The following is a 72,089-nucleotide window of genomic DNA, read 5'->3' on the forward strand; positions in this document are numbered from 1 at the left end:
CGCCCTGGCTGGTCGAACACACCGAGCCGCTATCACTGACCTTAGGTGCAAACCTTGCGCTGCTTCAGCCTGAGACTTGATTTTTGTGTTGTTGTTGTTTCATTTTTATTTTTTTAAGGTGCTGGCAAGTTTTTTTCTCAAAGTCAGTACACGTTAGAGGTCTGACTTCTCAATTCCCCTAGGAAAGGCTCCTTTGGAGACTTTAGGTTCTCTGTTTTCAGGGTATCACATCACTTAAATGAACCTTCTCTTTTTGTTGCTTGTTTGTTCGGTGTCCAAAGCGCAGTGGGGTCTGAGAGAGATCCTGCGCTCCCAAACCGAGCAGGACTTTAATCATCACTTGTGACTAAGCGTCACTTGCTGTGACTAAGAGTTGCAGAATAAATTGGGTATCCTCGGTAGCATGCATGGAAAATGTTTTTTTTTTGTTTTTGTTTAAAAAAACAGGGTTAAAAAAAATACAAAACAAAACTGAAATTGCTAAAGTAAACGTTTCTTGGTAATTTCCCTGTTTTAGTTTTATATTAAGAGCAGTTGCTTAGGTTCTGCCCTTTCAAAATGGTTGGGATTAACGCTAGGCTTGTGCTGTGCACTCCAAAAACCTGAAGTGTTTGCTGTCCTTGCTATCCTTTTAACTAATAGTGTTCCTTTAAACAACTTTGGTTTTGTCTCACTCGTGTGTCCTGTCTTGAAAAAGGTAAGATCTTTATTGCATGAGTCTAGCTTGTCTCCTGTTTATGCTCAGTCTTTCTTGCACTGTGGTTCATATCAGAATCATTACAAAACTGTGTTGTTGCTTATGCTCAGATGAATGGTGACATTTAAAAACTGCACTATTTGTGGAAAATTGATGCTGCTGAATGATGTGGAGCATAAAATCATCTGGGACTCGGATCAATGATGTTTCTGGCGTTGGTTGGTGTCTGGAGAATGTTGTGCTAGCACTGGGACTGACTCTTTCTCATTGTATCCCGTGCTGGGATTGCCGTCTCCTGGGAGGAGACAGTATGAAGTGCTCCTTGGGCCTCTTCCCCTCTGTGGGAAGGTTACACAAGCATGTATTTTTCGTATCTCTAGCCCCCAAAGCTTTCTCTCTTTTTCCCTCCCCCCCCACCCCCCTTCCCTTTCTTTTGTTTTCTTCTTCCTTGTTTTGACCTTAGCTGCCTTTGTCTCTCTTGTTGGCTTAATTGCCAGGTTAATTACTCAAAGGTCCTAATTCAAGTGAATGCAAGTGATTGCCCGTTATTCTTTATGTGTATATCTTCATATGGACTTCTTAGTAATGGGTTTTGGAATGTTGCATAGTAACTAATTTGGTGATATTTTATTTCACTTTGTGTACTTTCACCCCTTTCTTGAACTCTGATCTGTTTGATATGGTAATAATAACTGTCCAGACAAATTAGAAAAGGATTTAATTTTGTTCTCTGGAATCTGACTGGAATTTCTGTTGGTTTTGGTGAGAATGAGATCAATCTAAACCTCAGTACCTTTCTTGAACAAAAGCAAAAATGCCTAGAATACTAGTGTCTGATTTTTCCAGCTTCACTTGACTATACACTTCGTCAAAGAATAATTTGATTGAAGCTCTGTTACGATGCGTGTTGCTTAGGATTTGTCTCTGTATAGAAATACTCCAGTCTTGTGATAGCTAGATTACACTAGTAGTTAAATAGCTACTTAAGCTAAACGTAAGAGAACCTTTTCACAAAATACAAAAAGATGGCTTTATCCAAAATACAGCAACTGATTCTTATTTCTTTTTAATTTTATAGGTACTGGAGCTGATAATGACCTTTATATAAACCAAGCCATAGTATTTATTGAAGATGCAATACAGGTAAATGTAACTTGTTTGTTAGCTATTATGCTTCCCATGCTGGATATTTGTTGCACGTTCTGCTAGCTTTTAAGTGTTTATGTGTTCAGGCAATCTCCGTATAACATCATCTTGATTTACAAAGCAAAATCAGAATTCCAAATTCCTGTGGTATGCAAGTTTCAGTGAACTTCTGCCTAGGAGAAACATGTTTTTCCACACAATGAAATAGATAGTGTCTTCTCTTCAAGGTTGTCAAGAGAGATGCTGTGGGGTGGTTTTCGGTTTTGGGTTTTTTTGTTTTGGTTTGGTTTTTGGGGGTTTTTTTTGAGAGTGATTGGCCTTACTGCTAAGAGAAACTGTCTGAGCAAACCCTGTAATTTGCCTCTAAATCTGACTACTTGCATAGCTTAAGAGCTGGTAGAGTTGAAGGCTAGCTTCAAGCGAGAAGCTGGAACTCTTTTACTTCAGCTGAACTTGGTGCCTTTGAAAGTTTTCACTCTCTTTGTCTCTCCTTTACTGGCGGTTACTGTGGATTCCTAGATCCTGTTATCTCCCAGTTATTAGTTGCAGGCAGTGGGAATGCTGGAGGGCAATTCTTGAGCTCTCTTGCTGCATTCAGATAGCTTTTGGTTGGGAGATTTCTGGGGATCAGATACATTGAAGGTGCGCACACCTTTCTGGAAGCGGATGTTTCTCAGTGGAGGCAGAGTAACAGCAGCCCAGGAGCAGCTGCTGAGGAGGGGCTGGGCAGATTTCAGCAAAAGCAGGCCTGTTCTGAAGAATCACGGGTACTTCCTTGAACTGAAAGCGTGTTTTGTTTAAAGACCTGCGTTGAGGTCTCTTATATTCAGAATTAAATTGTTTGCATCTTACGGCTTTTTGGAAGAGAAAGACAAAAGAGGATCCATGAATGGAATGAATGCTAGAAAGGTAAACTAAATGGATGGACCATTTTGGCGAGTAGATAGAATAGGCACTGAATTATTACAGATGCTGTTGTTTGTAATGATGGTAATGCTTGCTTCAGCTGACTGCCACACAATTTGATTATCTGAGCGACTGTGTGGTCTTTACATTAGGAAAACTTCATTAAAATCTTTCCCATCGCACGCAGGTAGGCTACAGCTATGGTCGTTGGTGACTGACACTTTAATAATTAATAACTTGTCCAATAATTTCTTTATCTTATTGTGAAACTGGAATTGTGTCAAGACTTGAGCTTTGTTGATTGGAACTTGGTTTATTTTGGTAACTTGATCTTTGTCTTTGAGACAGACTGAATGTTTGAATTATCCTTTTTGCTTTCTGCCTTCAGTATCGATCTATAAATCACCGTGTGGACTCCAAATCTCTGTGGCTTTATCGATGGTACTATTCGAGAACTTGCCAGTGGTAAGAACTTGGTATTCTTTTTGCTTTTTCATTTAGGAATAAGTCTTTATAAAAAACCATTCTTCATCTCTCTTCTTTGTTAAATAATTAGGTAATTGTGCTTTTATCCTTATGAGAACTTACTGTAGGAGGCAAGTGGGTTGACTACATGTGAAGTAGTCATGATAGAAGTGGAAAGCAACGAGATATATGAAAGTGTGATCATGCAGATGACTCTTTGGAACAGCCATAGGACTGTTGCATGAATGGACTATTGGCGTGATTTACAGCACTGTGTGTTAAGAGTTTTCCAAGTGTCTATTTCTAAACATATTAAATAGTAGCAAGATTGTTTGCTGATGTTAGTTTCAAAAGAACACCACCTAAAGTTATTTGGTGGTCAGCGGTTTCATTATTCTAATGCAGGCAACAGCATGCTAATCAAGTGCTGTGTTGTGATCTAACCCGTTTGTGTTAAATACGATGTTATAAAGCTTGGTTTACGTCTAAGAAAATTGCTTTACTTTAAATATTTTGTTATTCTTTTGACTCATTTTGTGGGTTTGGTGTTTTGGGGGGTTTGTTTTTTTTGTTTTGTGGTTTTTTTTTCTTTTTTAATTTAATCTCTATCCAAACAGGATTTTGAGTTTAACCATTACTATAATCCTGGCTTTGGCTTTCATTGAAAAGCCTTCTTCGCTTACTATCACGTCAGATGTACGATACCGCCTTCCTGCGTGGAATCCTCCGTGTGGCCTAACAGAAAGCATTGAGCTGCTTTGCTTTCTTGTGTTCATGGCTGATGTATCCGTGAAGGTGAGCATCACATTCATCTAGTATTGAATGAAATACTAGGTGTGTTGGGCAGCTCAGTAGGTATAGTCAGTGTGGTTTTTCTCCATTTTGTATTTTGGGAGAAATGTCTTAGAACTGTTATTCAAATCTTGGATTTGCATGATGAGATTGCTTTGTTTATATTAAAGCCTTTCTTTCAGGAGAAATTAGAAAGTGCATGTTTTCTGAATCAAAAAAATTGCTTTGTTTTTTTCTTAACCTAAGAAATATAAACTTCTGTTTGTGTGGAATAAGTGAGATGAATTTTGCTAAGAGTACAATGGTTTGTATGCTTGTATGAGGCTATAAAAATTGGGTTATGTAATAATCAAATATATGCCAGTTCATTTAAGCAAAGCAAAATAAAAATAACAAAAACTGAACTTTTCTTTGGATATTTGTTTCTGGAAAAATCTCTTTTTATGATTATTAAATGGACATTTTTCTTGCATTCAAAGGATTCCTCTCACACGGCCTATGTGCACCTCTCACTTCTACTGACCTTTATTTAGTTCTTGTAGAAAAATTCTCTGATCAGTGTATTTTTGTTTGGATTTTAAGGAGCTCTTTATGAGCACTGATATAAAACTACAAATACTTGGAAAACAATTGGTGCTGACTTGTTACGGTATTAGAATTTATTATTAAAATAAGTTGTTTGTTTGGGTTTTTTTTCCTCCTCAGAGTTACTTAATTGGATGGGAAGAATTTTGGAAAAATAAATGGCTGATGGCTTATATACTGACATTAATTGTTTCCCTTTCTGATTGGATTGTATCGTTGAGTTTTTTCTGCACAGAGGTAAGAACTGCTTTCTGCAGAAACAATCAGCAACTTAGTTGTGGAGAGTGGTAAAGGAGAAGAACCTGCGAAGGGATAGTCAGCAGGGCCTATGTGATATATTGGAGAATTAAGGGTGGAGGGCGAGATGGTTCATTTTTGGTCTTGGATAGCTGGATAATACGCTGAAACACAGAAGACGTTTGGTGTAATGTAGCTTCTCAAGGGATTCTGTTTGATTCTTAATATAAGATGTGAGTTCATCGGTAAAATTAAATAAAGCTTTGTTGTTATATTCTGTCAACATTCAAAGAGCGTAGAGAAAACTCTGGTTGCATAGCACTGATTTTGTCTTACAGTTGGAGAATTATGTTCTTAACTTGGTTCAGTGGCGGAGTCTATGTAATGATATCTAAGTAAAAGGTAATTGTACGGTTTAACAACTGCTTTTGAAGATGAAGCTGTGTTGTGTTCAAAACAATTGCATCCTGAGAGGAATGTCAGTTTTGTGAAATGGTTCTAAAAGTGTCCTCCTTTACGTAATAATGCAATCTCCCAATTGGTTTTCTCTGCCGTGACATAAATCTGCATGAAATTAGTTGTTGTTCACTTACAATCATCATTAAGAAAATACTAATATGGTAAAAATGCTGGGAAGTAAATGAGACAGAGATCTTGAATTTTGCTTCTTGTTTAAGTTCTTGTGTCAAAGCCATTATCTGTTGCCTTCAGATAACTTTCAAACCTATTTCAAATTATTGTCTGTATTAGTCAGGACTAGGTTGGATGCAGTTGCTGCTACTAGTAAACCCACAGTTTAGTTGTTCATGCTTCAGTAGTCATAGCTGACCACTGGTCACTGTTGACCAGGATGTGATGTAGTATCAACGACATGATCTTAAAATGCTGAAAGAACATGTCACTTAAGGTTATGAGCATCAAACTATAAGAAAAATGCATATGTCCTTTTCGTATTCAAGCCAAATAAATATAACGCTGCTGAAAGAAGTTAATTATCTAGGATGAAGATTGTGCTTACAACATGGGGAATGTGTCTTGGAAAGAAGTGATAGTAAAACCTTTAGGTGTGATAGTGGACGAGTAGTTTGAACAGGAGCCTCCCATACAAAGCAATGGCAGAAGGAGCAGTTTAACTGCTGGGATGTATGAACAAGAGAATAGCGAGGAAGAAAGTGATTTTTTTTTTTGCTGTTATGTGTGGCCCTGAGAAGACTAATCCTAAAATGCAGGATGCTGAAATACTTGAAGTAGCTGATAAATCACAGAAGTAACTTGAAGGCTGGCAAGTGTCTTGAATGTAAGAATCAAACGGTTTGATTGCTTTAGTGTGTATTAAGGAAAATAAAGGCAATTGCCTGTTTGAGTCTTGTCAGAGGCAGAAATTGCTGAGTAATAAGCAGGCCCTTTAATTATAAAAAGAAAGGCTGAAAATCGAAATTAAGCACTTATTTTCAAAATGTGTATCTGTTTTTAGTGAAAGTAGCTTGCTATTAATTCTCTTCTTGAAATGGACCTTGGCAGAAAATAGGAAAAAGCCATCTCTTGACCTGCTTGTTATGTCTACCGAGCAGTAAAGTTAGATTGTTTATAATTAGTGGCCTGATGAGGCTATTGAAATGTCAATGTGCATTTTTAAAGCAATCTCTCATTCTTTTAATGAGGCACCCATAAGTATAAAATCTCTTTTGTGTGTTCTGAGACTCAGCGGGACAGATTCAGCTTCTGAGCACAGCCTTTTTATGTTACACTGTTAACTTTGTTGATATGTGTATCGGTGTTTTTTGACAAACTTGTATTAAAAATATTTGTGGCACTAGTCTTACGGGAACTCAGTATCTGATCTGTTGGTTTTTGCAGGGTGTGAGAATAAGAAGAATTCTTCGTCCTTTCTTTCTTCTTCAGAATTCTTCTATGATGAAGAAAACATTAAAAAGTATCAACAGCACATTGCCTGAAATGGCAAGGTAGGTAATAGCATAGAAAACATCTTTTCACAGCAAGTATGTAGTTACCTTAGTATTCTGGCATGTGACATCCAAGTAGCTTCCTTCTTGTCGATCTAGCTAAGTGTTTGGTGAGATCAGGTAACAATGGATGGAGGTTGTGTTAACTTTTTGATTCCTTTAGTTTGTAAAATTTCTCTAGAATGCATGTGATGTGACTCTGTGTGTGACAGTTAAGGTTTCTGATGCTAGTTGAGTGGGGTTGTTTAATTCTGTATATGTTACATGCAGCCCCTTTTGTAAGGGAAGAACTGAGGCATCATCTGGGCAAAGGTCTATGCCTTGGTTTCTCCAAGGTAGCCTCTCAGAGGTATGGGTAGACACACATGTACTTGTCTTCCAGTCATGAGTGCCACTCAACAAGATACCTCTTTCTTTACATCTTCAGAGTGCTTTACTTCAGCTTTTTCATTTCTAAATGGTTTTAGCAGTATATGTATTACATTTTACTGTCATTAGAAATGTTGAACTGGAAATCCCACTGGTGAAACTGTAACCAGACAGCATGATGCTTTTTGAATGGGATCTCTTCCTGCGACGTGGGTCATGTATGTGTACAGCGTATATTTAGTATTTTTAACTAACAAGTCCCAGGAGAATCAAAGGTGTATGCAAGCCAAGATGTTGTATTTTGATCGGAGGGTATAAATACGGTCCTAACTTTAGAAAAACAAGTGTTAGAATCTCATTGACCTCACAACTGTCAAAGGTTGTTCTGAGGAGTCCTGAACAATTGTGATTCTTATTCTGAATCAAAACTTAGATAATTTTCTGTTATCTCCATATAGCTTCTTAATCATACCCCTGGTTTTCTTTATGTAGCATCCTTTTGCATTTTTAGCAAAGGATATTAAGAATAAGATAAAGCTGGTATTAATGTGTATGATACATTTTCTTTCCAACAGTGTTCTTCTACTACTAGCTGTTCATCTGTCTCTCTTTACCATGTTTGCCATGCTGCTGTTTGCTCGAACAAAGGTAACCAATTACATCTATGCTTTGGTAGATCATGGTGGGTTTTTTTCACTTTACTTGCATAGCTGCTGCATGTCTAGTTTTATAATCAAACTGGTGAAACTTGTTTCCCCTGAAAAGGTCATGTTACTTTATCAGACTTACTGGGATGAGTTTAAAGTCCATTTAGAGAGATTTAACGTGTGCATAGTATCCATGTATAGTGCTGTTAATGTAAATGTGCATTAGAGGCCCCTCAGAGTAGCATTAGAATCTCTTCATCCTTTAGTGAAGTTTTTTTTTCCAGACTGCGCTTTGTTTCTTAAGTGATGATGTTCCTTCCTACTCCACAACTGAAATCTTTCACTCTTGCTGTAAGCTGTGGCATATTATTTTATTAGTCTAGCTCCGCTACTCAGAGCGAAGTTATATGGTTCCATTCTAAAAAAACGTCGTTGACATCTTTATGGTCCTGCATATTACTGGTATTGATGCCATTATCACAGGTGAGAAAGTTGAAGTCTGTTTATACAAGAGGCTTCCTTATACAATTCTCCAATATGATCCTTTGAGTTAGTTTCTTCGCTTTTGTTGAAACCTTCTATGCTGTCCTGTGTTCAAAGCTCTTAATCTTGTCACTTTTTTGTTTATATTGTCACTCATTTCTTTTCTCTTTTCCTTATCTAGCTGTTTGCTAAGTTTAGTTTCTTCTATGTTTTCTTACCTTCCAATACTGGTATCCCTGGCCATGCCTTGTAGGTTTTTGCCTTTTTGCCTGCATTTCTCCGATGTTTTGTTTTCTGATCTCTTTCTTTTTTCCTCTGTTTTTTCTCTTCCTGCATCCGAAAAGCAAATTTGAAATTTTATGGTTAAAATCACTTTTGTGTTCCAGTGGTCTTGGTATATTCCCTCTCTTCTAAACTTCCTGTATCTTAATGTATCAAACTCAGATTTATTTTTTTTGTCCTTACTTTTTAAGGCCTTCCATAAATGTGTTCCTGTGAGCACAAAGATTTGTTGCGTACTTCTCCCACTAATTTTAGTCCTTTCCTTAATCTCAGTTTTGCACCTTCATTCCTACTGCAATTTGCACTTGAGCCTGCCTCTAGTCTTCCTTATGATCGGCAAATTCCTTGAATTCCCGTGTTACAGAATTTCTGGAATTAGCAGCAGAGCTCTATTTTTCCCCTTTGTTTAGTTGCATGCTGTATCTTTGTATTATCTCTGTATGTCACATCTAATTTCAGTTATGAGCTTTCCCAGCAGATGGGAATAGAACTTGTATACCTGAACCAGTCAATTTTGTATGCATTTAGGTGAAAAATTAGCAGTCTTCCTTTTTTAATTTGCTAGTCTAATACCCATGCAAAGTAAATATATCTAACAAGGCAAAATACTGAAAGCAAGTTCTAAAAATACATTTAGTAATGAAATTCATGCCTCTAGATTTTTGCATTGTCTTGTGTATGTCCTCTAGAGGTACATTTTTCCAGTCTTTGCAGCAGATTCAAGGGCTGTTTGTTCTGTACTGCATGATTCATTTGTATTGTTTTCACTCTGCATTTTTTTTAGCTGTCTCTACTTGAACTTGGGGGGGGGAAAAAAATACGTGGATGATCCAAGATCAGCCTCCCAGTGTGTTTTTGCTGAACATCCTGATACCATCAGAGATTTAGCAGATTGTCTGATGTTTCCGCTGAGTCACAAAATAATTTTAGTTGCCAAAGTATTTGCAAATATTTTTTGGGTGCTGTAGCACTGATCTCTTTTTTTTGTTTGTTTGTTTTGTTTCCCCAAGATGTTTAAGCTCTAATTGATGTTTCACTGATACTGTACATAGCATTTTGAATCTTCACCTTTTCAAAATAGAACAGTTGCATGTTTTCCACCTGCCCAACAACTTCTGTAATGTGCACTAGTGCTGGTTATAGCATATTGCTTTATATAGTGTGCCCTTATTTATGTAAATATTTATTTCCCCTAAAATAAGGTGAGGTCTATCCTTGCAATCATTCTTTAAGTACATCTTCATGTACGTTATTGAAAAGAGACCTAAAACTTGTCTGACTGTGTTCTGTGTAGATCTTGCTGTAACTAAATAGAAGCCCCTGAGTACATAAGGGGATAACTGGAGAAAAGGCAAAACTTCTGTTCCACGTAGTGGTAGTAACTTTTGTGCAAATAACTAGTTCAGAGGATGTTAAGTTTTCTATTTGGAAGTCAAAGGGGAAGTGAGAGACACATTTCATGCTCAGTGAGTATGCTAGAAGAGCTGTAGGCATTTGAGAGGAGCTCATAATCTATAGGCAAGGATCTTTTGTAACATGGTAGTTATTGAGGCAGCTCTTCATTACTGAGGAGGCTGCGGGGTCACCCAGGTGTTGCCATCCTTGTTTTGTTTCTGTTCTTCAGTATAGACAAAATCTATTTTAATATTGTCCTCAAATTGTATTATACTTTTGGACAAGTCCTGGAATGTAGTCCTAGAACATACAATTCAGGGTGATTAGGTTTCCATCTACGCTAGGGTACAGCATTCTGTACCAACAAAGCAAGTAGCTTCTACTCTACACTAATTTTTATAATGCAGGTTGAGACTGAAGATGGTATTAATCTGTTTGTGATTTTTTTTTTATTTTTTTTTTTTTAAATAAAATCATGTTTAGGGAATCTTTTTAGCTCCAATACACTAATATCTCTTGCAGGCTAAGAGGTGATGCTTTTTATATCAATCAAGGGTTGCTTCAGATTCCTATATTGTCTGTTTGTGACACTTGTCTTTCCTTGGTCTGAGGTATTAGCTAGATGTAACTTCTATGTTAAGCCTCCTGTGTCTGTCTTAGCTTGCTGTTGTTCTTTATGTTTTTTAATGGCCGTTAATAAGTGAAGTAATTGAACTGTATTCCTACACATTGTCCTAGTGCTTGTCTCATACTTTTTTAAGGGGTGGATTTGATTGTGTGTGTCAGAAGTTGATTATTGACTGTGTTTTTTTGTGTGGGTTTTTTTTTTGTTTGTTTTGTTTTTTTTCTCTTTTCTCTCTCTCTAATTTTTCCCCCCCTCCCTTTGACTAGGATGGCCAGCCCGATAAGGAGTGGGTGGGGTATTTCCGGAACTTGCCAGATTCACTGACATCACTGCTGGTCCTGCTAACTACTGCAAATAATCCTGATGGTGAGCAATCTTTCAGAAATAACTCATCTCTCTTTTCAAAGAATAAGAGAGTGAGATTATCTTCAGGCTACTATAACCATTGTTTCAGCTGATAGTTCTTAGTACAGCCAGAGGAAGGTTATGTAAAGATTTTTCATGCTGTTAGTAACTTGATTCTTGCCTTTCCTTTGGTGTAATAATATATGCATCTCTAAAGTGGAGCTATGTAAGAGCTTTTACCAATTGCCAAAGATTGATAGAGGCCTCCAGTTTTCATCTTAAGCATTAAATTCTTATTTCCTTTTTTGTTAAATCTGACACAGTGATGATTCCTGCATATTCTAAGAATCGAGCATACTCCATCTTCTTCATACTCTTCACTGTATTAGGTAAGTTACTTCTTGTCTTCAGTAATTTAAATGCACTTTAACTTTGATGCTTGTGTGTACCAGATACAGTGTGTTTTATTTTTCTAGGAAGGTTTAATCATAAATTTCTCCTCTTTTGTGTTTTTTCCAATTACTCTGTAGTATTGCAAGATAATTTTCATGGAAGGCACTTATGAATGATTTGGTTTTTTTCAGTAACATATCATAGGGGAATGGATATGTTACAGTATATTCAAACATTAAAAACGTTTTAGAAATCAAACACAAGAAAACTAATCCTTTTAAAATTTTACATCTGACTTACTAAATACATTGAAACTTCTTTGAGAAACAGAAATATATTTCAGTAATTCCCACTGCCTCTTTTTCTCCAATAGGCAACTTGTTTCTGATGAACTTGCTTACAGCAATAATATACAACCAGTTTCGAGGATACCTTCTCGTGAGTAAAGCATTTCTAATTTCTGTGTTCTACACCATAACTGTAATACCTGAGTATTAAAAGTTTCAACTGTGTATTAAAGCAGTATGCCCATCCTGGTTGTAGATATGGTTTTAAAATACTGAAGGTTCTTTGATGTAGATATTTTTCCCCTTATATGCTGTTGTAGCTTGATCCTCTTCCATGATAAAATTACCTGCTTGTACACTTCCATGTATACTGTGGATCTGCAACTTTGACTATTATAGGGGGGGAAAAAAAAACCCCAACCTATTATAAAACTGAACAAGGGCAAGTGAACAAGTAACTTAAACTTAGTCTCTGTGAAGAAAACCTGCTGTACTATTTAAATAGCTATTCTTGCAAATCCTAGCACTTAATTTCTGAGTAGCACAGCATTAGAAGCCTTCAATAAAAAAGAATCGCTGACTAAAACATCTTCAAGTTTGGTACTTTTTTACTTTGTCCTTACCATGGTGGGTGGGTGTGATGTTAGAATGATTAGGGCAGTCTGCTGCCTGTAAAAGATGGACTTGGGCCTTGTGGTTGACTTGCACCAGAAGCAGTTGCCAGTAGGTATAGTAGTTATTCTTGGTAGTATTCAGTCTCAAATAAAAGGAACCTGTGCTTACCCTCCATGCAATGCCAGTCATCCAGTAATACTTTAATGTGCTTCTGGAAGATGCCTGATCATATGTGATTCTCCTTCCATTTTGTGGAATGTGAATCTGATGTGTAGCGTAATGACCTCTTTTGACTCAGGTGTCTATATTAGAGAAGTAAAAGCTGATAAAGTAAGTGTACTTTTGCATGTTGTTCAAGGAGTGTGCAATCTGTGATGACGATTAAACTCATCACTAAAAGTTCTTTCTCCTTTATGAACAACCTCTGCAGTGTGCTGCTTTGTATTATGTACACTGGTTGTTTAGTCTCCAACTGGGAGTGTAGTCTGGAATCCCTTAGCAGGAAAGAGTGTAATTGCTTTTGTTTTCTGTGTGAGATAGTGCAGTTGAACAATCTGGGAGGAATTGTAATGAGCTGAGGCAAGAGTATTTTAGAAAGCAGGGACAACATAAATCAAGTGAAAGATCATCTCAGTTACTTCCAATAAGATGTACTTCATCCAAAAGGTTAAATTTTCTTTCCTATTGCTATTCCAAAAAGAAGTAACTGACTGGATAGGTGGTGGAAGGAAGAGGCTGCATGGGTGCAGCTGGAGATCTCCAGCACTGGGTTTATCTCCAGCAATGAATACAGAACATCCAAGATGCACCACAGTTACTTAGCAGTTAACACACATAGTAGATTAGTAGAAGTAACACAGTGCTAGGCTAAGTATTAATGATTATCACACTGATGGCACGCAACTGAATCTTTGGTCAGGCAGTCATCAAAAAGGGGAACTGTCAGTCTCTTGCTCCTCAGAATAGGCTGAGTCTTGATCTTGCTGAGGTGCTATCAAACTGTTTGAGATTTTTCTTTGAGCTTTGTAACTTTCATGGTGAAATTTTTCTTTTGAGTCTTGAGTTAGTTCTCCAACAGTTTCACTTCCACCTGTGCCTTTTAGTTTCTTCTTTCCTATTTTATAAAACTTCACAGCTCAACAGCAATGTTTTTGGTAAAGCTGAGTCAAGGTAGCGCTATGGAAAAGCACTGGACTCTGACAGCTAAACCTCTGGCCTGTAAGTGAAGCTTTTTTCCTTTTGTGCCAGTACGGTGATGGCCTCTGTAGCTTGGAATGAACAGCAGTTCCTGATTGTGTACGTTCCAACTGGTCTTTTCTCATGCTCATAGTTTCCTTCAGGTTTGGTGGCAGAGGAAACTCAGTGACTTTGACTTTGGGTGTGATTTCCCCCTTAACTTATATATAGTCTTATAGTTCCTTCAGCCCTTCAGAGGCGGAGTGGAATTGGGGGCTTGGGGGGAAAAGTGAAATAATAGCTGCTCTAGTAGAGCTCCAGAGAGAAGTGAAGTGTTGGATAGTAAGCCTTAGGCAATATTATACAGAAGGAATGCCCCCCACCATCTTGTGGGAGAGGGATGTTTAAATGTAGTATGTGCAAAGAGGAATTTTTGTAATCCTGTCTTCCTGCTCTGTTTCTTCCCTTCTTTCTCCATTTTCCTCTTTCCTATGTGAGAGCATGCCATAATCTGTCTCCCAATAAAGTAGCTGAGTTTGAAAGTGATTACTATGAAAAAAATGAAGCATGAAAAACTGTGGCTCTGGCTTTCTTCATTTTGGCAAGAAGCTGGAGTGGACAGCTGTCTAACTCTTCTCTTTGCACAGCAGTATGAATTTCTGTGAATACTCGAGCTTTGCTGTTGCCATTGTCTCCAGAACAGGCATGTGCCTATGCAATCCAGAATTAAAAATAAACCATGACCTGGATGTTTACTTGAACTCCAGAGACTTGTTTGCTTGCTCCTTCCTTCTCGTACACGGAGTTCTTGAAGGGACCAAGGCCTAGGGAAGTCTCTTGTTCTGATCTCTAATCACAAATCTGGGGTGTGTGACAGAATCTGACCATAGGATATAGTACTGCATGAGGAGCTGGGTAGCCCTGATCTTCCCCAAGTCCTTCTGGTAGGAATGGGCTTCACTGATTTAAGCCTATGACTCTTTGTGGTATTCCTTTTAAACTGTATCTGGATAACTAGATTAGTAGCTAATGACGGGGACTTTGGTGGTGAGAGAAAGAAAACAGTATCTTGCCTTCCTGAAAAAATTATTTTAGTTGAACAGATAGGGCCCTTTTTGAGGCTTGGAGTAGGTTCTAAGGGCTGGTCTTATTTGTATCACCTAGTTGGATTTCCTTTAAACAAGTGTAAGTAAATTGCCTCCTCTGTGCTGTTTTAACTGTCCAGAAATCGGTTCAGTCCTCGCTCTTCAGGAGGCGACTGGGAATCCGGGCTGCGTTTGAAGTGCTTTCTTCCCTGAAAGAGACTCCTGCTAATACACAACAGTAAGTGAAGAATGTTGAAACAGTTGATTATCTAGGAGAAAAGAGCAGATTTCTGATCGTCTTGTTTTGTTTAGTATATTTAATGAGGATTCCTTCTTGAAAAATGGCAGTTTGTTGCTCATCTCTTTTATTTTTTTCTTTAACTGGATGTTTGTAATACGCTGTTTGGGACTCTTATGGTGTCTGTTTCCTTTTTATTTCTACTTATAATTTTATCTGCTTTTCAAAAAAAAAGAGGCAGGAATGTGTTTGGAACAGCTATTTTTGCCATCAAGACAGCTATTTGTTTCAGGGTCCATCTTATTTTCTTTTAAATAGGTCGTATGTCAGCATTGGGGCCTTACTACGAGTACTGCAGAAAGTTGAAATGGATTCTCGCTGCAAGCAAGCCATCATGAGAGTAAGATCTATATTTTCTTAGTCTTTGTGTTGGTGGCTATCAAATCCTCTGATGGGACAGAGGGCTAAAATTGCCTTAATCACACCATTGACCTAGGAGTAGTGGCTTTCAGCTTAGCTTTCTTTATGCTGCATTCTTTGAGAGTGTGAACAGAAGCCCAGCTCAGTGTCTGTTTATGTTTTGGTCTTCAGAACACAAACAGTCTCTAGGCAATGATTTCACCTTAAGGTTGCTACTTCTTTGGTTGGTGTGATGAGGAATGCATTCACCTGTAGAGATGTGTAGAGTAATGAGAACTCTTGTTTTGCAGAGCTAATTTTTTCGTTTGCTTCACTTTTTCTCTGGAAGTAAAGCATTTCTCACTGTGGTCTAGAGCTGCTGTCTATATCAGCTTCCCTCTACCACTTGAAAATGTCTTTTTTTCCATTGGATTTTAGCTGTGCTGCCCCCTCTAGATATTAATACTTGTATCAGGCTACAGGGAGAGTGGTTTTGCCTAGCTAAAGACTTAATTAATGCTGCAGTTCATGCCACAATTTTCAGAGATTAGAGAAATTATTTAGCTCTAATAGGAGATGTGGAGGTTATTGGTGTGGTTTCAGAAAAATTATCTTTAGATAATATTGCTTTTTAAAAACAACACTGCAGCAGGATTTGGAAGTCCATACTGTAAGATCTTCTGCCAAAAGGAAGTGACAATTCAAAGCTGATGGTTATAGCATCAGCAGTTGGCTGGCTCCAATGTGAAGGCTGGAAGTGGAATGAAGAGACATATGTGTATTACTTCCCGTTGTTGTCTGGGATAGGGCTTGTGTAAGCAGAGTTGCCTGAAAATAAACACCCTGCTGTGTAATTATGCTGAGCTGTCGATTGCTTTGTTAGTTAGGTATGCAAATCCAAGACTTAGTTTTTCTTGTTGCTGGTGGGTCTTTTCCACTTCTTTTGTTGCCGTGTGTGCTACAGTTGTAGTTAGTGTTTAGCATGCTATGGAAGTGTCTTCATCATGTTACAATTTGTAAAATAATTCCCTCCTTCCAGGTAGTAACTTCTGCAGAACAGTGGTAACTGACACAGTATCTTCATTCCTTGGATCATAACATAATAATGGCAATATTAAATGAAACTAAAAATTCAAGTATTTCAAAAGAGCATGCTCCTCCTTAAGCAGCATGTGATCCCAGAGAGGGAAAATAGAAGAGGCGAGGCAAATGCCATAGTCATGTGGCACTTTTGTGTTAAAGCAAAGCAATATTGAAGCTCACTCTAATACCTTGGTGTAGGTTGTATTACATCTCTATTCCTAGACTTTTAAGATTGTCTGAGCGTGTTGGCACTGTTTGAAGATGCACGTATTGCAGGTGTTGATCTGAATGTTTCTCTTTCCTGTGAAGTCACTCAAAATGTGCTCCTGTGACCAGCTGTCAGCGGCCCAGTTTCAGAAGCTCTTTGAAGAACTAGACAAAGATGCCATTAAGCAAGTATGTATCTGACAATCATTTATAAAGTGTCATAAGTTGAGTGTGGTCTTGCACAAAAATAAGTGATAATATTCTGCTATAAAGCTTATAAACAAACTTCACAACTTGTTGAACGTGGGGCGTGATCAAGTGTCATTGATTTTTAAGTTGTTCGTGGATTGCTCTTACAGTCACAAATGGCATTGCTCTGGGGGCTTTTACAGCATTAGTTTGGGATTGCCAGGTAGTGTTAAATATACAAAATGCATGGTTGTTTATTCTGTCAACATTTTTAAGCAACTTGGCCAGACAAAATAGATGAGGCTCTGTGTGTGTATTTTGTTTAATAGGAAGATTAATTACAAGGAAACAAGGAATAGGTGTTAGACTTACAACATACGCTTTCTGAAAAGTGCTGTGGAGAAAGGAGTACTTCTGTAGTAAATTGTTTTTGATGAAATGCGAGGGATTTGTCTTGTCATGACAGTCCTATATTAAAGCAATGCATCTCAGCTGTATATTAGTCTTTGCAGAGTAACACTTAAATATACTCAGGCAAAGTCTTGTCTCCAGTCCCTGAATGAAGAATACAATGTGGATTCTTTAAGTGTTCAGATGAAGATGGGCAGAAAGCAGTCTTCTCCACTTGGGGAAAAAAAAAAAAAAGAAGGGGAAAAAAAAAATCAAACTTTTCAAGGGTTAGGAAATGTTCTTTTCTATGTTTGCTTGTAACTAAGACTGCTGAATCTTTTAAGGGAGATTACATGCTGGGAAATGGGGAAGGAATGTATACAATTAGTAGCTTGGTGTTTAGTTTACCTGCTTGGGGCATTGGAAAGAGGTTGGATTATCTCCCTTTGCCGTTATCTTGTGTTGTGCCATAATTTTCAACCCATTTGCTAATCAGAAATGATCTCTCGCTGGTAATAGCCAGAGCTTGAAAACACCTTCCTACTGAAATGTCGAAATTAGCATGTGATCTTGAAGTTTTACTTTGAAAGTGTCTATTTCTTAAATCTGAGATTGGGTGTGTTTTTCCTGTGTCATTATTAAAATGCTTATGCTTTGTGTCTCACAAATCTTTTGTGTTCTTTTCAGCATCCTCCCAGTCCAGAGTACCAATCCCATTTTATGCAGAAAATGCAGTTTGCCTTTGGCCATCCCTACTTTGGCTACTTGGGGAATGTTGTAGCCCTTGCAAACATTGTTTCTATCTGTGTAAGTAAAAGTCTTTCGGTGTTTTTTTCCCCTGCTACAAACTTCAGTTCTGTTTTTGTTCTTTAGTCTCTGTTCTGATAACCACTCTTTGTAGCAAATGTCCATGTTTAGCATGCTTTAGTCATGCAAAGTCTTAGGAGAGAATACCTGCAGTTAAAAAGCTGCTTGAAAAGGTCTGTGCAAAGCATGAAAGACTGGTTTTTTTTCTTGTGCTTAAAAATCTCTTCTATTCAGCAGTAAAGCAATGGATTCATAAAATATTTCTTGTTGTTTAAGGTGGTTTTGGTGATGGATGCAGATAAGCAGCCATCTGAAAGAGATGACTTCTTCCTGGGGGTAAGGTGCAACGGTATTCCTACAGTTGTTACTGTTTCCTTGAGGTGTCAATAATTCTAATAATTATTTTTATTTTGGGGGGTGAAGGCTATCAACTGCTTCTTCATCCTATACTATCTACTGGAAATGCTGCTGAAAATCTTAGCAATGGGCTTGAAAAGATACTTGTCATACCCAAGCAATAGATTTGATGGACTGCTGACTGTGATTTTGCTGGTAAGCTTTTTGTTAACTTCTGTATTCCTGGATTTGTTGACTAGGATGATTAGGAACTGCAAGAGCTAGTGGAATTGCTTTTTATTCAACGCTAATATGGTGAGTTAAATAGCATGAGCCAGTGTTGTGGTTTTCAGTGGCTTGAATGTTTTGGTGGCAAATGGTTCTCTTAGGGTCTCCTTTCTGGAAGAAGGCTTTTTTAAATTGATGGAAAAGGTGAGCTTTCTTACAAGCAGCCTTCTTAATGTTACTTGGAAACATTCAGCTCTTGGAGTAATTACATAAGGAATTCTTTTACATAGCTAAAAATCACTTGCTTTTTGAATAAAAAAAAAAGTGTGGCATAAAAGCCTGAAACCCATATGGCAGATGAGGCCAAATTCATATTATTTCAGTATTACATATTCCAAATAATGTAATTCATTGTGTATCCTTATGTGTCACCATTGGATTATGTGTGTACATTGGATTAATTTGGGGAATACCTAGTCGAATATGGCAATTTCAGAGCTTTAAAGTGAGTTAAATTAGTGGCTTAAAGCTCTTGAAAATGTTTCCTGTCAAGAAACTTACATAATTTTTGAAACTCAGAATTACTAAGTAAGGTTTTGACTTTTTTCTTCCCTAACTAAAGATTTTAGAGATTGCAACTTTTGCTGTGTACGGATTTCCTCATCCTGGTTGGTATGTAATCTCTGTGAACTGTTGCACTTTGTTCGGTGTCTGGGGCGGGTTACACATGTTCATACATGCTTGTGTCATTATGCTATGATTGTCAGCCCAGTCCATAATTTACCAAACCTAGTAGAATTTTTCACCCTTGTAGTCACTAGAGGCCATCCATGTAATATGGATAAGTGAAAGAAAATTACTAATTTTTTTCATAAAATTTGGAGTTCTGTTTAGCTATTCTGAGAAAGATGCATTTTTATTGCTTGTAATCTGATGTAAAATAGTATCTTAGCAGACCTACACTTACTAAAGGTGCAGGAAGGAGTTTGGTACAACATACACAACCAGCTACTAACCTAGTATGTTTCAGTATCAGATTGTCCATAAGCCCAATTATATGAATTCCTAAACAGCTGGTGAAACCTCTTCAAACCTGTATGTAGATTGAAGTCTGAGTTTTGTTTTGTGCTGTAAAATTTAATAGAAAAATTCACATGGACTTAAGCTATTTTTCTATACTGGAATAGCAAGCAATTGTATTTTGATTTTTTTCTTAAGTTCAGGCAGTTCTTGGATAACTATCTTGATCTTTATTTTGTTATCGAAAGCATAAAAATCATTGTTTTGTCTCTTAAAATTTGAAAACTGCCACCACAACAAAAGAGGAAAGCAAAAGACTTTCTGAATCTTACTTTCGGGGTGATTTATAACACACTCTGATACTTTGTTTCTTTACGCAAGCACATTCTGAAGACATTGGCTTTCCCTAATTTTTCAGGAAGTACGTTGTGTTGCAGTCAAGAAGTTATCTTAACATACACTAGTATCTGTAAAGAGACCTGATAGATGTTACAGCTAGAAATGGGTTTATTTTTTAACACTTCTTGCACCCCTATCACTCAAAGGCAATGGTTGCCATGAGGATATTAATTGCTAACAATCTAATGGCATTAACTATTGATCTAACTTATAATTGATTATATTTGGGTTTGATTTTTGACCCTTGATTCTTGAATCTAGAGGATTGTTTGGACTACAATAGTATCTTGAAGTACCAGTAATACTTGTTAGATCTTTGTGTCAGTCACTGCAAACAGATTATAACGCAGGTGAGTCATTCTGAGTCCTGATGCTACTTCTGGTGTGTGCTGTTGGTAATTGCTTCGTCTGTCGATGTAACATCTTCAGGACAGGACCAAGATGTGACTATTGTTCTAGAATATACATTCTATACAATGTTGTCTTAAATAATTTATTTTATTATTAGAGTTGAATATATTGGTGATTCAAAACATGACTTAGCATCTGTGTTACCAAGGAGTTTTTCATTAACCCCTTTTGTCCCCCACTCCCTGCTCACCTTTTCAACAAAGAACCATGCAGCATGCCGATGTAAAAGTGAGCTAAAACTCTGGCTGAGATTTGAAGATTATGTGTATCACCCGTGGCATACGCATATAAGGAAGAAGGTTGGCAAGGCAGTCTGTTAGCTTAGTACTTTCTTTGAAGCCTAACTTCAGCCAAGCAGACCCTGAAGGATTAACGCACGTCTTTGTGCAAGTTCTTGAAGTATCTCACTATAGCAGTATTTTTGTTTAGCTTTGTTTTCTGAAAGGACCCACTTTGGTGTCGTGTTGTCCCACCCGCCCCCCCTGAAGGAAGGCCACTTACCCAGGTGTTTTAGTACAAATGTGCACTTTAAAGAGCACTATATGCATATTTAAGAGCCCAGGCTAAATGGATCACTTCCTTCATCAGTTACTAGAGTTTACTGTAGCTGAGATAGTAAATTAATGTACTTCCTTTTACAGTTTATAGATTTTTATATAGGATAATTCAGGCTGGAAGGGACCTCAGGAGGTCTCTAGTCCAGCCTCCTGCTCAAAGCAAGGCTGGACCAGGTTACTCAAAGCTTTATCCAGTTGGGACTTGAAAGCCTCTAATGATGGAGACTTGCCTCTCTGGGTAACCTGTCCTCATGGTTGACAAGTTCTTTATCTAGTGTGAGCCTCCACTGTTTCAGCTTACGCCCACTGTCCCTTGCCCGCCCACTGTCCCTTGCCCGCCTACTATGCACCACCAAACAGCCTTGCTTCTGTCTTCTTGAGGACTACTTCGTAAGTATTAGAAGGCTGTTGCTAGATCCTCCTGAAGCAGTGTTCTCCAGGCTGAACAAGCCCACGTCCTGCAGCTTCTATTTGTAGGGCAGGTGCATCACCCACTGACTGTCTTGTTGGCTTTCTGCTGATCTTGCTGCAGTTTGTCCCTTTCTTGTATTGGGGATTCCAAAACTGGATGCAGTGTTTTAGTCAGTCATAGGTTGTAAAGAGTGATTACATGAGGAAATAAAACTCCTTCCTGCCCCTCCCCCCATTTTTTAATATGCCGTGGATGTTAACCAAAAGTTGTAGGGAATTTACTGTTACCTGCAGCCCAGTAGATTTAACTGTGTCTTTCTGTCATGGGCTGTTTCTCTGACTTGTTATTTTCGTCCATCTTTCCTAGGAGACCCGAGTTCATGGGCTTGTTGTCCCTGTGGGATATGGTGCGATTGGTGAACATGTTAATTGTGTTCAGGTTCCTGCGGATTATTCCTAATATGAAGGTGCTTATTTATTCCTCCACACTGCTGATTTCTTCGTTGGTCAAAATATAAACTTTGTCAAAGGCTTTTAGAATAACATGTAGTAGATTGCAATTCTCTTGCACCTGAGTGGGATTATAACTCAGCTCTGACTGTCTAGACTATTGCACAGCACCTCACAAACTCACTGTCTCTTTAGATGGTTTTCTCCGTTGAGGTGGCAGGGAAGTTCTGTTGATGTCGGCAATTGATGCTGGTATTCTAAAGTAGGCAAATGCATCCAGAAACACTTCTGCAGTGCTTCAATCTTAACTAGATGAGTAGATAAGATATCCTTGAAGAACTTGATACTCAGGAGGTGATAGACTTGCTTTCACTAGATACTGCCAGACATTTTGGTCATACAAAGGATGATTTGGAATGCATCCCTCTTTCTGCTTCCAGGTATGGGTATTTCCACCAGAATACCTGTACTTGAATCTGAAATCACTTTGAGTTGTTTGATTGTTTGTTATAATCCTGCATTTAGACTTGCTTGAAACCCATGTTAATGTCAGGTGCAGGACTTGTATCTTAGTTCAGTAAACCATAAATATCTGCCTGATGTAATCAGAAGTCATAATGTCAGTGGAAAGTGTAAACTAGAAATGATGTGGATCAAATAAGAAGCAGTCAATCTGGAGTTGTGGGGTGCTTGTGATTTTTTGGTTTGTTTTTTTTTTCTTCTCCCCTGTTCTGGTCCTATTAGGCATATAGCCCTTTAAGTCACAGTGCCTGTGTATGAAAAGGACTACAGCATTGTTCATTCATCTTGGGTACCTCATGGAAACATCACTGTATAAAAGTTACCTGCATTTAGATATAGCTCACTTTCCTGGTTTGTATTTCTTTGTCCTTTTAGTAAAAATAATTTGATACGGATTGGAAGTGTGATGAATGTCATGCGTATAAAATTCTGCTTTGTTTTAGTTCATGGCTTTGGTTGTTACTACATTGCTGGATCTGGTAAAAAACTTGAGAGCCTTTGCAGGAATCCTTGTGGTAAGTCATGATGCAAGATTGTAATTTCCTTTCTTATAGTTAGCGGTATAATAAGGGTATGTCTTCAACAAAGTAAACCAGGTTCTTTGAATGGCAATCACCATTAACAGTAACACTTCACCTTTATCAACCAGTTCTTTAGGGTGTGTCTTGCAAAGCTGCAACAAACTACTGTTTTGTTATGGGCTGCACACAGTGGCAGTGTCTTGTTTATCAGTTTCCTTTAGGAGTGCCTTTAAAATATTATTTAAAACTTTCTCAGAGTGCTTGCCTCAGGCTGGATACTCTAGTTTCATATAAAAATTCATCTGATGCTAAAAGTAGCCTGGTTTTCCTTACCCTGAATTGCTTATGTTAAAGTAAATAGCAAAAAAACTTTAAATTGTTTTCAGTTGAGAAGGTCTTGAGATGGCATGTTTGGACACGATTTGTAAAAGCCTCTGCCATCCTGTTTTAGGTGTGTCTGTGTAGAGCATATAGTCTGTAAACATGTGATTAAAGGATGGATCACAATGCATGATGTCCATTACATAAATCTTCCATTTCCCAACTCTTGAGTTCCTGGCTTTGCAACGATGTCTTCCTGGTACAGCAAATGAGTGCCTGGGTGGCTTTTTTTGTTGTTTGTGGTGGTTTGGCTTTTTTTTTTTTTTTAAGGATACCTTAATTTCAGGTAATGGTTAGAGACCAAGGATTTGCTGTGTATTAGGTATTGTCTAAAAAGGTGTTCTAGTCTATATACTTAGCATGCAGTTTACCCAGAATATCTGTTTTTGTCATTACTAATCTCTGCTTTTATCCGTATGGGAGGGGCCTTAAGTTGCAGTCTGGAAAGGTTTATGTTGCAATTGGAAATAAAGATACTGGTTTGGGCAAAGCTAAGTTGGTAATGACTTCGTTGTGCTGTACAAGTCACACTTGCCACTGGAAGCTACTCTTGAAACTGAAAAATACCTTGGGAGTGCACGAACTGGGAAGTTAGCCTTTGCAGGTGAAAGTACGTCTTAGGAGCCTAAATGCCAATCTTGCATATGATAGGAACAGCTTTAGTATAATGAAAAACTTTTCATTACTCAATCCGTTACTCAATGTAATAAGCTGTCTAAAGGCTGACTGCAGTTTTGCTAATTTTGCCAGTTTGTGCTTAAGTACGTACACCATGCTAAAGGAGCACATGTTTGTTTGTCACCTCTGTCAGAGGCTGGTAGGGGTGTGTTGTGGGTAGGTGGGGGAGCTAGTGATTGACATTGCTGCTGCTGGATCTGACAGAGCCCATATATCAGAGCCCTGACAGAGAGCAATTATGGGGTGAGCTGTTTTGTGCTTTACACTAGGACCTCAAAGCTGTGTTGCTACCAGCCTGGCTGCACCTGGGCTGTAGCATGCTGCTGGAATCTCTTTTCATTCCTGAAAGACGTAGCTAAGATGGCAGGAGCCTGTAGTAATATGCTTGATTTTATTTTTAGGAATGATGTGTTAGTATTTCAATGTGGTGTCCCTACCCATATACGTAAGACATAACGCTCCCGAAGTGGTTTAAGAGTCTGCTGCTGATTGTCCTTAGTGCCGGGAGTGTGAATTGTGGTTTTGCACCAATTGTGAGGCAAGTTTGCCACGGTGTTTGCTCCTTCCATTAATTTAATTTGCTTTTACTTGAGGCTATGTAGAAGCTGTCACTGAGCTTCTACCATAATGAAGTCTGACTCCATTACTAGCTGATGCAATGGTAAGGCATCTAATGTTAGCCTGGAACACATGCTGATAAAGTAATGTAACTGATTAGCTAATTTATCAGGCAGTGCATGTTTTGGGCATATCTTTTTCAAAGAATAAAATTAACTTTATTATTGCCAAGCCAGATACCCCATCTTCTGGCAGGCTGTGGAATGTCAGCTTTGGCTCATTCCAGTAGTGTTCAAAGGGCTGTGGTTCATAGGTCAGGGCAGTTTCTCTTCTCTTCCTCCCAGACTTCCCACTTGGGTCTGTTTTGTAGCAAAATACAGAAATATGACTAGTGACATTTTCATTTGAAGACTCAGCTTGTTTCAACCCATCCTAGGACAAAAGGCTCTTTACGCAGAGGAGTGCATTTGTAGGTTATTTCTAGAACAATCTTTTTAGGATAAAAATCAAAATCACTTAGGCAACTGCTGAAGACTGTGAAAGGTATCTCTTAAAAAAGAGGTTTGCTTTTCTAACAAGTAAAAGACAAAAGTTCCAAAATCCTTCATGTTACTGAAACCTTTATTTTTAGACTAATACAACATTTTTAAAGAAGTTGCTGATGTAATATAATATAGTGACTTGTTTTTGTCCTTCAGTTAGGTTTAGTAAAAGCTTATTTTCACTGAATCTAGCAGAAAGCTCCCCAGATATTTAGATTATTCCTTGTAAATACAGGTATTGTTTTTGGTTTTGTTTTTTAAGTCACTATTCTGCAGTGTTAATAGTTAAATATCAGTATTCTGAGACACAGAAAAGTAAAACAGATCATAAAGTAAAATGATTTAATGCATTTTAACAACTGAAAGTTAAATAGAATATTAAAAAATAAGAGCAAACAGTTAAGTAATACAGACATTGAGAAGTATTTTCACTTTAATAGCTTCAGGCATTGTTCTTGACCAAATTCCTTTAACTGTGGTACTAATATGAGTTTCCTATTAATTGCATTGTTTTCTTTTTTAGTGATGGAAATATTCAAAACTAATACTTGCTTATATTCCTTCCAGGTGGTTTTCTATGCGTTTGCTATAACTGGCATAATGCTATTTGAAGGTGCTGTTATTCCCTTGGGAAATATCAGGTAACATTCTAAACATTGCTACTCAGAAAGAGTCTGTTTTTCAAAAGCATCTGCAACTCAGTACCTCTGAGTTGTTTGTGGTTGGGGTTTTTTTTCCCCTCTTATTCTTGGAACTACCCTTCTTTTAATGTTAAATCACACAAACTTTATTCATCTGTTACTCATTCTGTTTCTTCTTGCTGTATTGAAATTGCAGGAATAAAAATTTTACCTAGCTGTAGCTTAAATACTACTTTAACTATTTCCTTTGTTTTCTGCCCATATGAGATACTTACCTTTCTACAAGGCACTCAGAAGAATCTTGTTTTTAAGGTATAGTACATAGAAAGCTATGCTCACATCAGCCTGTAATTCTCTTATAGTGCTGTCAACACAACATATGATAACAGTACTCTGCAGTGTGGGACCTACGAACAGCTGGAATATTGGCCGAACAACTTTGATGACTTTGCTGTGAGTTTGAGCATTGATGGAATCTGTGCCTCTTTCCTTCTCTGCTTGTCTCTTCCCCTCATTTTCTGAGGATTAAGTGTGTGATATAGCCACTCAACTTCTGTTTTACTCATGTTATTTAGGCAGCAGTGGTGACCCTCTGGGATGTTATGGTGGTGAACAACTGGCAAGTCTTTCTGGAAGCGTTTTCAAGATATTCAAGTCCGTAAGTAGCAGTAATAATACTGAAAAAGTCCCGTATACATCTATCTTATAAGGTAACTGAGTAGGGATTATACACATAGCACAGTTCCTGCCATCTGGGAAGAGGGGTGCTGCTTACTTTTCTTTTGGGTCAATTCAGGTATATAGAAAATAAACTTAATACTTCATGGCTGTTCTTTAACTTGTATAACTTGATGATTGGTCTAGTACTTGGTGGATACCACGAAATCCGTGGTCACATATAGAAGAGATTGGAAACTGGCGTGGTAGTCGTCTTGTTCCAAAAAATAGCCAGTCTCACAGAGGTGAGATATTAGTGAATCGCTGTAATTCATTTTGGGCTGCTTCTGTATTTTCCCTGTGGGTGAACAATTTTTTGTAGACTTAAAACCTTGGACGTATTTTTCATTTGTATTTAATTACTTTATGGGAATGTTTGAATGAACTGGATAGCCTCTGGGTTGAGCTGTTCCGGTGATCCTTGGCTGGTTAACCCAGCATGTAGTTAAGTTGTGGAATGCTCTTCTATAGGCTGTTGTGTGTGATAAATGTTTAATGTGGTCTGGTGAAGACTGGACAAGTTGTGAAAAAGAAATCCATTGGGATTTGCAATGAATGGAAGCTACCTCTAGCTCAGGAAATCTCTGAACTGCAAGTGGTTGGAGATTCGGAGAGCGCTTAGGGGGTAGCATCATAGGTATTTTGCCATATTTTTGCATTCTTTTTCCTGTGCTGCTGCTTTTGACCACTCTCAGAGGATGCTAGCCTAAATGGATCTTTTGCTGTGATCCAACTTCTACTCGGCTGCTTTTCTGTCCCTTCAGAGTTCAATTAGGTATGTTAAGTGGGGGGAGTGAGTTTGGCTAACTTAATGAGAGGCTAAAATTTTTTATTTTTATTTTTTTGTTCCAGACCTCCTTTTACATTAAGAAAGTAGTAGTATTATATTTCAAGGAAAAATGTGATTTCATGGCTTTCTTTGATTGCTTTCAGGCTGAGGTTATTTACTGCCTGTTTTATTTACTGTCTGTTAATCTGATCTGCAGGTGGGCTAAGATATATTTTGTAGCCTGGTGGTTGATATCCTCTGTCATCTGGGTTAATCTCTTCGTCGCTTTACTTCTAGAGGTAAGGAAGTGTGTTTATTTGGTATTAGATCCTGAAGACAGATTCTAATTTATGTGGGAAATGAAAAGAACCCAGACAACTTTTTGGGAAAAGTATATTGGTTTTGTGCATGTGCTTACTTAATCTTTCTCCTTGCCGCCATTCCCCTGAGATGTTGAGGAAGCATTTTCTTTTTCCTAGATGATTTTGTATTTTATTTGCAACTTTGTCATAAATCTGGTTGTGTTTCATTGGGTGTGTACATTTGTCGTTGCAGCTCACTCTCTATAAAGATGAAAAATATTTTAAGTATTACAAACCTGCTTGTCTCTTGTACGTTAGCTTTTAACTTCAGCATTAGTTATTCAAGCTGCAGGCTTTTTGCATTTTCATTTGTCAGCAAATGAATTTAGCACTTCAAATTTTACATTTTTATTTTACTTGGTTGTTCTGTGTTTCTTCCCACCCCGATTTGAATTACTACCCTTATTCAGTACTGCACTAGAAGAGTAGAACTGATTACTTATTTTGAAGAGTTCATCCTCTAGAGCTTTTTAAAGAAGCTGTGGACATGTAGCAATGCCATGAAGAACATGTAGTTCCGCTGGTTTCTTGTGTATGCATACTTCTCTGCAAATCTAAATACCTTTTGAATTTTTGATGGCGAAGAGAACGTTAATCGCAGCCATCTACTCCAGGTTACCATTGTAGACTTCTCTTATAAGTAATGGAAGAAATTGAGTACCTGTAGAGGGCACTTCACCCCATCTTAAAACCTATGAAGACTTATTTTGGAGGTTGTTGTTGTTGTTGTTTTCTGCATTGAGAACTAAAATTTACTACTTTAGGCAGAATGGCGAACTTTTAGACAGAAATTTAGGTATGAGTCTCATGCTGAGCCTCAGTCTTGCCCATGAGCGTTTCAGAAAAGACTTTCTGTTCTAGTAAACGCTAATCCTATGAAGTCTTCTACCTGCTTAGTTCTGCAGGGCTGTGGCCAAAGTTTGCTCTAAGAGCCAAGATGTAGCATTCTGTAACAGGAGAGCAGGATGTCACTATTTTCTCCCTTTTTTTGCCTGAGCTGTCTGTCTAGTATTGACTTGTCAGAATAATTCAAAATGGATAAGGGAACATGACAAAACCAGAAGCTGAGTTTAAGCTGTGATGCCTGGACTAGGACTATGTTTATATATTGTTGGGTTTTTAAAGAGGAAGAAATTCAAAGCAGGTGAACTCTTGTGGGTAGTTCACACAGTTATCTCAGGGAGGCAGTCCTTGCTAGGAGTAGAAGGCAGCCGGGCTGTCTTCTGCTCTACTGTTCTTTCAGTGTGTGATGAGAAAGTTATTTCATTCCTTAACAACAGGCTTGAATAAAGTAGTGACCTGCAGCCAGTAAATATGCTGATGCCTAAATAAATCACTGCTCTGACACTGTTAAAAACAAACCTCACCCCCCCTCCCAAACCTTACCCGCAAATGTATTGACCCGATACAATCTCTTTTCTGATGTCACCAGAAGTAGCCTTTAGGTTTTTTCCCTGTTCCTTTTACATTTCAGAACTTTATTCACAAGTGGGACCGTCGCTGTCATCGAGAGCCTCTTTCAGATATTGAGTACCAGAGGACAGTTGAACTAATGTTCAGGTGAGTTGAACTGGGCTTAATAATCGATCTAGTTTTTTATGTTCATCTGTTTTGAAGAAAATGTGCTGGCTGCGAGAGGGTAAAAGGCTTGTCTTCTGTTTCCTCCCTCTGAAGTAAAGTGTTTCATGTGTGTGTTTGGAAAAATTCAGTAAGTGCTTTAGTCAAGCCTGCTTTAAGCTGACCTGGTAGCCTAACCTTTATATGCTTTCTGCCTATAGCATGATGGGAGAAGAGGTGTTGGGGGCGGGGGGACGACTGCTGAGAGGGAGAAGAAAAGGGAAGATGAGGAAAGTGATGCACGTTCTTGGCTTATTATGAAATTGTGGGTGGTGGGTTGATACTTGATCATGCACAAGTGGAACTTCTGGTGCACATTGGATATTCAATAGTAGCATTGGGAACACGTTCTCATTTGGGAGTTTTTTCAGGAAAACAAATCTACTGACCTTCAGTTGTATTGTACTGTGTGCAGGAAATTGCTTCCTTACTTCTTATGGGAAAACAGCTGCTGGTTTCCATGACACATCTGTAAAGGATGGATCACTTGCAAGTAGATGCATCTTTAGGGAGCATCAACTTATTGTAACTTTAATTCCTTGTTTTATTCTTGAAACAAGCACACGTTACATCTCAGTATGTGCATTGCAAAAACAAATGCTGAGAAGTTCCCTTTGCTGCTCTAACAACTCATGCTTTTTCTTTGTAGAGATGTTTTGGAAGAACCTACAGAGGAAGAGTTGATGGAAAAACTGCACGAGCATCCACACCTGCAGTTATGTAGGTGACTGGTGGGAAGGACTGATTTATTTAGACCTTTTTCTTGAGGTTATCAGCTGGAAGAAACTGAATGGATTTTCTGTGAGATGCTGTTAAGAAAGAGGCTTGTAGGACACTATGTGAGGTTTTGGTTGTGAATTCTCTCCAGAAAGAGGGTTTTTTTCATTTTTGGTTCATATCTTTTTTTTTAAAAAGATTTGAATCTTGCTAATTTGACTTGATTTTAAGTTTCAATTTTAGAGGAATATTGCAGCTGTTATTTTTATAAACTGTTGGTGTCAAAAAGTTTTATTTTCTTCTTTTAAGAAGGGAAAGTGTGTTTAAAATGACAGTGCACTTTAAACTGTGAACTTTGTAACCACTAAGCCTGCTACTTTTTTCAGCACAGGAAAACGGAACTGCTTTTTCTGGTAGGCGAGTTTGGCAAAGGCCATGCCCTGCAATTCGTGAATGGATTAGGCAGGACCAGAACAAAATCCTTAATCTTTTTGTAGTGAGAGTTGAAACACTATTTTTATTGAAATGTGACACCAGCATATCTTACCAAATTTTCAGGAGGTAATCATGTCACAACACAATCAATTTCAACTTAGTAACAGGGACTGCCTACTTTGCACATAGGGTTCGTGCTGGTTGCATCATGTTGGTAACTTTGAGAGCAGTTATAACTTTGAATGGAGCAATTGCACTCGTGGTTTTCAATGTGGTAAAATTGAGCTCTCCTTTAGAGTAAATATTCTCATGTTGCTTTTTAGTGAACCTCTTCCTTTTACTTTCTTCCAAGTCCTGTTCTACACTGTATCATATTCCATGGAAAAGCTGAGGGGAATGAACTTTGGCCGGAATGTAGCACCATGATCACTGCGAGTCTCCCACTTAAAGGGGAGGGGGGGGAGAAAAAAGGGTTGAATGGGATAATCAAAGTGCTTAGCAGTTCAAATTTTCATTCGAGTCTGTGGGAATTGAAAGTGCTCAAGCAGTATTGCAAGATCACATTCTTTTATGGCTTAATGACCACATGCTGTATACCACTAACTTTCCAATGGGTAATACTTTTTGGATAAATAATTTTGTCAACAAATCTGAAGTGGAGAATTAACAGTAAGCCATGTCCACGTGCTTTTCATTTATCCCTTAGTAGTCCTCTAAAAAAGGTGGTTTTGTTTGAATCTTTGTCACATAACTAGTAAATCACTATGAAGAATAGAATCAATCCCAACTACTATTTTTATATGTAAAAATGAAACTACCCTTTGGGGTGCTGCCTTGTCATTGAAACACTTGTCACCAAAATAGACATTATTGTGATCATCTCTGCATTGACAAAGGCTTGGGGAAGGTAACTAGCCATAAAACACTGCTACTATTTATAAGTTATTTGATCCTTTTTTAGATAACAAAACACTTTTCAAAAGTGCCAAGCAGTCATCCTGTATACTTTTCCTCCTCTTTTTTCATCATTCGTCTTTTCTTTCCTGCATAAGGGAGAGGAAAATATCTGGGATGATGGTGCATTTGAGCTCAAAAGCATATTTCTGCCTTGTTGTCTCACTGTTCCGAAGTTGCGTAGTGATTCTTTTCTGTTTCTTTATCTTCTGCTTATATTTTCCTTGTGCTGTGGAACAAAATATGTGTTGTAGCTTGCATATGTGTAGAACAAATCTGAACTGAGCTCTGAGCTACTCCTGCAACCTTTCTTTACTTTTGTAATCTTGCCTCTTAAGCCATAGTCTTGTCTGTGTTACAGAATAATCCACCCAGTAACTCACTTGCACTGGTTTCAGTGGCATTACCATGCTTGTTTTCAGTCATGCACTTAGAACACACATCATGGCAAGTAGATAGAGGCACCAGCACACAGTTTTTCTAGATCTGAGTTTCTTTTTTTCAGTATGGCTTTATGTCAGGATGGTTTCTGCTCTTTCTAGCATGATGTAATCACCGTGACCGATTTATTGGCAGTTATTAACAGAGGTTAAGTAGTCTATTTTGTCTTTTTACTGAAAAAAAAAAAAAATTTTTTTTGTTTTCTACTTTTCTGAATACATGAAGAAGTAGCTTTGCCTTGCCAAAAAGGAAATGGCCAGTTCTTATCAGCCTGCAAGTTAAGCTATTTTTTTTTTTTGTCTCTTAGGATTGTGTGAGTGTTTGGGTTTTTTTTTTTTCCCTCCAATCTACAATCTACCAAAGCAACACAAATTGGTGTGGGATTATCATAACCATCACAAATGTCTCCATTATGCAATCTTTGCATCTGGACAAATGTGAAGGCTTTCTGAAGGGAATAGTCTTAGTCTTGTTCTTGTTTCACATTTGTGTAGTTGACTGAAAGTGTAACTAGAACTTAATACAAAATTGTGGTACCTAATGTCACTTGTACTGGAAGATGTAAACAACCACAAGTCTTATGCAATAATTGTAAAATCATGAAAATTAATGTATGTAACTGGGTAAAATTTGAGGTTTGCATTATTAAAAACAAGTTCCTTCTTAAAATATGAAAATAATTGGGGTGTTGAAATGATTCTTGTGGTTTGTTTTTGCCCTTCCCCCTGCTACTGATTTCTGTTGTGCTCAGCATCTACGCTCCCGTTATCTTTACCAGTTGAAGGCTGGGCTCATGGAAGAGGTTACATGCAGCTGGGACATAACTGCCTGGTTTCAAAATGCAGGACCTCAAGTATGCTGCTCTGTTATTCTCCAGTTCTAGAGGCGCATGACATCATCTGTAGGTACTTGATATGCTTAATCTTTAAGGTGAAACTTCATTGGAACTGAGCGTTGTGGGTGTTTAGCAGCTTGATTTCCATGTGTGTTTCAGTCTTTGCATCTGCAAACTAGGTATTCCTTCATCTCTTTTTTTTCCTGAAAAGATCAGTGCAATAAGCATTCTCATAGCATTTCAACTGGGACAGATTTTGTACATAATTAAGCAGAGTCCATGGCATTCTTTTGAAACAGGTTCTGGTTTAGAAGAATTTTTTTTTCTTTTTTCAGAACAGAACAAAATTAATTCTGGGTCAAGCTAAAGGCTTAAGTTTGCTGATGTCTCTGACCATGGCTGTTGCGCATGCTTAGGTGAAGCACGTGAAAGCCAAAGTAAATAGAAGATCATCTTGCATTATTATATCAGGCCCAGATTTTTCTAGCTTCTGAAGGAGGGCCTTAATCACCAGACTGTTGCCTAATTTGAGATTCCTCAGATGTTTTTTTTTTTCCCCTTTCTGATTTGCTATGAATTTGTATTACTTAAAGATTTAGGAGTGGAGGGAGAGGATGGACGCAATTGAAGTGTTATTGATATATTGATACTTTCAGTAGAAATACAGAAATACAGTAATAAACCTCAAAAGCACAATTAACTATGAAGAAAATTAAAAAGCTTATATTGGTCAGAGCTGCAAATAGGGCAGCTATAATAATCTAGTAACTGTAGAAATTGCAGACAAAGGAAGAAACAGTCTTGGGTGTCAAGGGTTTATGTGAACGAAGTGCATGAAGCATGCTTTCTTGGCCTCTTTGTTGCAGTGATATTCTACATCTTTTGAGATGTTTTAGGGAACATTGCTTTTTCATCACCCCAACATTTTTTAATGTGCACAAAAAAAATATAGGGACATACAAAGCTATAAGAGAAAAATGGGGCCTATAGGAAACTAATGCAGGGTATAGATTAGTTATCTCTGAAATGTGAGGTAAAGATATCTCTTACCTTGTTAGATGGTTTATCTTGTCGCCTGCAGGTATATTATGAGCAGTACATAGTGTTACCACGGCTTCTGCTATTGTTTAACATTGTGCTTTAGTCAGATGAAGTCATTTCAGTACTCCGTCTGTCTTGGGATTTTATTGAAAACAAAATAAAATTGGTCTCTGCCTGCTTTTTTTTATGTAAGTGTTGATGATTTTTTTTTTTCTTTCACTAGATTTTTGTCTAATTAAAAGCCCATTCAACTGATGGGACTTTTCCACAAATCAAACGGTTTTGACTTCATCTGCAGTCTTTACAAACATTCAGAGCCATTTGTGATGTGAACTCTGGGTAGAAATAATTTGGGGCTAGGGGGTGGAGGGATAAGATTTGGTTTCTATTCCAACGCTAAGCACTTCACTATATAGGACACTGTTTCACAATGACCTTAATAAACCAGAGGAAATTGCCAAAATTATCGCAGTAAAAACTAAGAGATAAATATGGACTGTTACAGTTTAGAAGCACAAAATGTGTAAGTACAGAGCAGGGAGCAGGTATTAGAAGACAAATATTATAGGGCTTATAGTGAACTACAAATTGAATGAGCTAACAGCATCTGAAAGAGATCAAAAGAAAATTGCTTTGCTGTGATTTGTAATAGTACTTCCCTTTAGGCCCCACTATTCCTGTTTTGGGCCCTGCATTTTAGAACGAACGGGGGGCGTAGACATTTGTTATAGGACAGTAATAGAGGTCTTAAGAAATTTGGAAGGTGTGGATTGGGAAGAACTTTGAAGGACATAATTTGTTCAGGCAAACAAGAGACAGGCAAATACTTTTTTTAAACGATATTCAAGTATGTAAAGGATTGAGAGGAGCGAACTGTTGATGTTGTCTAATCTCTGCGTGCCGATTGGAGGACAAGTTGTAGTTTGGATTTTGGCAAAAAGAGTTGCTAGATAAGAGGGATGCTTCCTAACTCTGAGCACTGTACTCTGGGAGGTCACAGGCTCCCCTTCACTTGAGTGCCCTTTTAGGAAGGGTTTGACAGTCACCTGCTACAGCTTTGTCTGGATGTTTGTGAACCTGCCCCTGCTTGGTGATGTCTCAGCTGGTCCCTCAGATCCTGTCCCGCCTACCTCTCTGTGGTTTCACTGGAAAGAATTCCCATGGCTGTAACAAACCTAGCTTTTGTTGTTACAGCATGTGCTGTTGGTTCTAGCTAATGGCTTACAAATGTTTACAGCATGCAAGTGTTTTACAAGTAGAGATAGCAAAAAAAAAATGCTCCTTCAGCTTCCCATTATAAACAGGAAGATGAGATTTAGTTGTATGTGCTCTGTTGCTAACACTCGACCAGCATACCCTGGTCCCTGCACTATCTCCCCGTAGTTCGCTGTGCAGTTCTCTCTACTGGGTTCCCTTTAGTCTCATTTCTACATCTCTTACCTTTTTGGGCAAGAGGAGGAACGTGCTGCCCTTCTCCAGTTTGCGTTTGCTCACTGGCAAGCCGAGCAGATCAGATAACTTCACCTTTCCCTTGGTGAGAACACTTAATTTGGGCATTCTGCTCTACTTGCTACCAGTTGTCACAAAATGTGTGACACTTATGCCTTTGACACTTTGATAGCTCTTCTATCAAACTTAGTTTGGTGAATGAATTTAAAAGTTATTACCAGGGGACCGATGCTGCGTAATTCCTAGAAGCAGCTAGAAAATCTTACAAAAAGTAACGCTGTATTGTTGGGAATTACGTTAATTGAAATTGATCTGATGTTTGGCTGGATCCAAGGCAGCTTAGGATCTGAAGCCTTTCAATGAGAATTGAGCACTTAGACTCCGATGGGGAGAAAAGATGATGGTCCAGAGACTTAAGCATGCTCAGCATCATTAGTCAGTTTGTAGAAGTGTGGGCTAATGTGTTTCAGAACTGTCAACTGGGCTTTCCTGCATCCTTCAGGGATACCATCACTTTTTTTTAAAGATAAAATAGATCATGGGGTATCTAAATGAAGAAGTTAAGGTAATGGGAAATCTGTTGCTAATTCAGGAATAAACACCAGATCCTCAGAATTCCTTAATTGTAAACTTCATATTTCATTCTGTACTTAAATCTTTTTCTATATTTGTAGAATAATTTTTTTTTTTTTTTCCCCCCCAGCATAAAGTGAGAGAAAATGGTCAGGAAAAATCCTCAAGGCTGAGGTGGCATTCTTCAAATACAAAACACATAGTGATGTGTACAGCAAACTACTGGAGGAGCCACCTATCATTATCTCTCATAAAGAATATGAGAACTTCAAGACTGTGTATAAAATGCAGTCACAAGGCATAATAAGTATGTGTGTTTTTTTTAAAGTGTCTTAGTTAACTAAAATTGTTGCAATTCTGGAAGAAAAACTGTGGTATACAGTTACTTCCATCATATATGCACTTGTTTGCCAAGGGTAGCAAAATGATGTTTTGTCATGGATTACCCATCTTACCTAAGTAAGGGAAAACTTAAATGTCTTCTCTGACTTAAAATTCCAGCCATTTATGTAGTTTATTTCCATTGATTTTCATATCTAGTCCTATATTTAGAATTTTTCCACAGTAACTGTATAATAAATGGTTTACTGATGCTGATTTTTTTAACTTCGAATGTAAGTTGAAGGCAATTGTAGCTTGTCCTGTTCTTTAATGCTAGAAATTCCTTATAACAGTCTCAGTCATCTTTTTTCCATTAAGCTAGTTGAGCAGGTGTTGTCTTTGTTCTGTACAGATACTTTCATGGCCTCCATCATTGCATTATTTGAGTGCCTCCCAAGTACTTTCCTGAAAACATCCTGCTGGGATAGGAAAATATTACTATCCTTATTTTGTAGATGATCAGCTGAGATATTTGGTGATCTGCCCACAGCCAAGCTTGAAATCCGTGGGAGAGTTGAGAATAAAACCTGCAGTCCCTGCTCACTGCCTCTGCTAACAGACAATACTGCCTTCTTTTTTTGCAACAGCTGTGAACTTCAGTTGTCTGTTTATAAAATGATGCTGACATTTCCACATCAATTGGCTTATAATTTTGCTACTGCCTATTCTTTTATGTAACTTTTCTGTTTACTTTGTTTTAAAATTGCAGAAAAAACTTCTAAGTCTACTTATTTCTCACCTTATCAAAAGAGGAGGGAGGGCTATTACTGAGTTGCCATCTGATTTATAAATATTTAGTAGGGATCATCTGAGGCTGGCACATGTGCTGGAAGTTTAGTAAATGTGAGTAAACTGCTAGATTCCAGTAACTAAGGTACTACTGTAGCTGTACAAAAATACAGGAAAAAATACAGGATGACTATCCTAAACAGCAGTTATTTCACAGCTCCAATTTTCATTTCTGTCAGACCTGAAACTCACTTCAAGAATGCTTGAGTTTTTCTTTAGCCTCCTCTTCCTTTGCACTGCTTGTATTTTGTTCTTTGAGGTGAGTGAACGGTCTGACTTTTCAGTGTTGCTTTTTGCAACAGCATATTGAATTTGGAAAACTGTCCAAGAGGCCAATTGCCCTGTATGATCTTGCTGACAAAGGATCATCAGCATTTGAAAGAATGGAAATTCATGTCAAAATAGAAAATGGAGTGCATTTTTAAGACCGAGTTCTATTGTATAGCAGGTGTGTGTCTGTGTAATGTGAAATACAATCTCTAATATGACTACAGGTTGCTGGGCTGGATGCAGAAATTACTGAGTCAAATTGTAAGGATTATGTTACACAGCCTGTCACATTAGGTAAGCATAAGAATCAAAATCCCTTCTGACCTTAAAGTTAGGGTTACTGAGTAGGATTCTGGCTAAAATCAGACTGGGTTCTGTTAGCTTCGAGAAAAGAATTACCATTTGTGTGTGATGCAAAACTGTAACACTATAGCATTGAGCTGGGTAGTGGTAGTATAACAATGACCTTGTACAATGAGCATCCTACTGAGGTGAGCCGGAAAGCCAGTCTAGCCTGTATTATTTTGTTAGGTCTCCTTGCGTTTAGGAATGAATTGGTTCCACACATTATGTGCTGAGCTGTTGCTAGTGCTCTTTTTTATTAAGCAATGATCTTAGAAAGTAAAACTTAAGTCTTCAATGTGTCTTCCCTTACCTGTTTAATACCCGTGAGAATAATCTTGTATTTCACCAAAACTACAAGTGTTTAGTTTCCAGCATCCTGGATAATTGGTGGTTTCTCTGAAAAGACTTGAACAATTACTTCGTATAGAAAAACGGCTCTAAAGAAGTTCTCTGTAAAACTAAAGGTGAAGGTGTTAAACCCAGACAATAAAACTTAGATCAAAGTAGCCAGCAGAAGAGGCCATAAGAGGAGCAGATTGTCCTTTAAGCTTCACCATGTTGTGTAAGGTGTTACCTCTCTCTTTCTCTAATCAGATTTCATGAAGAAAGCAAAGCTATTCTTTCCTGATGTAATTCAATCAGAGCCCTCAGCTAGATCAGTAGGAAAAGCACCTGCCTTTCTTGCTTTAGATTTGGTCGATAGACCCCAGTTTTTGATAGGAGTTGTTTAATCCATAACCCAAGCATGTGGCCACAGCAACACCTGCCATGCAGGTGAGCTTTTAGTCTTGTTAATATACAAATATAGTATAGATTTTTGTATTAACCTTGCACACATACACACCCAGTAGTGAGCGTCATAAGTAGGAGAATTTAATCAAGTGAGATCATAAATGTCTAATGTACTTTTTGTTGGGCAGTAAAGTTGCCCACATGTTGTAACTGAGGTCTGAAGTTAACTTGCTCGCTGGGGCCTCTCTAGGGTAGATTACATAGACTAACAGAGCACATGAAAAAATGTTTTCCATGCTCTGTTTTCCTCCTGTTTTGTCCACTAGCCTTTCCCCTTTAACTCTGTCTTGGGTTGGTGCCCACTGTAATATCTACTGCCATCAAACTCAGCACTTTAAAATTAGGCACGTGTTTGAAACATCTGCTTGATTGAGACCCTCCACAGTGACTATTAAGCTTTTGCCTCTGACATTTTCCAAAGTCCTTGGTTCTCTTCTTCTCTCCTGAGTGACCCTGATACAGTCCTCCAGAGATGTGTACAGCACGCTCCTGTACTTTCTAATTGTGCCGATACTGGAAAGCAAAGTGTGGGCTGAAGGTTCGGGTTCAGGCTTAAATTTTCTAAAACTCACCTACATTGTATAGGTGGCCACTGTGAAATTTAGATCTGGAGCACCTTATATTCAGTTCTGCCCCAAAGTTTCATGCGTGTGATTTCTCATTTGCACAGAGAGGTGTTACCTGGCTTTTCACCAGACAGTTATGAACAGGTGTTTGGGGAGGACCACATCTAGTTTACTAAATGAGGAAGGGTTTAATTAAATCTCATACAGATAAGATGGTGGTTCAGATAAAAAGGGTTGTGACTCATCAATGTATGTAAGAATCCCATTGGGAGGAAGGCAGTTTCATTATATAAGAAGGAATTTCGCAAGATTTGTCCCAACGACGTTATTTTACAGCTACGTTTTCTGTGGCCACCAGCATGTTAGTGTGCTCACAGACTTACCAGAAAACCCAACTAATGTTTTACAGAACACGTACTGTATCATTTTACAGAACAAACTCTTGGTGGAATATTTGTGGGGATCTAGCTCTGCTATTTCATTGCTACAGTTGCTTTCTCCCCCAGCAAATCTACATTGGCTTGTGCCCTTACGTGAGACTATCAAGGGGTGTTATGGTACCCTGTGACCTTCCTCGACACTGCTTTTCCATGGCCTTTGGTGATGGCTCCACTGTTACATTATATGATTGAGGTAAATACCTTCCCATGCCTTGATGACTGTTGTATCATTAGATCTGATTGTCTGTCTTGTACATTGTGATGGTGTTCAGGCTCAAGTAAGATATGTGTAGAATGTTGCCATTTGAATTTGGAAGTACCTTACTGCAGAGGTGGGTTACCAGTGGGGTTAATGGGACTGGAGCCCTCTGACTAACACAATCTGCTTTGCCATATATGCTTCAAGTCGTTTTACAGCATTATGGTCACAGCACTGCACAATCTTTCTAACTGTACTATATCATCTTAGCTGGTTAGTTGTGACTTAGAAATGAATACTCCTGTGGAAGATCGTGGTGGGTCAGATGCAGTGCTCTAAAAATACTTTTGGAGTAAGTTTTAAAAAGCTGAGTTATGTCACGGAAGGCACTGGGGGGACACAGAGTCTGCTCTGTAAGCTCCTTGGGGCAGAAATCTTATCTCTTGCAGTCAAAATAGATAAAGGGAAGAAGACAAGGAAAGAACACTTTCCAGAGAAGGAACGGAGACAAAATGACTTTGGGCACAAGAATTTCTCTGAGGAGTGGGGACTGAACCCAAATCCTACATTTGCCACTTCGTTACCTCTAGTGGACCATTCTCCCCAGTAAGTTTGACCCAAAGTTGTAATTTTGGTCCTTGGCAAACATGTCTTAATTTGCTGCTGTGGCGGTGGATTTCGTTCCAGTAGTTCTCCCACCTTTTCCTGTAAAGGTCCTCTCATTATATTGGTTGGTTGTCTCGTCACAGATACCATACTCTTTGTGATCTATTGACACTGCTTAAGAAGGAAATCATTTGTGCAGGACTCATCTCCAGAGCTTCCCAGTCACAGACCGGTGCTTCATGGGAGCAGTAAACTGGGAGATTAGGAGTTTTCCTTTCAGGTGCTGTGATCTCACTGTGAGACACCAACTTGCAGAGGTTGGTAGGCTTTGGGTAGCAGGACACTGGTCTGGGTGCATCTGAATGCTGGAAAGCCTAGGAGCAAGTCCAGCCACGTAGCTTCTGCCCAGGGGAGAGGCAGGAGCCCTTTCCCCGGGAAGCAGCAGGACTGAAGTTGTCCATCACCTCCAGTGAGGTAGAGAGGAGAGGCCAGCTGTGGGCAGGAGAACATGGGGGTGGGAGAGTGCTTTTTGGGAGGTGTGAAAGGAGGTGTGAGGTTATGGAAGTTGGAGAGTGCAGTCGTTTAAAAGACCTAAGACTTACCTTTGTGTGTTTGTACTTGGTGTGTATTTGTAAGCTGAGTTGCAACCCTAACTGTTACAGAATATGAGGAAGCAGGGAGAAAGACGACGTTAAAAACCAGGACAATTAAAAAAACCGAAATCCCAAAAGAAGATATAAAGATTGTCTTTATTTTTTTTTTTTGAAGTTTTTTACATACTATTTTTCTTCTTTTTTTCCTTTTGGGCATGACAGGATTTTTTTAATTCTCTAGTTGTGATTTTAGCCAGCAGAGGGAGTTCAAGACCCCATTTTAGACTCTGACCATGCAGGTTGGGCTGTATGATCAGCACTTCTGGATGCACTTAAAGGCACATTCTCAGCATAGTTAAGTGCTGGGGCCTGAATCAAGGGGTTGGAATACAATTGGGTTTTGTTTTTTATGGCAAAACTAAGAAGGTATGTTTTGAGGCAGTGAATTGTCAGTAATACACATCAGTTTGTACCAAAATGTTTGTATGTGGAACACTTCTGCATTGTGCTTGGAGTATGAAAATGTAAGAGTAAGAAAGTGAAACTTACAAACTGCCAAATCCAGTTTCGTTGTCCCATCTGAATGAAATATAGTTAAATACCATTAACTGCTAATGAGTCCCAAAACAATCTCTGATCTTTGAGAACCCCAGAGAGCAGCAGTGGACAAAACGTTTTGAAAACAACCTCTAAATTTTAACACAATGATCAAATTTTCTTGTAGACAGTTCTTGGGAAAGAAGTTAATTCTTTCTTTCTTTAGGTTTTTAGTGTATATTCTAGGACCTATATGTTCTGGTGGCAGCGACATCCTGCCACATCTTATGTGCCAAAACTAGAATAGTAATGAAGTATGTGAAAATAAATCAAGCACTGCTGGGCTTCCTTTAAACCTATAATTGTGGTTTCTCTGTGACAATAAGCTCTCAACTGAGCATTCATCCATTGAGCAGTCAGGGTATTTTATATCATTTCAAGCTGATAACTGAAAATGTAAACCACATTTGAAAGTAATTAATTATATAAACTGCTCTTGCAAATACTAAATTATACTAATTTGAGCAGATGCACCTGTTGCTACCCTAGCTATCTGGACATACTCTTCTGAGCAGCTTGTTCTTGTGCGCAAGTACATATTGACAAAAACTTCTTCGCTAGTTTCTTGAATTTCTTTAGATCAGCATTCTACAAATGTATATTTTTACTGCAAGGAAAGCTGAAGTGTTTAAACATTTGAATACTTAATTATAGGTGGGGTGAATCTCAAGATACAAGTAACAACATTTCCCTTTTTCACTTAAACCTGATGGGCTACCACTTGTGTTTATATATACCATTGCAAACCTAATTTAGATGTAGTAGTAAGGGCTAAAACAAGTTGTGCTTTGTAATGAGACCAAAGAAAGGAACTGAACAGTCCCTGAGTGAAAACAGTGAGGGGAATCGGCGTGTCTGGCATTGACATAATACTGCGAAATCAATGCTTTGATCAACTATAAAGCATAACAGCTGTGTGAAAGGTTTGCTGTGGTTAGCTGGCATTATCTCTTGTGTAAAGGAAAGTACATTGTAAACCAGTAAAAATTAACTGCCAGAGCACAATGATGTTTTTGTGACTGGGAATTCAGATAAAGTTTTGCTTCTGTTGGCAGAATGATGAAAAGAACTGGGGCCATTTGCATACAGGTGAAGAGAGGTGCTGATGTCCCATGTTCCACAGAGGCCAAGGCACCACAGGTATGCAAAGTGCTTCAGCCTTTAATTTAACTTGATTTTTTTTTTTTTTTTTTTTTTTAAAAAATCTGGTTAGTGATGGAGTAGGAGGAAATGGTCTTAGGAAATGGGCAATACCAGGAAAAGTCATTGGGTGGCAGCAGAGCATTTACTGCTTACCATGTCATCCCAACAAAATAAAGGCAGTAAGAACTGTAGTTCTGCATAATTTTGATATAGGTAACTGAAAATGAGATCTCAGAATGGTATCTATGGTGAGAGAGTGCTCTGTGTTTAAGAGGAGATTACTCTCCAAAAGTGTGTTTGCATGTTTATGTATCTCTGTGTGTGTGTGTGTATATATAAATAAAAAAAAAGTGTATAAACATATATGTACATGTACACATAAAAACTATGTCTCTGTGTGGCGTCTGCAGGTTTTAGCTCTGTGATAGAGTAGTGAGGAGCTTTAAGGTGATTACTACAACTACCAGCTCCCAAATTAGATCCCATATCCCTGACAGTTCAAGCTTGTTCCTAAGATATATAGCTTGGTGCCGGTGTGAATAAAGCCATGTAATAGTTCTAAATTGCTTTTCTGCTGGAAGGAATCAAGCGGGTCTGTGAGTGTGGCCAGCAGTATCCACTTTCACCAAAACTGATAACTTTTATTAGTTGTGTCTGGCTTTTTGTAACACAAGTATGAGAAGCAGGACAGTTAGTATTTATTATCCTTTTAGGAAGGAGTTAGCCTCCCCATATTTATTCTACAATGTAAATATTGAGTCTTTTTGGATAATGTGGATGGTGCTTGAAGGACTTTGAAAATATTGTCCTTTTTTTTTTTTTTTTTTGGATGTGTTCATTTCAGTGAAGAGATAGAGAATTTGTTTTTATTTGATTTGTGTTTTCCTTTAACATCAGCCCTGGAGAGGGCCGGTGCTGTACACCTCATGGTGTAGTTCATACAAAGGAATGCATTATGGCCTTAAGGAGGACACAAACTATAGCGTGCATACATACAAACATGCATGTTTCCTTTTCATCATACACATTATAAAGTTACAACTTCGTTTGCTAGCTTTTGCTAACTTGTTTGTGAGTTGCTGCTGTTGTAAGTAAGTATCTTACCTTCTAACTGCCCATTCTGCTATCACCACTGTGGAAATGCTATCAATCTAAAACTTTATAGGCAGTATTGCTGCAAATGTGGAAACTCAGTGATTGAAAGGAATTTAACATCTTTCTTTTGCTACTTTGCCTAGCAATAAGAAAGTTAAAAATGGGCAACTGTAGAGAAGTATTCCACCATCAGGTTTTAATTTCTGCTGTGTTTGGAAGGTCCCACTAACAATTCATGCTGGAAACAATCCTCCAAGTATAGGTTGAACTACAATCTGTGCAATGCTATGCCACAGAGCCATATTTTATTTTGAAGATAAGCATATAAGCGGTTTGGGGACAAATGCCCGTGCTTAGGGTACTTGAAGGAAGTGTAAGAGGCTGCTCTCACAGACTTCCTACAGGCATCACGGACAGGCTGGCTTGAGAATGGCATGCCCCTGCAATAAGGAGAGACTTCTGGCTCACAGCTCCTACTGAGTGCTGAGCTGAATGTGAGCTACCAAATCCTTACAGTCTGGACTCAAGATCTTGCCTTCGTGATGCTGAGTTTTTCTCAGCTACACTGATTTCTGTTTGGTTCAGGACTCGGCTGCATTTGGGAGTCCCTGCTGAAGCCAAGGCCCACAACCCATAGAAACAAGGTATTACCTCGGAAGAAGAGCTGCCCTGTTTCCAACCTCTCGCTGAGCTCAGAATTCAGTGCTTGCTCCTGCATCTTCAAAAGTTATTATCTTGTACCAGGCAGCATTTCGTGGATCCCAGCTCCCTCGGAGCCTTAAACCCTTGTTCACTGGTGGCATATGGCCTCTTCAAGGAATAAGGGCTTTTGGCTCCTGCAGAGCTTAATAAAGCCTATTTTTACACCCTGTTTTGAGTACTGTTGGGAACTTTTTGAAGAAAGATGTCTCTAAAATTATATTACTATTTTGGTTGTACGTATTACTGCTGGAGATAGTTATTAGAAGTTAACACATCAGTTGACAAAGACATCATATGTTCCCTGCCCTGAAAAGCTTACAAAATTAGGCAAGAAGCAATGTGTGAAAGGAAATCTGTTCAGTTATAGGAAGGACTTGTTATTGTTTTTCTTTAGTTTTACTCACCCATTCCAAGCAAGAAGACATGGCATGGAGGTGAACTCTGGAAAACCCAAAGCAGGAAACAAATTCCACAAATTCAGTCTTCACCAAATGCACCCGGACTTGATCCTTTGTGATGAAACCCTCCCTCTGTGTGTTTGTGCCTCTGTGTTCGGGAAGCTGGGAGGGCAGGGCGTCAGAGCAAGCACAGATGTTTCAGGTGATCTCAACTGTCATGGTAACACGGGGCGGGGGGGAAGTCTTGGAGGCATCAGCACTGATTTGATAGGTCAAAATGAGCACATCTCTCTCAGTAATGACGTAATGTGCTTTCTGTGAGAAATGTAAGCTACCACATCACTTAGGGAGCAGTTAGGAGGTAGATGTTACAGCCAAGGGAGCTGCCTAGTGGAAGGCACAAAACAGAGAATGGGGAAAGATGGCAATGATGGTATGATGGCAGTGAGACTTCGTTCCTTGTATTTGGACCAGATGTCATGAGGTTATTACATTAGATTATCTTGTTTGTTGTATCTGCAGCGATTTAACTATAGTGAATTCAGTTCATCCCTGCCATTTTCTCTTATTAGTTTAAGTAATTCCCTTGTTAATTGTTGCATCACACAGCTCTGTGCTTATTTGTATTTGCCTGTACAGGGGGAAAATGTCCCCTTATGCAGTGTTTCATTATTTGCTTCCATGCTTTGTGTTAACTTTTGCAGAACTTTGCAGAACATTAAGGTGCAGACTGGAAATGACAGGGATTATGGTACTGAAGGTCAAGTGTCCAAACTGTTATGATACCTCTCTTTGGCACTAATGTGCATACTAGGAATGCAGTCATTGGTGAGAATGTGATGGTAGAAACAACAATGAACTTTTTATCTGTAGAGAATGTATTTGAAGCCGCTTTGGAATTATGTCAGCCTGTGGTGATTAAGAGAATTGGTGGTAGAAAATGAAAGTGACTAATGGGAGTGCTGTCAATTTTTTGTTTGCAGTATGTGTAGCAGAATTTACTTATTTTCTTTTGGACAAAGACACTGGTTGAGGAAAGAAGCTGATACTGGAAAAACTTATGAGGCTATTTATTAGAAGTCCATTATAACTCTTCTGGTACTGATGTTTCATGTCCTTTTCAAGATTGTGTGTGCTGCGCCTGTCTTTTTGAGGAGTCAGCTCTCTAAATCGCAACTTTGTAACTCTTAATCAATAGTTTTTTGGAACGAATTGCCTCTGCATTTCGTTTTCTTCCCATTCTGGGACTTGTCAACCTGATTGCAGAAGAACCACAGTGCCTATTGTCCTGTGCCTATTTTGCCGGGACTTGTCAACCTGATTGCAGAAAAACTACAGTGCCTATTGTCCTGTGCCTATTTTGCATGCTGACAATGGAAAACCTTTCTTTTTTCCACAAGTTTGCAATGACATTCTCATCTTCTCTAGGGATTACTTCAAGAGGATAACCACCGTTTCCTCCCAGTTAAGCTTCCCTGTGTCAAAGATATTTGATTGTTTCCAGTGGGTGGAAAAGGGCAGTTCACAGGCTGATAATTGCGTGTGTACCTCTGCAGGCTGTTGCGAAGGATGCTATCTTAGGGCAAATCTCTAGGAGATGTAAAAACATCATGTTAACAAAATAGTATGAGGATCTGTAAGATAAGCATTGAATGATGTGTAGAGTCCCTACAGCTTCAGTGACTGCAACCAAAGGTCAGTAAAGCTAGCTGGAATTCCTGAAGGTACCCTTCGATCTGCCTTGGATTCAACGAAAGTGCACCCAAACCTCACATTTTTAAAAGGGTGATTTTAGTGACTAGCCTATTTTAATGGAAGTTTGTTTTAGCTAGAAAGCTTCAGACTGTGTAATTAGGAAAGACTCTACACAAATTCTTGAGCAAACAAAGAGGAAAGAAGGTACTGTCATTTTGAAGAAGGGCAACCTAAGTCATCAAAGCATTCATGTATTTTTGGGGCACTTTGAGGTGAAATGCAGTTGCTCTGAAGTGACAGTGCTGTAGAAAGCAATGTAGGTGTGACCATATGAGCACTAGTGGCATCTGGCAGTTTGAGATGCCTTGGTGTCCTAGTATGTGTGCAGTCCTCATGGTGGAAGTGGTTTCCCAGGAAAATTGAAATGTAACATTTGTAGAGTAGTTCGTTTGAATCTACACTGAGTATGAGCTATAATGTTGACAGGTAGTGGTATAGTTATCTCTGCATGTGGTAAATAGCTGTCAATAATCCATGTGGTTGCATTAATACCATGAATTCTTCTGTAATACAGTCTAGGACATTTCAGTTAAATTCTGATCACAGATGCCCAAAGAAGTGTCTGGCTTCTTTTTCTTCAGCATTTTGAATGTTCTTGTTTAAGTCCTGACTCATTACCCTCATTCAGTGGTAAATTGGTGTCCCAATTACAAATTAGGGTTTTATACCTCTTTTCCAGTGTACCACAGACCTTTGGAATTTCATGTGGTCTTATGTAAAAGGAAATTAATGATTAGGTATTATTCATAAAATAATGTTTCCATCATTTTTGTTCACCAGCAGAGGGCTGAAGGATTTATCACCTACTTAATTTAGCTTGAATTCATGGATAAACTACTCAAACTCCCCTCCTAAAAGAACTGTTCCTGCCAGGTTTTGATCGTAGATCTAAAACACACTGTGCTTTCTGAATGCATGATGTATGCTGCATACCATACTAAGCTAGGAGGTACATCCTCTCCATATCTGAGTAATGTTCACAGCAAAAACTTCAGATGTCCCTTTTCAAGCAGTATGGCATTTTGAAGCATTATTGTTGTACTTCTGAGCTGCCAAGTGGGTGCCTTTCTGGAATGTGCAGTTTTAAGCTTTTTAGATCTGCCTGATAGTTTCTGGTCTGAGTGAGGGAGGTGATTAGATAAGGTGGCTGTAACGGTCCATCTTGATCTGAAACTGATGTCTCTTGCTACAGCAGCCTTGGCTGACTGCTTGATGCATGCTCAGGGAAGTTCCTCTGTTCTCCTTGTTGCATGCCCTACTGAGTTGGGTTAAAAACAGGACTTTGTATTCTGAGAACGTAGCCAAAGGTGGAAACTTGAGCTTCATGGGAAAGAAAACGGGTCCTTTTGGCATCTCAGAATGGGTTAGTCCTTGCAATAACCCAATATGTTTTTCCCAACTAGAAGGGTGGGATTCTGAGCTCCTGCTTTCATAGGAGTGGTAGAAATTCATCTACTACTCTGCAGAATTTGTGGTTAAGTTGCTTTTGAACCGTTCTGCAGAAGAGGGAATTCTTTCTTGATTCTAAGTCCACTGAAGAGTCTGAAAGACTTCCACTTGTTTCAGTGGCCTTGCTCAGACATGTGATGTATTATGAAAATCGCAGAGAATGTCACTGTGGGTTTTTTTTGACCCTAAAAGCAGATTGGCAACATACCTATAGCCTAGCTTTTATATTTTCCAAGTGCTTTGCCACTAAGAAAATCAAGTAAATTGTTGCTATAAAATTATCAGTAAAAAATATTTAGATGCTGAACATGTTCAGAAACAGTTTTTTAAATGCTTTTCAGGCATTTTCCTGAGTCTTTTGAAATTCTTCTATATCCAAATATGGTCTCTCATAGGACAATTTTTACAAATTGACTGTTTTCCTAATTGTATTCAGGCAGTTCAATGAAGAGAAAGGAGTGATTGTGAACAGGTATGAATTACTCCTAAGTACCCTGAAAAGATAAATGAGCAAGACTTGAATAAAAACAAATTTGCCACCATGATTTAATATTTCAGAGATGCCTAGAATAAAAGTGTGATTACATTTCATAGTATAAAATTTGTTTCAAATAAATGTTTTTCAAAAGAATTAGTGTTTTAGGTTCTATAATGTTTAGCATGTTTGTTATGTGCTTTCTGAGGTTCCTTTTGCAAAGGTGGATAAATATGATTGATATCACTCTGGAGAGCATTTACCTAGGGCAAAGGCAGTTTCTTTTTATTCTCAACTTCTTATGGTAGTGACTACAGGCTGGTTAAGACTGGTGCTGTGTTGTATTGGTACACAGAACAGTAAATAATCCCTGTCCTAAAGAAACTGTAACCTAAAAAGGCAGTATAAGGAAAGGGACATACAGAGAAGTAATGATATAATAAAATAACATTAATTTCAGTGGGTTTTTTTTTTTCTTTTTGACCTAAGGTATCCTTTGGGGGAAACTAAGTGGATTGGTGAAGGAAAGGAGTTGGCTGAACCTGCACAGGAGGTAAATGATGGAATGAAGCTGAGGTGAAAAAACTGAAAGGGAGGGAGAAAGGTGGCTCTAAACTGGGTGGACAATGCTGTGTCAGAGCCTCTGAATGATCTCTGACTGGGGACCGCATTTCTTTCTGTTGAGAAGCATAGAGTATTTTTACATATATATTTATGTGTATGTATGCACGCATGTGCTCAATAGCAGACATCTGTCTGCCTGCGCTTTACTAATGGTTTCTCAGGAAGCATATCTGTATGAATATTTAGCAACGTTCTTATCGTTGTTCTAGGTTTTTATTTTTGTCTTGGGAAAAGCACGAAAGACAGAATATCCGAGAAACATACTTTTTTGAACCTGGCTTCCCACAGCATACAGTGCCTCCTTAGTGCTTCCTGTGCTGTGGGCGCAAGGTGAGGTACTGCCCCAGTGGTAGCAACGGCAACACTCCGGCATGGTCAGTGGTGGAATATCTCATGGTTTGACGGGAAGTCCTGATTTGGTGTGAGGCAATGGAATATTTTATGGCAATGGTTTTGATGCAAAGATTATAAAGCCAGCTCAGTTTTTCTGTGTGTCATGGAGTTCAGCAACAACTTTGGCTTCTGAGATCCCCAAATCCTTTTTAAAGCTCTGTACATTTTGTGTGTCTCTTCAGAGGCGTGTTATTTCCTGGTCAAGGTTCACCATTCAGAAATAAATCAGGGGTGTAAGGGTTCTTTTTTCAGTATCTTGAAAGTGTTATAGTCTAACCTCAAAATTTTGATTAATCTCCTCGTCATTCATTGATGGGGAAAGAGAACAGGTAAGTTGGCAACTTTCTTGAGTTTCAAAAACCAAAGCACACAAGGGCCTATTCTCTTTGCGCTAAGCAACTCTGCTGAAGTGCTCAGAAAAAAGCGAGGGCATGAAACACTAGATTTTTTTTTCTTTTTTTTTCTTCCTGCAGATTGGAGATGAGTTTGGAGTTATTTTTTCATTTAGCCAGGAAAGTTGATTATCGTTAATAATGCTACCTCTAATGTTTCATTGTAATCTTACTTTAAGGAAATGTTTGAGCATTAAGCATTTTTCCCACAGCAGTGAAACAATGTATCTTTCCCTGCCAAAGATCACATTCGCATATATCCTCCTCATTCCTGTAGCTGGAAGGTGAAGTTTGGAATTTTTCCAGTAGTCCAGCTGCCAATTTACCATCATTGATCATTATCAGGAGTCTTGACTGAGGTGTCTGATGTATAGCAAAGCATGCTCTTGGCTGTGTGTGATATATTAGCTGTTTCAGGTCTTGGGATCCTGCTTGTACTGGTTTATGGAAGGCTGTGCTTCGTAATTGATTGTAGTTTGCTGAGATATAGCTCCTGTGATATAATTAAGCTGATTAGTTGGGGGGGTGTGTGATGGGGGGGAAGAGTTTGCTGGCACCCACATTATAAACAGAATACCTAATCGAATTCCTTGGCACTCAGTGGAAGTTCAGCTATTGAATTCAATGAGAGGAGGCGTACGCTTGGTGCTCTTTTACTTAATATTCAACTCTGTGTCCCCAAAATGTTACACTATCTGATTATGAGATTGTGTGAGTCACTTGCATTTGGTATAATCCTCAGACAGTTGAGTAGAAAGAAAAAAAAAAGAAAAAAAGAAAAAAAAGAAAGAAAACAAAGTCTATCGGAAGCTCTTACTTCTGTTGAAAAGAAATCAGATTTTTGTCATGTGAAGGTACCTCATAGTATTTAGTACCTTACGGTTTATAAGTGAGATTGCAAGAACTTGTCACATCATGATAATGCACAAGATGCTGTAAATGCTCTGGATGCTGATTTGAGTTAATTTCTAAAACCAAAATTTCATCACTAGTGAGATTTTTATTGTTCTTTCTGTGACAAGTAAGCACTTAGACTCAGCATCATGCTTTGCATCAATGCCTTGTTTCAGCAGTGTAGCTAGTAGGCTCAGATATAAAACCAGAAGGAATTTTAAAAATTCAATTGATCTTAGTATTTTATGATCCTTCTATTTTAATTTAGTGATGCTTGTTTCATTTTGAGTTTTTCAATTCTGCGTTGTTAGGATTACGTATGCCATATGAGAGTTTGTTTAAAGATCATTTTTATTGGAAGTAAAATAAAAACTGGAAATCTTTCTGTTATTCTAAGGCTTTATAACAGCTTGTTTGTACAAAGTCTAAGTTTGGTGCCAGATTTGACTTGTCCTTTAAAACAATAATAGCCTCAGAACACTGCTAATAAATGCTGGAGGATTTGTCAGTGCTCAAACAAGTTTGAAGATAGTTGAATTGTTCTCCAGACTTAGCCTTTACACTGATGGAGTTCGGGCTATGCATCTGTACTTTCGTAAATAGCTGATCATTTAGGTGCATAACAGCTATCCTTACTGTTCATAGCTGTCCATACTTTTTAAACATTTTTATAATCTATTAATCATTTGTTAACCCTTTATAAACCATTTATAAATGTACCCTGAATAAAAAAGTGTGACCATTCAGTTTTTGCCTCAAGTTTAATATTAAAGGCAAGTCCAAGGTCAAGATGGGCACAGGGAGGCTTTAGGGATCTGGTGTAGTTTATATTTTGGCCAGTCAGCTGAGGAACCACGTGGAACTAAAATTAGTAAAGTGTGTGCAGTGAAGAAAGTTCACACGGTGTAATATGCTGTGGGCAGTATTAGCGTTGATTTACCCAATCTGTTAATGGTGTGGTCTGTCTAGACCTTTGGAACATTCCTTAGCTCCTTATTTAATGTAGGAGGAATCATTTCTGAAATTAGCATATAAATTGTCCAAAGTCAGCAGCCCTTTAAAACAGTGTTCTACCCTTGTGTCATGGCACAATAACTGTTTTTAAAAAATAAATTTCCCAATCAGGCATGTTCTCATGAAGAAGCTCTCGACTTTAGATTGCATGCTGAAAAAGTGCATAAACCTGAGAAAATTCATTAAGTGTAAAATGGGGAAATGGTGAGGATTTGATTTGGGTAAGTTGTATTTATTTAGTCATGTTTATAAGGGGATGTGTATTATGATAAGGAAACATCTGGCAAGGTCGATGCATGTAGAAAGTTTACGTATATGTAATTGAAAGTGGAGGCTTTTCTAACTTTGACATTAAATTTTTTTCTTTCCTTGGTCTTCCACATAACTTGTATATAAGCCATGCTGGGTGGTGCATTCATTCCAGGGCTTAGTCCAACTGAGACTGCTCCTGGTACCGAACACCGGGTTGCTGCAGAAAGGAGGTGCAAGGAACCTGTCGGAGGCAAATCCTCCTCTGTGGCTGTTGTTCTTTTGGCTCTTCTGAAGTCCTATACTTACTCATTCCCACTTTAATTGCCAAGAGTAACATACAGTTCCCTCTTCTTACGTTATCATTTTCAAGGGGAGATAATATAACATGCATTCAGCTTGTGAATTTCTGCAGGAATTGGGAACTTGCATTTTAGAAAGGTATATGTGTACACAGAGGTGGAAAATAAATGACGATACGGTGTGGTAGGTTTATTTGGCGTGAATCTGAGATGACCACCCTGAGCAGTGAAGCCAATAAAATCTTTGTACTACAAAATCATGTGTTCTGAACATGCCATGTACTTTACAGAAAAACTATTCCAGGAATGTTGCTAGAGAGTTTTATATGTTTATTTGGTACTTATTTTTCGTCTCCCTTGCTCCAAAGGCCAGGTGCTTTAATCACAATGAAATCAACTGCCCAGGTCACAGAGAAAAAGAAATGGAAAATAAGGTAATTACAGAAACTCCTAAAAAATGAACTAAAATAACATTTTTATATGTAACTGACTAACAATTTTAAGTTGGGATATTTCCTTACCTCCCAAGGGTTAAATACAGAATTTGTTACTGAAAATGCCTTATTGAAAAGCTTTTTCCATTCCAGAAAGGTTTGGCTTGTGGCCAGGAAATACTCCAAGATGCTGGATCTTAAATTTGTCATGGTCCCACTGTCCATCCTGTATGCTGCCCTAGTGTTCTCAAGAGAGCATGTGTTTCAGAGGAGGCGGGGAGAGAACATCCCCCCCCTCCAGTAAATAGTGAAGAACTATTCAAGAAGGGAAAAAAACCCACAAAACAAAACCAAAGCCAGCTCCCTCAAAACAAAGTAAATTGCTTACCTGATGCTAGAGTAGGGTATGAGAAGAGTAATTTTGTAAATGCTTTGTCCTATCTTCTGTTCAAGCAACTTTAAAATTATTATTTTATATGTGGGCAGACCAGTGACCTTCTGATTGTGATATCATGTTTAAGCTTGTATTACTTCTAGTATGAGGATCTCAAACAATGAATAGTCATTTGTTTGGTTTTTGTTTGTTTGGGTTTTTTTAATTTTATTTATAAAAAGTAACTCGGGTGGCTAAACTTAGGAATACTGATAGCTGCAAAATTACGTGCAGTGAGCAGGGTTTGTGTTCTGTGCTAGTGCTCTGCCTGGCACGGGGAGGCCTCGGCTGGTGTCTGTGGGCCATAAGCTTGATGCAAAACAAAAATTGCGGTAACAACGTGACAGGCAAATGGTATGGCTTGAAGTAGAACACAGGAGTCCTGGCTTTTATTTGTACATTCCAGTTGGGGTGAAATGGGTACACTGAGCCTTCCTGCTAGAGTGAGCGATAGCAGTTATTTTGTGACCATGAGCTTAGCAACCGAAGACTTGCATTTATTTCACAGGCTTTGGAGAGTGTCTGATCCAAAGATAACTGTGCTCAAAAGTGTTAGAATGTACTGGATGAATCAGTGCAGGCCGTTGTTCATGCAAACGTGAGGTGGATTGTAGTGCTTTCGGACAGGCACAGATTTGGAGAGGTGCTATGCAAAGTCTCAACACGCTTCTCTGCACACCTACCACACCTCTGCTGTAGCACTCCTGGCTGCCAGGTTTGGGATGGTAGCTGGGATTTTGACAAGTACCTCTGAGGGACCAGACTTGGGACTATTTCACTAAGTTTGTGGCCCAAATCAGACCCTGTGGCATGAAAACTTGCTGTATTTGCAAGGATGCATAGTGTTTGTGGGGCACAGAGTTATATTCTTATAGTCTGCATGTTGTAAGAGCCACATTTTTTTTAAGTAGTCCCCAGTGGAAAAAGGGCTTTGAATTTTCTTATCTACGCTCCTCTCTGATATTTTGTGGCTTATGGTAAATGACGTATGCTTGTTTTTATGTTTTCCTTTTAAAATATCTCTGCTTCAGTGGCATTTTAAATGTTTGAAGGGTTTCCCCCCTCCCTTATTACTCAATTTAATTGGAATTATGGTGCCTATCAAAAAGTATTACTGCAAGGTGACCTGGAAATAATCATTTCCTTTCATCTATACCAAACATTTGTAGATCGTTAAAATGTCACAAATAAAAAAGTCGAAATGGCTTTATATGTGCACAGTAAAATATGAGATTTCATTATATACAGAAAGGCTATGTTTTGTATTCCTGGTTCACAGAGCAAACCTCCAACACATGTGGAATGCATGGCAGGATGTAGGACCCTCTAAGGGCTGTATACAGATATGTGAAGGGGAAGAGGAGGGGGGGGAAAAAAAAAAGCACTTGTGGGTTTGAGGAAACGACCCCTTTCAGTAACAAATGGAGCATGTGCTCTGGGTCTCTGGGAGGATTTGTGCGGGGATCTTGCTCTCCATGTGCGCACATTCCTCTGAATCAGACAGGTGTTAAAGTGAAATGGTGCCCAGAGGACGCAGCACCCTCCTATGCTATCAGCAGCCTAACCACATGACGGATCCAAAAGCAGCCAAGCACAACTGCTGAGGGGTTTGCCAAGGGGTTAGATGCCAAATGCTGAGAGAGAGTATCCTTGCCAGCTTGGCACCTTTAGGCCATGTGGCTGCTGCTGGCATGGAGTTGTCATTGTAATGTGCTGGGGAGACTGGAACCAGAAACTGTCTTAATAGTTCCTTGTGAATGAAGATCTCTTATTGCCGTGAATATAAAATATTAATTACCTTACAAATGTGTTTGGGAGGCTGTGCGTGGCACTGGCATCTGCCCAGACTTGCAGTGGCGAAATCAGAGGATTGCCTCCTGGCAGTTGAATTTATTTGTCGCCTCCCCTCCACCCCTCAGCATCACACTGGAAATAAGAGGGAACTATTTGAAAACAGTTGACGTCTGGGGAAAGACGTTCATTGGCTTCTGGGATTTGGATCAGTCCCTGAGCTGGTGCCTTAGGAGTGGATTTAACCAATGCTGTAATCTTTTGGCACCTGTTGCAGTTTTTGGCAGCGGCACAGGACAGCTTTGATTGCACTGTGACTGGAGTAGCGAGCATATGTCTAATGCCCATCCCAGAAAGAACGACTTAGTGCCCTTAATGCCTTTCCTATTGTTTTTCTTCCACTTTCTGTTCTCTTACTCATCAAGCTGCTGTTAGTAGTTATCATTACATGCAGACAAGCACCTATCAGCATCTTCAAAGCAAACAAATCAAGGATAAAGCAAGAGGAGAACAGGAACTGGGAGAGTTCTGTATTATCAGATTCCAGCTGCTTTTTGCATTTGTTTTTGAATTGTTTGCCTGAATCTTTAAGAAGTGTGGTAAACAAAGGACTCCAGGCAAAATGATACATGTGCTAGTGTCTGAGATGTAATCAGAAGAGGAGTATTTGGGATTATAAATATGTTAATCGAAATAACCAAATATGTATCTTCAAGAAGAGAATTCAGTGGACCCATTAAAGGAAGTCTCTGCCTACATGTCTCTGTACTGATTGTACATCTGTAAATGGCTGCCATCCAGCAAAGCTCTTAAGTGCATGCTTAACTCCCAGCACAGCTTGGCTACAGCAATGTTGCTAACTTTGGCATGTGAGCTTTTGTGCGTTTGGGGGCATTCACATGCCTAGTGTGAAGCACATGCTTATGTGTCCTTCTGGATAACTAACACTTTCTTGTGTCCTACAGGACTGAAGCCAGGAGTACAAGTCCAGTTTCCACCTCAGTTTCCTGCTCTTGTAGAAGGTATTGAAGATGGCAGTAGGGCCGCACATAATCTACAGCTCTGAGGTTTTTACCTTTCATTTGAACATCACTAAAATACAGAGGTACAAACCCCTGAATAATGTTATGAAACCTACCAATACTGTGTGTACTTGACCTTTCCTGGTGCCTTAAAATCAGTCCAAGGGTTCCCAGGGATCTCTTGAACATAGTCTAAAATCTGTTACTCAAAATGTATTGTTTGCTTTTCTGTTGTCTATCTGTAAGCCACTGCAGTCACCAGAGCAGTTCATTGGGCTCTGATGGACAGACCCATTCTTACAGATTAGATTAGTAGGTTTACTAGATATGATGAGATTGTCCATAAATTACCTCATTGTTTTAAATCACTATTTTAAATATATTAGCAATATAGTTTGTGCAGATTTTAGTGGTGTTTGTTGAAAATGATTCTAAGTAACCCATGCAAAATTGCAGCAAAGGCAGAGATGGGTAGCCTGAGAGTTGTGTGTTAAAATTTATCATTGTGTTTGCTGCTTTGTAAAAAGTCAATCTTGAGAGCTGAGGTGGTTAGATTTGAAGAGGAAGTCCTCAGGTCCTTATGGTGGTTCTTGGAATTACAACTCAGCTTTGTTATCTAGAAAGTCAATAGAAGATCTTAGGCTTCCTACCTACCTACCTACCTACCTACAGATTTCAAGGAAGATGAACATCTGTAAAGGCGGCTCAGCTGATAAAGCTCTTAAATGATAAATAAGGAGAATTTAATTAAATAGAATCTAATTGTCACAGCTCAGATCTCATTAAGTACCTCTGTCAACATACCTCGTTTAGGGGAGGAAAAAAAAAAAAAGGAAAGGAAAAATTCCATCAGTAACAAACAACTGTACTCATAAGTAAAGTCCAAGCAAGCAAACCTGGCGAAATATTCTAGTGTGTGCCGTTCAGAGTCCACTCGGATATTTTCCGGACTACCATCTGCATCAGAAAGTTGCTGGACAAATAACTCTGATTCTCTCCAGTAGCTTCTTGGTATGCCTGAGGTGGGATTCCAAAAGAGGAATAGCTGGCAAGTTGTTGTGTTTTGTTTTTACCTTCACCAAAGCCTGTTTGTATTACAGGGATCATAGTGCATCTCATGTCTTTGGTACCTGTATTTGTTCTAAGAAAGTTAATTTCTTGGAGATCATAAAAAATCCAGATGGGGAAAAATATCCTGTTGTGAGAAAGTTCTTATCTGCTGCATTGAAATAATTGAAAATGGCTTTCTAAATAGTCCAAAGAAGTTCACTTATGGACTAAGACCGACATTTCCTTTAAAAAAGAAAGACAGAAAATGCAAGTTTGAGAAATACTTTAAAATATCTTTGTCCAGCTTTTTGCCCCTGGAGGAGGAAGTGAGAAATTTAGAAAGCAGCACATGTGACACATGCTGCTCAAGATGCTTAACACATTACTTAAAGATGCTCTGTAACCATCATGTTGTGAGTAATAAAAGAATGTGAATGGGATGGAAAAGGAACAGTCCACATTTACTGTAACCACATCTGTAGCCTCACCACTCTCACATGATGTAAAGAGGTCAACAAATTCCTGCCAGTTCCTGGAGTATTCCTAAACGTATCGCTGCAGTGCAAGGCAACATCAGATTAGGGAGCCCTCAGGTTACCTTGAAGTGAGCTGGCATGTCTGTAGTAGATTACCACACAGGGATACTAGCTTCAGTGCCAGAAACAGTAAAGCTCTGTTACTGCCATACATAGTTAATTAGCTCGGGTGTCACACCGAGCAAACACAGCTATATTGCTTCTGGTTCTGCAGCTAAGTTAATTGAGGCTGGCTTGGGGATCTTTGCCCCAATGTGCAGTGCAGACATACCCAGGAATGCACTCCTATTGTTGACTGAATACTGTATTTTCTCATAAATGTGGCAGGAGTATAATTACAGGATGGAAAAAGAAGGCCAATATACATTCACTTCACTTCAGAAACTAAATTAAACCTTTGACTTAACTCACTTCTATACCAGCTCCCTGCAGGCATTTCTACAGGCTTCATTAGAGCCAACCTAGAGGCCATGGAAAAGGTCTTACAAAAGACTAGCCAGGAAGCCAGTCACAGACCCAGATCCTGCTGCTACAGAATACAATCTGCCTCTTGGCACCTCGGGCTTGCAGCTGCCAGGCACTCTCCTTATGTGGTCACTGGTGTTGGCTCGGAGGCTGGAGCAGATAGACGAGGAGGGCTAAGGGGGAACACATTCATCACTGCCAGCAATGAGTGGAGGCAGTGCCAAGTCACTATGTAACTAGGCACATGTGCCAATTTGCCCAGTAATTGGATTGCTATTTGAAAAATTAAAGTGGTGTCTAGAAAATTCTAACCTTCACATTTATGAAGTATGAAGTTTGCAGCTGAGAGGCTGAACAGGAAGAATGGAGGTGATCGAATGTAGGTGTTTAAGGAGAGTGAATGTAGGAAGTAATTTGATTACTTTTGAAAGTGTTACGCCAGCCTCAGAAGCAGCCTCTCTGTACCAGAGAGACAAAGAGCAAGACACAGTGCAGTGGAAAGCTGTAACGTTATGGAGAAGCTGTAACCCATTGCTTACTAAGGAAAATTAGTGGGGACTTGTCAGCTGAAAGCGATTTGTATAAAGAAAACATATAATTAGAGGGAAAGGCTTGATATACTTGCTGTAATTATTTTTTTTTTTCCCTAAAGAGAAAAAACTGTTAATGGGCATTATTATATGTTTTCAGGTTTTTTCTCTGAGCCTGCGAATTTGTTGCTTGTCTGTTGTATACATTCCTCTCAAATACATTTGGTGAACAAATCCTATGTGCTAATATTAAGCATAAATGATATTGAATTATCCAGCTGCAGAGAGAATTTCTTATTCAGATATATGCCTCTGCCACAACCCATTTTTGCTCCCCCTGAAGTCAAATTCAGACCTTGCTTTGACTTCAGTAGAAGCCTAATTATATCCAAAAATATAGTTACCTAAATAGTCCCTCAGGCATTTCGTTATTCTTTGCAGTTGAGCTCACTGGCCACCCTTATTCAGCTGAAAACTTTGAGCATATGGATACGATGGATTATAAATTGTTCCTAAGATAATATTTGTAGTTTGAAGTATAATCCAGTTGCTAGTGGACATATAAAGGTAGTGCCTGTGTTCTTCATCACTGTTAAGCGGAAACTCAAGCTGGAAGTTCTGTATTTGAAATAATGAAAGGTAAAAATCTATGGACTCATACTGAGGAAGAACTATTTGGAACCTCTGTGAAATGTCTGATTATTTCTCATGCACTCAGTCCTGGTACAATGAGGTTAACACATGTCAAAGCAGTGGCTAAGGAAATTTTGGGTTACATTTCTGCCCCTAGATGGAGTATTCTGCACGCTGGTATTTTTTTTATATTTTGGGAGAATGGAGCTGTGTTAGAAGCCTTGAAATGCCTCTTGTTCTGAATTCCCTTTACAGTGTATCAAGTGCTGCCCATTGGGACTAGACTAACTGGGTCCCAGAGACCATTTAGAGGAGAAAAATCAAAATAGGGTTTGTTTGTATAATTGATCGGATACTGTAAAGGCCACTGCAATTTCTTAGTGTCTCCTATTTGTTGGTTAGTAATAGATATATACGTAAAAAAGCAAGAAGCCTATACTTTACAAAGTGTCACTAACTACTACGAAACATCTGGTATTTGCAGCTTGCAGTGCTGAACGTTTCTGTGACTTTCATGGTATTCCCTTCTTTTAGTATACTGTGAATACCATGGTAACCTTAAACGCTTGTAAAACACTTTAATAGTGACCACTGTAATATAGTGGTTGTGTGCAAACAGCATGCACCATTGCTTCAGAGATGTTTGTAACACTTTGTTTTTGTCACAATTGGAGTAAAATGTTGCCAGATTTCAAGAACTGAATCCTAAACTTGCCAAACGGGGAGCTGAAAGTAAGTTCTCCTGTTCTCCACCTTCTGTCTTTGATCATCTCTGGAGTTTCATTGATACATTCCTACCCAGCACTCACAAGCTTAGTGAACCATGGCTCCAGAACGCACAGAGTTGCTTGGGAAAAGCATTTGGCTACAGACGCTGTATTTGGAGGGGTGGGTGGGTGGGTGTCAGATTAGGAGCCAGCTTTTGAAAAACCTAGATTGTTTTGTATGTGTGAGTGAGAATTCAGCTGTAGCTCTTAGCTCAGGTATGTTCACATGTGGGCTTCTGGTTTAGCCCGCTATAACAGGAGGGCCCAGCTGCAAAGTTTGTCCCTGGACTGGGAGCTGAATTCCTGCAGAATCCGGGATTTTGGTTTGGACCTTTTTAGATATGATGTAAATGCCAGCAGCTTCCTAACAACTGTTCTTGAAGCTCAGAGCAGAATTTAGAGCAGAGCCTTGTGAGTTAGGGAATTGCACAAGATATCCCTTCTCAGAACAGAAAGAAAAAGCCCAACAAAACCTAAGCCATCGGACTAGAGTCCTGAGAAATGCTTTCCAGCTTTCAAAGAAAGGTCTTAATTCAGATTTGCCGGAATTGTCTAATTAGTCCCTTTAATGCCACGCACCTTATAGTCTGTGCCACTGGATTCGTCCTATAAATGAGACGATGGGCTAATTCATCTTGGCAGCAGTAAACAGACCTTGTGATTGTCCTCCTTACAAACACCGGCCTGATTTTAGGAAAATGCTTTGACCAAGCCTGTGTCCCTGCTCCCTCCCCCGCGAGCCCCCCAAAAAAAATCTGAGTGCTGCCTGTGCTTCTTGCCCTCCTTCTTCCCCACCAACCCAACCCACCCCGTCTCACACACAGTGACATACCTCACACATTTGCCACTGCTAACAACAACCTGTCAACTCTTTCTTTGCACCGTGCTAGGCGCCCTTTGTTTCTGCAGCCCAGCAAGCCTTGCAGCTGTTGTCCGAGGCCTGCTCCGACAGCCTGTGATCAGTCAGCTGCAAAATCCTCCCTGAACAACTCGGTATTCACAGCTCTAATCGGGCCAGCGGACTGTTTCCTCCTCTCTCGCAGTAAATCTTTATCACTTGCGCTCTGCTCGTCAGTTAGTGGCGCCAGCTCTTTGGGCTGCTCTATCCCTTTCCCATACTCTGCTGGGCTGTGTGCTCTGAATGCTAACTCCAGCCTTGTTTAGACTCGGTGCTGCCTCAGTGCTGCAATCCACATGTTGGGAAGGTCCAAATTCCTGCTCCCTCCCCATCTTTTAAGCTGCATGTACAGCAAGTTTGTATCTCTCCAAAGGCGAAGATACGCGAAGGCTCCCTCCCTCTGCCTATTTCATACTTTATCCATATAAGTTAACCATGTGATTATCTTTCTGTTTCTCCCCAGCAGGCTATTGTGCTTCTGTTTAAGAGCTGTCTTTGGTAGGAAGATGAGGGTGAGCTGCCCAGCCTAGGGAAGCTGATGATGGCGAGGGAAACGCTGGGGAAACTGGCACAAACCTTGATTTGATCGCATGCCCAGGGCTATTAACTTTCCTCCTGATGGTCCCCCCACGGACGGACACACATTTCCCTCCATCCTGTCCCTGACTTGATGCCATCTCAGTCTTTTAAAAGATTTACATCAAAGATGTTGAATTGTGAAGCAGATTTTTAGAAAAAAGGATCAAAGTTTGCTTTCTTAGTATCCCAGCTGAGTTGAGGAGAGTCCACGGAGCTTTTAAGGTGAGGTTTCCGTCAACGTGGAGTTGCTGAGGATTTATACTTGTGGAGCTGAAAGCACAACTTTATCCGTGCCTGTTGCTGGTTCTGCTACAGCATGAAAACTCCTCCTGCCTTCTTTGGCAAAACGTTGTGGGTTTTATTTTTCCCTGTGTGCCGTGTTTGGGCCTGGGATTGTAGATAACAGAGAGTGTAATTAAAGCTCAATTAAACAGCACATTTTGCAAAGAGACTGAACTAGCTTTTAAGTAAAGCTAGCTGGAGATTACTTTAAAAAAAAAAAAATTATTCAGGGTAGTGAGGGTTATTTCAGTTTGTAAGGAGCCTGGAAGCTTTTGACTGAGCGTTGATCTGAGGACCAAAAAGTAATGGTTTTTTTGATCTTTTCTCTGAAGCTGAGTCCATCTTTGGCACTGGAAAACCTATTTCTCTTTCTGCATCAGCTTTCCCCACCTTTAAGTCCTTATGTTTCAGCTGTTCCAGGTGTGTGCGTGTGCGCGTGCACACGTGCATGCAGGGGTAAAGATTAACCAAATATAGAAATATTCCTTTGAGAGTAAAACATGAATTAGCTTTAAAAATATGTTGTTGCTATTGATTTTATGAAGCAGCTGTAAAATAGATGCTGCTTGGAAAATCTGGGTTCATTTCTATTCAGACTTTCTATGCCTCAGTTCCTCATCAGTACAGTATTTGCTTGGTTAAAGATAAGCTCACGTATATAGGATTCTTGCATTTTTGCACAGAGTAAACTTAATGACGACGACAATCAATTTGATGTGCAGAGGAACATTGCCATGACTGTATTACGCACGTATGTCCAGTAATCTGCAGGTAATGTGTGGCACTGCTTATTTACTGAGCTCACAATCTGAGTCTGACAGCCTTGGGAATATTCCTGTGTCCCACGTATTTGGAGCAGCCTGCAGTCATATTTGCTCCCTGGCCATCCTGGTAGCGTTCTGTTGGTGTGCCCTTCGTAAACAGCTCCCACACACGCTTCCAGGTGGGATGTGTTTTGTCACTGTGTAACCAGACCTATAAACACATTTTAGGCTTGATTTGGGAAAATAGCTCAGGTTTTGCTGGTATTTCCCACAGAAGTGCCCGTCTCAGTGTGTTCTTCAGTGAAATTGAACGTGCATGAACAGGATTTGAATATTGACCCTTTTTCTGTAGGCTCTCTACAAGGGCAGCAGTAGAAATGTGATCTTGAATGGTATGGAATGTCCCACAAATAGGCTGATTGTACCATTTGTTGGGGGAAGCTTCACTGTTGATCAGTTATGATCAGTTTGGTGGAATGTAGGATTAAGAGGATACAACAACATCTTGATAGGCCCTAGGCGAACATCTTAAAGATAACCCTTTCTAGTTCTCTAATTTACTTTCTCTGGTGTTACTGTTGTCGCTTCCTTCCTTCACCTTCCTTCATGTTCTAGAGTTTTATGTGTTGTTCTTTAGTGACTTTTTTTCCCCCTAGCTGTCTCCAAGACCTCAATGGCTACTGTGGGACTGGTGTGGTGGCCGAGTTTCATAGTTTGGTGCTCTTGGCACAAGTGGTGAAAGGAGACCTCTTATCCAGTCAACCACATGTGCTTCCTCTGTACTTCTAAGTCTCATCTATCCTGTGAGCCTTGACGGAGTGACTTTGCCTGCAGTTCTGATGGCTATATCCTTTGGAGGAAATTCTGGTTGTGTTCCCTGACCCGTACAAGCTAGAAGTGTAATAGCAGACTTTGGCCCATTTTTTTCTGTCAAATACTAAGCTACTGGACACAGTTATTTTGTGATATGATTGTCTGTTTTATAAAACAGTGGTGCTTCACCATGCTTGGGGTGGGGTGGGTAATTTATCCAGTGTCCTCTGCACAAAAAGCAGTTGATTTTGAAGTGTTCCTCAAGAACTTGATGTCCTTTAAAGAACCAATGTTTTGTACAGCCTAGTATTTATTTATTCATTTCATTAAACTCATGGTGGCTAGAATTTACATGTAACCTGAGACAGTGGAAGGAAATACTTTGGCTTTGAATTATGAAGGAAGATTCTAAACGGTCTGAATTGAAAGTGAATAAAACAAGGAGAAGACATTCTCAAAATTATTATTTTTTTTAAAAAATGAAAACAACTCAAAACACAGCACAATATTTTGACTGTCTTTACACAGAAGTAAGCAAGGCTTACTTTCCTTAGTACGTTGCCACTGTCCACGTGGCCTCGTTCTCCTGCTCATCTACTGATGTTTGTACCTTGAAGTGAGGTTTGATTTGAAGGATGCAGCTGGTGCTTACCTTGGTATGGCTGTAATTCTGTGGTGCTTGGTGATGTGGGCTCAGAATAATCAATTAGAAAAATGTCTTGAGGTTATGACAGGAAATTTTTATCTGTTCTTTTCCTCAGAACTCTGTACTGCAGGGGAAAACTCCTTGCAGGAGGCAAATATTCCTAATGGGAATGTATTGTTGTTCGAAGCATCCTATCTCAGCTCTCTTGTCTTAGAGAGGTAAGTTCAGTCTTTTCTTCATTTTTACCCAGGCCTGCAATAAAGTCTTCGTATTTTTTTTCTGTTTAGTTACTGCTAGAAGAAGACTTGTTCATGGCTGTAGGATGAACAGGATGAGCAGAATCTGAGAACCGCTTATCGGTTCCCTGTTGCAAATTGAAAGTGGACTTGACTTACTTTTCCTAACGCATCTGGATACATATACAGGAGCAGGATATTTTATTGCTCTGCTTTTTTTATTTTTAAGGACCGATGTCAATTTTTTTTCTAGCTCCTCCCGTATCTGTCTTTTAAGAAAATCTCAGACTCCGGCAACTTTCTATTTGATTTTTTGTTTCCTGAGTTATTGATAATATGCTTACATGGTAATTCCATTTTAAAATAGTCTTTTAGTCTAGGAATTTCCTTGTCTCATTTGCCTCAGACTTTCCAGAAAAATTCTACCTTGGCATGAAGTTTGCACCTGTGAAAGTTCAAGGAAATAGGTTTAGCTTTTGCTAAATGAGGAATGGATTCTGCCAAAATTTGGTTTATAATGAAAGGCTAGTTTAAGTGTGGATAGACTAATTTCTTCATAATTATTAGGTAATATTAGTGTGTAATCAGTCTCATGAAGAAAAAATATTACTAAATGGATTTTATATTGCTTATAAAATCAAATTTTTTTTTCTTCTTTGGCTACTTAGGGAAGGATGCTCACTACTAACCCATTGTGTTTAATTTTGTGAGCCACTTCTTGTGTACAAATTTCCTGTACATCTTGAACAAAACCACCATGTAAAATATGAACAAAGAATGAAGGGAAAAATTATAAATGGATCCATGTGACTGCCTCTTCTCCAGACATTTTTTTTTTTTTCTCCTCACTTCCCTCACAGGGAACGCAGGGCCATGCAGTGTTTGTTAAAGCTGATGGAATATCTTTCTCCCTCAGGGTATTTCTTTAATCAATGTTTCTTTATATCATTAGGTCATCTCCTTTTTTTTTTTTTTTTTTTTCTGAAGAAGCCTTGTTTTGTACGTTTTCATCTATCCTGACGTTTATTCTCAGAATTATGGCTTGATCACTTCCTCTCTTTTCCTCAAAATTTCTGTCGTTTTATCTATTTTAAGTGCCGGAGCACAAAGATAACCCCATCAGAGTTCTCTCATTTTCCCCAGCAGTTCCCCCTCCCCTTCCCTCCCCGCAATGAAAAAATGAAAGGTCTCATGGTCTTACAGATTTTCTTTATGCTTATTTTGGCCTATTTGCAACCCAAATACATCATCATGGTATAAGACGTCTCTCTAAGGCTCTTGGATCAATTAAAGGTAGCCCTATTCATTGCCAGTACAAACCTTTGCCTATTAACTCTTTCAAAGGGCATTTGTCATCGCAAAAAGCTGTGAATACTGTCTGGGTTCATTCATTAAAAAAAGGTATTGTTTTAAAGCTGCTGAATATCTTAATTAGTTGTAATCAGAGGGTAGCTTGTGTCTGTAAACTGATACAGTTACCTTTCACCTACTTGCTTTATTTTCTGTATTTTTAAATGAAAAAAATCTCAAATGCAATTCAAGCGTACTGTTTTTAGGGTACAAGAGGAGCGCACTTGCTGATCAAACTATAATTTATGACATTATTTTGTAAAGCCAAATATTTCATGTGGTAACCCAGAATACGTTTCATTGACCTACGATCAGCCAAGAGCAAGTAAACAGAGCAGCGCCGCTCGTTGCTAGTGATCATCCTCCTTTCTTCACTCAGAAATCCAGTGTCTGTATTCTGGAAATTTAGGAACCCACCCCAATTCTGCAAGCACTTACATGTGTGCTTAGCTTGAGCACATGAATTGTCCGTTAGTATATACTGTTTGGCACAGCACTGTTTGGCAGATCAAGGTAGAACAGGGTAACGTTTTTTAGACCAGTAGTTTATTTGCCATGATTGTTGTCTCAGATGGTTTGAAGCTATTTATGAATGTGTACCAAAGCTCTGGCAAATTGTTTTAGCTGGAAAAATGTCTTTTCTGCTGTCCCCTGAATCAAAACATTTCTTTCAGTAGTTAATAACACAAATCTGTTTCCTATTTAAAAAGACCCTTTCGAAAATTAAAATCAATGCTTTTCCTTGGGCTTTATGAAAAGTTTTGGTTGTGCGTGTTGCTTTCTTGGTTTATTTTCCTGAGAAAACAACATAGTTTATATTTCCCCTAAAATATTTCATTCAAATCAAATGGTTATTTATGTGCCTCTAACGGAGGCATTAGGGTGTAGACAGACCCTTCCAGTCACATGTCTCGATGGTGCAGCAATAGCTTGCATCATTTGACCCTCGCCCTCTGGAGATGCATTTCCAGAGAAGGTGATTTGGGGATATATGCTTTTCTTTCCATATTTGTGCAAATATCTTCTTGCAGGGAGGAAAAAACGCGTGACAAAAAATCTTACGCTAAGTCACCGTTGGTAGAAATGTGTGCTTTTGCGCTTGAATAAGATACTAGCTGCAGTGATAACAGTACATAGCATTTAATTTGTTTCATTATGGGAAGGGGAGGGGGCACAAATGGTGTCTTATGGCAAGTCCCCCATATCTGGGACAAAAAGTCTTTAGAAAATACCTAATGCTAACCATGTGTATCAAATTGCTGGTGCAGCTTGGTCATCTGGAAAGCAGGGCAATGCCATGTCTGAGAACCACCAGACAAATGAATCCCTACCACTCACACTCAACTTGTAGTTTGCTTGATGAATTTTATTACAGGAAATCCATGCAAGCACATGCACGGATTCTCAAGGTAATATGGCAGAGTCATGTACATGCAAGCGGTACTGTATTCAGTCTCTTATTTTCCAGTGAATAAGTGGCTTGAAGTTAGAATATGTTTGTGATTTTTTTTTTTTTTTTTTTTTTTTTTCTTTTTCCCAGAAGCCAAGATGATATAGGCACTTCCCTCACAGGACAATTTTGCTATACACACCTAGATTCTGCTTGAAGTATTCTTCGTGAGTACTTTATCTCCTTTTTTAAAAACTTTTTTATTTTTACAAAAATGCTTCAAAAAACCTAGTTCTTTCTTCAATCGACTGTATAGATAATAGGCTCTTATCATCTCTTTTTCATAAATGGAGAAAAACAGCCTGATAAAGATTAAAATCCCAATTCAAGGAAACGCTAAAACTTAAGCACATACTTTAAAGTTCCTGTGATTTTGGCATAAACTATTCTGAAAAGTTTCTCTGGGACGCTGTCAGAAGCAAAAATAGAATATGCATTTGAGCTGCAGACAGTACCTCAGCCACAGTATTCCTCACTGCAGTGTGTAGACATAAGAATTTTTCTTTTTATACTTGATTAAAAAATGTGATGCATGGCATGGTTATACAGGAGAGAGATTTATTTTCGTAGTTGGTTGTTTAATTCAGTGGTTTATATACTACGGTATTGAAGCTCATTTTGGTGTGGAGATCAATGCAGTTCTAACTTTTTTATTCAGCTTTGTAGATTTTCACAGAAGTGTGTAGTGTCTTTTATTTGGTCAGGTGCCTTGGAAATAAATTTGGAGAAATAAATATGCACATTTCTACTGTAACTGTGATCTGCATAGGTATTTATATATAATGGTATTGTGTGTCTTGCTCTATATAACATTTTTAGGTGTCTGTACAAGTAGGAGATTTATGAAGTGTGACTCATTTTTCCTTCTCCACACTGTTCCAGTGGAAGAGCTCAGACTGCGATGAGAAAAACTAGTACATGTTATTAAGAATTCCGATAAAGTAGGCTGAATAAATTTGTTTTCTTTGTGAGCCTTAATCCTGTGTTGTATTGGCTTCTTGGACATGGCTAATTTATTTGGAATTCCATTCTGTTCCCGACAGCATTCCTGATTAGCAGTTTGATCACCCGGAGCAAAGTTACATACCAGCTTTCAACTCTTGTAATCTAGCAGTGTAATTTTTTCAAATGGACTCTTTTCTTTCCTTCTTTCCCTCAGCTCCCCTTCTTTTTGTGTGCAATGAGACTTTAAAAATAAGCAGGATAACCTGTTAGTAGAATGAAAAACTTGTTCAAAGCACAATGTAGTTTGCTGACTTGGGTCTGGCCACAAAGCCTCTGATGCGAAGTTCAGACTGGAATATGGAAACTTCCAAAATCATAGATAGTCAGATCAGCCTGTGTTTATTGTAAATCTAGTGTTCTGTGGCTATCAAAAATGAGACTTAAGAAAGCAAACCATTAGGGAGACAAAGCCAAAGCATAAAGTCTAAGCCATGCAATCCCACATAATTTTTTTTGTTAATTCAGTAGGAGAATGGTAGGTCTGATAATTCATTATTACTCACATGACTTTAAATAAACTTAAGATTTTTTTTTTCTAGTTACACATGCATTTAATAAGGACCTTGTTGAATGCAGTTGTATTTTTGATCATCAATCTTCAAAGTTTCCAAAACCCTGTTAATTTCCAAGTAAACCTTTATAAGAAATATTTCAAATATACCTTTCAGATAATGTAATTTCATTTTTAAATAGAAAAATAAGGTTTGGAGCTGTGTCAGTGCAGCATGTGAAATGTTTACCTTCCATCACTTATAAAGGATAACAGTTTTTTTCAATAATTGCATTTTATGGATGAGTCATATCATCTTTGAGCTCTTTCCCAAAAACCAAAGCACATTTTGCCTATGGTAAATTTTAGAAACTTTACCCTTTACTTTAACTTTTATTTAGTAGTTAAGTTTGTCACATGCTGGACCTTGTATGGAAATTGCAGTTGTGTCATTGTTCACTTTTATCAATACTGACTTATGCTGTCAAAACAAATGACGACTAGGAAACCAGAGGCATGTTTTGATCTGATCTCTTTTTGGTAGAGCGCAGGAGCATCTGATCTCTTTTTGGTAGAGCACAGAGCTTCAAGTGAAACTAGAGGAAACGCAGCATGTAGCAGCCCCCCTCTGTAAGTGCTTAATCTGCCGAAGACATGTAGTTACAAACAAGAGGGAACTGGGTTTTCCATCCTGTGACATTTCTTAAGGTCCCAGTCTGGTTTTGTACACAATGAGAAGGAAGCAAGGTTTTTAAGTCACAAGAGACTCGGGAATAGCCCAAAGATAGGTGGCCACAGCACTCATCAAAAGACTCAGACTGTGGTTTTTATGCATGAGTGTCTTGACTGTATAATGTTTTGAAGAGCTTGATCTGTCTTTCTATTTTGTTCTGATCTTGAATTTTATGGATCTGAAAAGCAGCTGTTGACAAATATTTCATCAAAGTTGGAGCGTGTTTTGCCAGACTTCTGGTTTTGAAAAACTGGCATTTCAGTTGAAATACTGTTTTGTCAAAAATAATCCTAATAAAGTTCTCTATTAGATTGATGTGAATTCTATGAATTCAGTGGGGGGAAAAAAAAACCACTGATGAAAAGAGAGCACTGCGAAAGGATGGTTTAGGGCTAGATCCATTATGTCCGACTGAATTCAGTGATAATTCCTTATTTCCCCAGCAAAATTCCAGAAGTTCTTTCCAAGCAAAAAATTATGCATCTAACTGAGTGTGAAGACTTAACAAGTTGTGTAGGGCCTCTGACCACTAAAGAGGGAAATGGACATAATAATGGCTTGATAACAAGCTATTCTGAACTTTGTAACGTAAATTCTGAATATTTATGTTAGGCTTTTTTCCTTTGAGTGACTAAATAGTTTTGTATTTTTATGTGTATTCACCATTAGGTGGATGTTTTGGATATTACTAATCTTTTAATTAATTGATGTGATTAAATATCATGGCATATACGTGGTCTATTCTGCTACTTCTAGATCGTGTTCTGATCACACTCCTTGTAAGAAATTCCTATGAATGAAAGGGAAGCAAGGTGTCTGCTGCTGAGCATTGCAGCATACAGCAGCATTTGGAGGTGATAATGCGGATAATTACGGAGTTACAGCTCTGTAACTGCAAAGGTCTCTTCAAGTCTTTTTTGAAATACAGATCTCTTCAGGTAATCACTTTTAAGACTGATTTATAAGTTTTTGTTTCATTGTCTCCTGGTCCTTTTCCCTCATTTTTATTATTGTTTTTCCTACGATCTGTGCTCTTTTTTTGCTTTTGAATCTCACTTTTGACTGTGAGGCCTTTGAGGATGAGCTAGAGTTTTACAAACACTTTTGGTTTTATGGACACTGAAGTTATTCTTAAGAGAAGAAATATGTGATAAATGAAGTATCTTATTTCTGTCCTTGTTTTTCTTGATCATGGAAATGGGCATATCGAACAGACTGTAGTGGGAGGAGTATGTTTGCTGGGGATTTTCCAGTAGAAAACCAGTGGGGCAGGTGTTTGCTTTCCTTTGACTCAATGCAACATTGAATGATCTTGATATGTGCATATTATCACAAGTTATTTAAAGCAGGAATTGACTTTGAATGTCAGATTTTGTCCTCTAAAGCTATGAATATCTTGATCTGGCTCTTTTTAAGTGGTATTTTGTTTTCAGTGCGATGTAGAATGCTTGTTCAGGAGATTTCATGTATGTAAACTGGAGCAAGGTGCCTTTTTGACTCTGATAACTATAGAAGGCACATGATTCTGAGAGATAAGTGCTGGTCTTGAATTTTTCTTTTTTTCTGAACAATGAACTGGGAACTTCTTGTTAGCCATCCTGACACCTGCAACTCTTTGCCGTTTTCTTTTGTAGATATCCTGACATTTGAATGTGTGGTAAATACAGTAAGTCAAATATCCTATTTTTTAATTCTAATTTATTTATGTTTTGGGATATATTTCAAACTGATGATAACAGTGGATGTTTTATGATTATTGTTGTGTTGTCTGCTTTGTTGCATGTAAATTCACTTGATATTTTAAAATTTTAGGAATGTAGTGATGTTTTAGGAGATAGACTGCTTTGTAATTGGAACTGGAAAATTAGATGTGAAATCTGTTGCCCTACATTTTAAAGGTCAACAGGAATGAGTAATATGTACTCTTTTTTTTTTTTGCTAAACTACCCTTCAATGGGCATTGATTACCAGTGCAATTAATTATGTGATAATTTAAAAGCAAAGTACAGAATTTGTCTTGGAAATAGCTTCAGATTAGAGGATTTTAGTAAATATTTATAGCAGAAGAGGGTAATAATGTTGGTTATGTGATGAAAACATATGTTAGTAATAAAATATCACCCGTCAGGAATACTGTTCTATCCTGCCATTGTTCTCTAGAGAGACGATTAGTTGAAAAACAATTTTAACAAAATAAACTCTGAACAGAGAGGATGCTTTTATGTGTGATGCAGCATACATTCTTTGAAAAGGCAAATCATTAAAAATGGTGCCAGGCATTAGGAACATCTGTTGTGTGAAAAAGTGTGTTTGGGAAAATCCAAATAATAATTATCAATATATAGGCTTTACATAGTGCTCTTCCTCACTCAGTCTCAAAATACTTTACAAAGGAGGGAAGAACAGCTATCCATATAAAAATGTATTTTCTAAAATCTAGCCACACAATGTTTTCATCTGGCACGTAGAATCGCCTTGCTTATGCTGTGCCATTAATTTTCTGTGGGAGGAAATCTCTCCTAAGAAGTGAAATCTAAGCAGGAAAGCACTATGCTTCCATCTTCAGCAACTGAAACGCAGTATTCCTTTCTGTGAATAAATGTAGTACCTATGAAGACTGCCAAGTTGACAGCCGTGGCATGTGGAGCCATAGAACTGCTATTGACTAGGCAGCCGTCGTGGAAGCTTACCCGGCTTTATGTCAGCCTGTCCCAAGCAGAGCGCGGTGCCAGCCGCGAGGGTTGTGCGGTTTCTGTTCCGGCTTTGACACCTCTCGGGGAACGCCGGAGATGGCATAGCTGAGAACCACTTGTGAGCCTGGGGAGGAGGCACCTGTTCACTTGGCACTGGAATGAACCACCAATTCGTTCCTCATGTGCCCTTAAATAACCACCGGGCTTCTCACCACTAGCAGATTGAACTGGAGCTGATGGCTGAGGCATAGGATGTGCTGTAGTACATGACAATCCCATTAGCTACTATTGAAATCTGTAAAATCCTGCTGGTGGTTTTCAGCAATCCTGCTAGAGTGTGGACAGCAGGATTGCACCAGGATAAAGGAAGATGGTTGTTACAAAAGCTACTTTCAGGTATAGCAATTGCATCCATCCAGAGGAGACAGATATAGAGATTTGTGCTGTTCTGAAAAAAGGCAGATAGCATTGCCTCAACCAATAAATTACTTTACAGCCACAAAATGAGCCGGCTGTCCAAGTGAGTATGTAATGTAGAGCCCCTGGCTGTGGGCTTACAGTGGTTTTATTGTAGCAGGTAGAGCCACTGAACAATTTGTCAAACTGGTTTTCCAGCTTAATTCCCTTTCAGATGAGATGAAGATTTCCTTTCTT

At 38.8% G+C, this 72,089-nt stretch overlaps 1 protein-coding gene across 1 annotated transcript; it reads left to right on the forward strand.

Moving 5' to 3' along the window:
- Positions 1-1,775: 1,775 nt before the first annotated feature.
- On the forward strand, positions 1,776-29,655 carry TPCN2 (two pore segment channel 2; the record flags this gene model as incomplete). Its single annotated transcript, XM_009582733.1, has 24 exons — positions 1,776-1,840; positions 3,138-3,214; positions 3,832-4,009; positions 4,712-4,828; positions 6,686-6,792; positions 7,737-7,809; positions 10,860-10,959; positions 11,262-11,327; positions 11,705-11,769; positions 14,635-14,732; positions 15,051-15,132; positions 16,524-16,610; positions 17,688-17,807; positions 18,084-18,143; positions 18,231-18,359; positions 18,994-19,043; positions 21,537-21,636; positions 22,585-22,656; positions 25,389-25,462; positions 25,825-25,915; positions 26,038-26,120; positions 27,166-27,247; positions 28,785-28,870; positions 29,577-29,655. Coding segments are annotated over 24 exons (2,141 nt in total), but the record flags the coding sequence as incomplete, so codon positions are not given.
- Between the last annotated feature and the right edge of the window lie 42,434 nt (positions 29,656-72,089).

The sequence above is a fragment of the Fulmarus glacialis genome, unplaced genomic scaffold (genome assembly GCF_000690835.1).
Source record: "Fulmarus glacialis isolate BGI_N327 unplaced genomic scaffold, ASM69083v1 scaffold5218, whole genome shotgun sequence".
Classification (NCBI taxonomy): Eukaryota; Metazoa; Chordata; class Aves; order Procellariiformes; family Procellariidae; genus Fulmarus; species Fulmarus glacialis.